Source organism: Thermobia domestica, chromosome 3, assembly GCF_964235325.1.
Source record: "Thermobia domestica chromosome 3, izTheDome1.hap1.1, whole genome shotgun sequence".
Lineage (NCBI taxonomy): Eukaryota > Metazoa > Arthropoda > Insecta > Zygentoma > Lepismatidae > Thermobia > Thermobia domestica.
Genome location: NC_137456.1, coordinates 13,367,699 through 13,431,216, shown reverse-complemented (window position 1 = coordinate 13,431,216; position 63,518 = coordinate 13,367,699). Strand labels below are relative to the sequence as shown.

The window sequence follows — 63,518 nt, the reverse complement described above, 5'->3', positions numbered from 1 at the left end:
TTTACATAATTCTATAACTCCGAATAAAAAGGTTAACTTTCTTAATCTGATTTTTCCAACTTGTTTCTATTCTTATTAAAATGAGAGAAAATTGTAGTATAGAAACAGTGTTAAATCTTTTACTACTGACTATCAATTACAATATGAATCGGTCATTGCAGAAAGGGCACATGTTCTTTATTATTAGTACAGAACATGTGTTCTTTCTGCAATGACCGATTCATATTATAATTCCTGTTCAGGAACACCTTCTCTCGTTATATGCTAAGTGCTGAGTACTATACTTGAAATGATATGATATGGCAAACAAAATCGTAACTTGTATAAAATCAAAAATATAAAATTTTAAAGTTCCGATTAGCAAAGGTGTAGTGGTAGCGCATTCATCTTGTTTAAAATTTCACAAGTCCCAATTGAATTTATTCTTTATGAATGCAACTATGCCGAGATCAGCCTCGCCCTGTTTGGCGGCTCTGGGTCGCTTCATTGCCGGCTATTGCTCCAGATTTTAAGTCTGTATGCTTACAGCTTGAGGCTGATTGCGAATGTTTACCGGAGCCTGGCAATACGACATGACGGAAAGCAAAGCTTGCATCGACCGAGGGTTTCGACGCAACGTCTCCCCTGCCCGCTGCCAGAAGTAAAAAATTACAGCTTTCTTACCATACGAAGATTATAATGTTTGTAGACACACTGAATCTCAGGTTCGGTTCTTGATTTTGCTCGTCACCTTGGTTTCCCGGAGTGTGGGTGTCATTTTGCTACCTCCACACTTATTATTTCAGACATTCGTAGCATCTTCTCCTGTCTTTAGTTGTACTGTCTTTTCCCTCAGTTTCTTCAACTTCTTTACTTCTCAGAGAGAGAGAGAAAAGAATACGCAAGTCCTGATGACAATTCCTATCACTAAACTACACTATAGTAGAGTCGCTGTTGTGTCTTCCTAGTTGTTTCCCGATGTATTCCACCTCTGTTTCGGCTAGTGGCAGAATATCCATCTGTGGTTGGGATCCACCTCTTGGTGTCAGCGGTAATTATACTTCGATTAATTCTGCTGTTACGCATGATATCTTCCTTTGACTTGCTGTTCTGCATCGAATAGGGTTACTATATTCACTGGACATCCACTGCTATTGACACTTATTTTCAATATTAATGTTGTAGTTTCACTAAGGTTTCGGAAGTTTCCAGATGTTTGGCAATTCGAAAGGCTATAATGCTATATTCTCTTCTTAAATTCTATTTTCTATTACTGGCGTTGATCTTCTGCACTAGTTTGGCTTCTCTTTCTTTGAATGTCAGATAAAACAGAATTTTGTAACCATGTAGGGACAAATCAGCGAATTGTGCTTTTATAGGCATTTATGAATATACATTTTCAGTCCCTTGTACGCTGTAAACTTTTATCACGTAACACATTTCCGTCATTAATAACCAATTCCCTTATTGCCCACAGAGGGTGCTATAGTAAAAAATTAATTTACAAAGTTATTATTATTATTATCATTATTAGCTCCTCCCGTTATTGCAGTGACTGCCGTGCGTGGCTTTTGGTGCACGGGGTCCCAGGTGTGCTTCTCTATGGGACACCTTTGGAACAATTGAATGGATTGTAGTGGTTGGATTCTATCTTAAACTTTAGGGTCCAGTCTCATACCTCATCGGTCTCGAACAGGGACGCTAAACGTGAATGAACAAATAAAAAAGAAAAATTATTAAATAAAAGCTAAATAAGGTATTCCTCGGAGTTCAAGTGGCTAGTACGCTCGCCTTTGCAAGGAGTCCTTTGTTTGATTTTCAGTTGGAGCTCACATGGTTCCGATTTATTAACTCAACATTAACAGAAAATATCACGTTTCTTGTAGCCTTGGTGCTAACAAGTGTTATGAAAGTAAAAAATAATTAAAAATCACAATTATTTTTAAAGTTTCAAGAAGAAGGGAGGGAATAATAAAAACTATTAATGACACTTTTGTTAAGAGTAAAACTCTTGTAGAAGTATTTAAAAGACAGGCTTCAACTATGATTAAATCTGAAACAAGCCATTCAAAATAAAAAAAATCCACAAGTATTTGAAAAATCAGCTAGTGCTATCATTACAGAAATATTTGTGCACTATAAAAAATCGTTGTGTGTCTCGTGTTAACACATAACACAAACAGATAGTTAGAACAACTCACTCTCCATTTGTAGTTGTGTGTCATATTCCGGTAGTTGAAACAACACACAGCATGTGTGTTGAATTAACACAAGTTGTTGTTTTCTGCGTGATTGCCAAATATGTTGGGCATCTAATTATAAAGGCTTTTGTACTGAAACTACAGACAAACAAAGTAGAAAGAAATACTTAAACAAATCCAGGTATTCACAAAGTTTCAAAGTGCAAACAGCGCAATATGTTTCTCAATTGTTTTACATAATGTTTCTGAAGAAATATGGCAACAGCGAAAAACAACAACAAAATTACTGTGTCAGTTCTACACTGCACTAGAACTCACCAATCAACATCGGGGACTGTGTTTTATAAATGGCGGAAAACAAGTAGAAATACCTTTAAGAGGCAAACATACTATAAGGATATAGATAAGAGTTTCCTATCATTCTTGAGCAATATGTTGGTAAGGTTGTGTTTTGCACCATCAAGAAATATTTCACGATAAATGTAGAGGAGGATGACAAAAAAGTTTATGAAGATTTTCTAAATGAAGTGTTCTGTAGTTTACTATTCATATTTTAAAATTAGAATGTAAGAATGCATAGTACAAGCTTTTTCAATACAGAAAATGGTTACATCATCACCGCCAAGGGCGACGAACCTGGAGGCCGAAGGGGTCCTGGGTCCCCTAAGCTCATGTGGGCCCTCATTGTATTTATAAATTTACAATATGTGGCATTATTTAAATGCAATTTGTCTTAAAATCCTCATATATGCTTTCTGCATCTGAATGCCCCCCCCCCTCAAATTTACAGAGAAATCGGCTCCCTTGAACGCCGCACACTTAATATTATCACACTACACACTGTTCTACACATTCGTGTTGGTGCAATATCGCCACAAATAACACTCAACACTTTTCCTCACATTACTGACCCTGACATTGTGTTGAAGCAACATCGAAAATAGTAACACAGATCCGAATTTAACACCGCTCAACACCGGTTGTGTGTTAAAAAGGTAACACACCCTCTGTGTTAAACGTCAACACCGCGGGTTCTGTATTGAATTAACACCGCACAGTGGTAGTCAAACTGGAACCACTGCCCTGTGTTAAAATTGAGTTGAATTAATAAAACCATGTTTTACTGTGTATATACATAAGCTATATAAAATAATTAAGATCATAATTTCTCAGAGACTAGAACATGCTCTCAGGGACGACAAAGACAAGGAGGTTTATACCTTCATACAACCTTGCAAGCGTATACGATGTAACAGAACTCCCTCGCGTTCTCTCTGTAGGATCTGTACATTATGGTGATTTTTACTAGGTTATTTGTGACATGAGCTAGCTGCTTAATCACAGCGATTATATCACCATGTTAGGACAGATGTGGATTTCTGAATGTATTGTGTGGATTTACGAAAGTTTGTGTTAGAGTCCTACCTGACAATCAAGGAGAGAGCTAATTGATTTCCCGTATCCACAGAGTTAAGAAAGTGTCACCCGTAACACTGTATCTTTTTTTGAATATATTACATCTCTATATTGGTCTACTGGTAAGCATGTCCTTGTGAAGCATGAGCTTACAAGTTTAATTTCCGGTAGGAGAGAATTGAACGCGATTCTATGTTTCTATTCTATATGAAAATGTTTTTATGTCTCATGTGGACTCTGTACTGAAAAAAGACGCCAAACTTAAATCTCATTTTCGAATGAATTGATTGCCTATGTACTGTTTTATCAATGATATTCATTTCTACATATTTGACAGTTCTAAAGTAGAGAAGTTACACATTTTGCTTAGAAACTACTTATGCCCTTATGCTTGATTTTTACAAGGGAGAGTGACTAACGTCCAAATCAAAACATAATGATATTTCAAGTTCGAAATGTTGTCTCAAAGAAGAAATGTTGTTGTTTCTAATTGTGGTATCTGTGTGCATCATACTTTCTATATCGGCAGCAGGCGCTCAGGAAGCAATGCTGAAGTCACAGAAGTTGTTCGAGGCTTCTTCCGTATGCAGAGCCCTGAATTTTTTCCGGAAGAATTTTTGAAGCTTATAGGCCGGTGTGATAATGTGTATGTGGTACTTATGTAGAAAAATAATGGTTCATCTGACCTTTAATGTCATATGGTATTTGGTATTGCATCCCCACCTCTGTCCACACTCGTGTGGGGAAACTTAATTTCGGATTTCCCTTGTATAGGGGAGGTCAGTTTAATATGAGCAGTCCGAAGGTTAAACTCAAACGCATATATGCCTTGCGCAAGAGAAAAACCAACAAAGTTGTTAACATTGTTTGGAAGAGGAGCTCAGGTTCCTTCGCTGCAGTAGTTGTGAAATAAAGAGACGAGGTTACAATAGAAAAATATAAGCTTTCTTGAAACTATAGTCAAATCAGGGTAATTTATAATAAGCTAAAACTTAGTATCTATGCGTTGTATATAATTTGTTTCCGGATTTATAGTCAGTTCTGTCTAGGATCACAACGTCAGTTTTCTGTTCATCTCTTTCCTATGAACAGACTTGCCAACTAGAGCGCGTTAAAATATCATTTAGTAGTCGGTGAAATTTGAGGTTTTGAATTCAGTTTAATATGGACACACATATTGTTTGAAAATAATGAGAGAAACGCACTTGAGAAGCTTTTGCAGATATTAACTAAAGTAGACATTTCATAATAATATAATTTGTAATAACAAGAATGATATAAATTTTACTACCTTCACGTTCATAACTGAAGGGCATTTACCAAATTAGAAATTGCTAAAATAATCACGAATGCATGGGATACTAACGCTACGTTGGAATTGCTTCGAGTAGTAAAGTAAATGCACTGTGGTTAGTAGATGTACACGCTATTCCAGATTATGCTTATGTTGCAGAGAATTATTCTCCCGATGTTTCTCAAGACACTTTAAGGTCGTCTGTTGGTAACAATGACGCAACAAACTCTTCTGCACTACCTAATATTACTATGGTGCACACATCATCAACCAATACATCCACACGTCAAGAACTTGCCTGTTTCGCGAACACTGAACCCCAACCTGGACCATCAAGCGCCTCAGGAAACACTATCAAGCAAATTCCTCAAATACCGCGGAAAATTGTCAAATCACTTTTTCCTCTGCCTGCTATTCAGAGCCAAAGTAACAGAAAAAGATAGGCTTAGAGAAAAAGCACGAGAATGTACATCAATTCAATTGATAACACAACTTCAGCACTTCAAAAGGAAGACTTCCTGTAAAGGCTAACAAGCAGACATCCATGAATAAATCTAAAGCTCGTGTGGATGACAATAGTTATATTGAAGAAAACTCCAGAAATGCTACGCCAAGAAAGAGAACAGGATCATCTACACAGTGTGAGGAGAATGATTTGCCATATCTGTGAAGGAAAGTTTAGTGAAGACTCCAAAGGGGGAGAATGGATAAAGTGCGATATTTGTCAAGACTGGTATCATGTCCTTTGTGCGAATGTTCAGTGCCCTGAGTTCTTTGTTTGTGAATATTGTAGCAGATTTTATGCCTAGTTATCTACGTCAAAACAATAGACAGGGCTCTTGAAATGAATTGTGTTTTACGTGCATGTGCAACTATCTTTTGCTCGTTATTGTAATAACTTTCGTTTTATTTCTTCTTTTGTAAATGTTTGTGTATCTGCTTTGTATTTTATGTGAAATATTTTTTAAAAAATAAATGCTGCTCATATTACCCTTGTACTACGAAGTCCTATGAAGTGCTCATATTACACTTGTACTACGGAAAATATGAGCACTGCGCACCTACCTTACTAACCTGTTTATTACTCACGAACACAACTATGTATAACCTTGTACTTTTTAGAGTTTATAGAGGAAAGATCAAACCTTTTCGTGAGACATTTTTCTTTCTGTAATACTTCATTTTTGAGATATATTAGTATTTTCATTAAGTATGCTGATATTCCACTGACTTTCTCTTTCTCTCTCTCTCTTTCTATATATATATATATATATATATAGAGAGAGAGAGAGAGAGACAGGCAGAATGACAGACAGACAGAAAGAGCTGCCAATTTAACGTAATATATTTGAACAAGAAGGCAAATCATGTTAGTACTTAGTACTCACTACATTCCATCATAGACACTTCAATAAATTTGTCAACGTCCCAATGTATCCAATGTATTCTACTTTGCATGCATTCAACTATTCTTAATATGCCTGTAAAATAATACATTTAAAAACAATTAATATTCTTTTGTTTGCTACAGGAAATTGTGCTGGACGTCAATCTGGTTTTAGCATGGACAGATGATCGCTTGGTTTACAATGATAAGAACACTGGGCTTACTTTGTTACCAGAAGACTTGGTAGAACAAATATGGCTTCCCAGTGTTACATTTTACCCAATGAAAAACTTGAAAGTTGTACGCGGAACAAGCTACTTTTGGGAAGTCTATCTACAACATAAAAAATTAATGTATATCGTCAGGTATTTTAATAAAACTAATGTCATATTTAAGGAATCAATATTGAAACCTCCCGAGAATCATTAGATTGTTCCATTCATACTGCTTATTATATCTAAAACGCTAGAAGTTTTATAAAACAAATCTACTTTAAAGTTTGGCGAATCATTGATAGATTACTGAATATATTACGAGCGTGGAAAGATATGTATATCGGTCGAAGTATTACACAGAGAGTTCTATCCACCAAGTGCAACGATATGCAGAAAGACGGGGAGTGCTCGTCAAGAAAAAATGGTTTACAAAGAAAGATAGAGTACTGTAAGCGAGGAATATAGATCAGGCAAATATTAAGAGAATAGGTCTATAAAATATACGGTGATTTCCAGAAAAAGCGACAATATATGTAGAGGACCTCCAACAAAAACGCCAAGATTGATTCTTTAAGGAAGAGCAAACTCTCGAGAGGTGGAAAGAGGGATCCGAGGTTTATCACTCGGCAACACACAGTACACGGTCCTGTTCGCCAACTATACGCACAGAGGAACGTAGCTCAGACATGTAACAATATGACACGCACATAAATAGTGTAACAAGTTATATAACGCTACTGTGCATAAATGTCTCAGTGGGAGAGAAATGATAAAATTTGTATCTGAATCGAGGACTATCACGTATCTTTGGCAAGAAGAGGATCTCTGAGACATTCAATGGAATACCAATTTGTGACCAGATACGCAACATTTGGGTGGTCCTTATTTCTCAAGTTGTGTATATCTGAGACCGCACCCCTTAATCTTTTTCCTTTTAATGAGAAAAGTGTCATCTGTAAATTTCAGTTCGTTATGACAACGATAAATGGTGCCGCAAAGACATTTTAATCTGTATAGGGATAAGATTTAGAAAACAGTAGTTTCCTATGTTGCTCAATAGATGGCAATACATGCACTGACTTAGATTATTCTATTTAATCCCATTTCTTAAGTAATTTGGAGCTGATTTATGAACACAACTAAATTGAAAATAATAAATAAATGTCAAAGAATTTTTTTTACGACCGTTTACAACTAAATCGTTCTCCCCTTTGTTCTTAATTACAACTGTTATTGTAAATAAAATAATTTTAGACTACTTGTAACTTGTATTTTTTTCTGTTTTGTTCGGTCAATTTTTTCATATTTCTAGCATCAATATATACATTTATGCTTAGAACTGGTTTCTATCCTCTTGAGTGGAAGGTATCTAAAGTCTGTATGTTTCTGAAACCCAACAAACCTCCGCATTCCGTACGGTCCTATCGTCCAATCCAGTTAACTTCCACGTTAGGTAAAGTCTTTGAAAAAATACTCGTATCTCGTTCACACCCATACATTATGGATCTACAACTTCTACCTCTCCATCAAACTGGATTTCGACCTCATTATAGCATAAATGATCAACTACTTCGTCTAACTACCATTATTACCAATCATTATAATAAGTCTCTTCCGTCCTGTCTCGTTTTAATGGATCTGGAAAAAGCTTTTGATCGGATTTGGCATTATGGATTATTTTATAAACTTCTTAAACTGGGTCTTCCTGTTACATACCTCCGAGTCATATTTTCTTTTATACTCAACCGAATAGCCTACGTTAGCATAAACAACTCATTATCACATCCAGTCTTTCCATACACAGGAGTACCGCAAGGTTCGAGTCTATCTCCTCTTTTATACATACTCTATGCTTCCGATTTACCGTCTCCATCGCCGAACACTTATCTCTTTCAATATGCTGATGATACAGCTTTTCTTACACTGGGAAACACGATACAGCAGATTAATACAAACTTACAGACTACAATTACTAGCTTTCTGAATTGGTGTAGTAAATGGAGACTTTCATTTAGTGAAGACAAAACACAAACACTTGTTATTTTACCTCCTAAATGCCGCAGCAAAGTTAGACGAAATCCAAATTTACTACAGATACGTGTGGGAGATCACTTTCTTCAGCCAGCAAAAACTGTCACATACTTAGGAATCATTTTTGACAATAAGTTGCGATGGACACCCCAGCTTCAGAAACTTGTTATCAAAGCAAAGAACCGCTTACAACTTCTTCCGTTTGGTTGGCCAGACCTGGGGTTTAAATTCCAAATTATTGCTTAACACATACAAAGCATTTATGCGGAGTATACTTACATTTGGACACATAGCCTGGTGTTCAGCGCCTCCGAAATTTTACAATAGACTTGACATTCTTGAGAGACATGCCATTCGTCTTGCATTTAGGATAAAACTTCCGTATCATAATGCTGACTTGTATGACAAAATTACCTTTCCTCCGCTTGTTCAACACACAGCACAAATGCGTCAGAAGTTCATAACTACCAGTCTCCATGATCGTAAGGATATCTTTCTTGACACCATATTTACAGATTTACAACAAGAATCTCAATCTAAGTACTGCTATACACCACTCAGAGTTTTGCTTTCCATATACATCCGCACTCTTCCAGCAGATCACCACCATGCCACCTTCTTCCGTCACCAACTCATCCGTCAACATCTTCCACATCTTTTTCCATCATAGCACTTGTCTCACTACAACACTAATCTGGGCTTACCCCATGTTTCTCATCAGTCCTGAGCCGCCCCAGGACAGAAGATTAATCTGCATTTGTCTGTACTAACATCTATATGTTGTGTTGTGGCGTTACGAGCACCTCACTCATAATCATTTTTCCATTATTTTTTTATTTTCTACGTTATTTATTAGTTTCAGTTTTTTCCGCACCTTTTTGTTATCTTTTGTATGTGCAACTTTCCTTACTAGTTTGGTATTATTCATATATTATTAATGTTATTGTTGCTTAATATCTTTATTTTTTGATTTTTGTTAGTGTATAATATAATAACAATAATTGTTTCACAGCTCTTTGAAAAGCTATGAGTTTAATAAAGAATAATTGATGCTCCCACACCCCTGGCCAAGAGAGAGGGCGAAACCCTCTAGTGGCCGTTTCTTTATACCCATTCATTCCAAGTTCTTCAGCAATCAACCAATGTTATACTTAAATTGATGCCCAACACCCTCCAACTCAATAAATAAAGTACTGTCACTACCCACCTATCTGTTTTGCATACTTTCCAGAGCTTGTCTCTACAAGGCTCTGAAGCGTTACCTGATAAGAGGTGACGAGTTTTGATTTTCCTTCCTTTTCCACATCCTCGGCCTTTTGCTTTGTCATCCCGTGGCGTACCGTTTCGTCAGACTGATCCAGCCAAGGGCGACCGGTACAACAGGTTAGGCAAGTGAACTGCTGCACCTTGACTACTATCCGAACGGGTAGTCAAACCTACCATATCTAATATATCATTTCATCACCGCACTTTACATTATATTCACCTACACTGCCGTATTCACACCATTGGGCAGCCGCCCACGGACGGACCTTTTCATGGCAGACTCAGGCTCAGTCGGAGGTCGTAAGAACAAGGGAAAACACCATGGACTACCACAAGTTGTTAGCGGACCCTCCGAGAGCTCTACGAAGGTGAAACTGCGTAAGGATCAATCTTCAGCTCGTTCTAAGAACACAACCAAGCATCATCTCCAACGAACGGACTCAGTAGGATCGATTGACTCAGCAGCATCTGTAATCTCTCATTCCTCCATCCGATCAAGATCACCGCAAACATCTGACAAGAATGATAGCTACGCCACCCGTCTTCAGCATTCTCCTCCTGCGAAGAAGCACCACCTGGATTCAGCAACAGACTCAGACCAATGGATATCGGAGCCACCGGATCTCACACCGACAATCAGCAGCCAGCTTCAACTCACTCGATGCTTCTCACAAACTTCGATCCAAAATTCAACACACCAAAGATGGTAGTTGTCCAACTTCGGAAATACCTGCCAAGGGCATCCATTGCACACATCATCCACACCAGAAATGGCATTATATTGAAGACAACAGATACGTCACTGTTCAGCACGATGAGGAACAAGGTACCGATCGACACTTTTGGCAAGAACGCGAAGTTGGAAGCACTCAACACACCTCGAAGGAAGCAACCTCCACCTTCACGACGCCCAGTCCTTCTTTCCGTAGTCATACGCGGAGTAGATCCGTCGTATACAGATGAGGAGATACAGGAAGAACTGACCCTGGACGGACACACGATCACCAAAGTAATTAGGATTCGCAACGACCGGGGCCCTACTTACATGGTTCGAATGCTCACCACACACCAAGAGACTATTGACGAACTGTTAGCATCCGGAGCATCCATCTATAACCACACACACCGAGTAGAGCCTTCACGGTCTACCCCACCTATGCCAGTACGCTGCGAACGCTGCCAGTTATATAATTCACACCACACGGTAGACTGCAAAAATACAAGTAAGTGTGGATATTGTGCCGGACCTCACAATACCAGAGCCTGTACTAATCTTCAACAACCTCCGAAATGCGCTACTTGTAATGAGCAACATCCAACGTACAGCTATAGATGTAAAGCGAAACCAGAACCTGCTCAGGAACATCCTGAATTGATCGTCCCACTGCGGCCTCCGGCCCAGGCACATGACACTCCACATCCGCTCAACACTCCTGTTAATCTAGATCAACTCCTTACATTCTTACACAAGCGTTACAAAACATCCATCCATTTATCAGACCTCACATCTTACAACAAATTATACTTGCGGCCAAAACTACATTCCATGTTACTTTCACTGCTACTTATTCTGGTAATACTGTGCACTTCCATAAATCTCATGCTTCATCCATCGATTAAATTTCTTTGTGTTATGGCTCTAGTCTTCATGTTTCTCAATATACGCTCCCTTCCAAAAACAAACTTTTGTTTGAGCATCTTCTTCTAGAACACCACGTCACGGCCTTCTTACTTAATGAAACCTTTCTGACTTCGTTTCTTGCCTGTCGTTTACCACATTATACAATGATCCATGCAGAAAACACTCTTCCAGCACTACGAGCTAACGGAGGAGTAGCCATTGGTTTCTCGCCTTCTTTACCATTTCGGCAGCATCACTACAACACAACGCCATTACCAGATAACCTTCTTGCCACAGTTTATTTTAAAAATATCGTCGTTACACTGGCCACTATATACATTAGACCAGGGCACCCCCTTCCGTATCAATTTGTGCAATACATCTCGAATACCTATCGTTCGTATATCATCATGGCCGATTTTAATATGCACAGTCGCACCAAACAGGAAAAAACAAATCTTCAGAATTTCATCACAGCTAACACCACAGGCATTATTGTTCATCTCCCACAAGCTACTCGCCCAATTTCCGATACCACACCCGACATCGTTATAGTTTCTAATAATCTACAGGCATTATTGTTCATCTCCATCAAGCTACTCGCCCAATTTCCGATACCACACCCGACATCGTTATAGTTTCTAATAATCTCATAACTCACTGCACCGTCGAAGTTCTTGACCTTCTCGGAAGTGACCACGCACCTATCAAATTAACATATCAATCACGTTCACTGAATACTGCACGTTCACTACCACCACGGACTAGTTTACACTTTGATAAAGCTAATTGGGAACAATACCGCTTACACATTTCCCGTCACACCCTTCATCTCACGGACCCTACTACTGAAGAAGAGTTAGATACTACAGTCGACAGAATCACCACTGTCATTCAAGATGCAAGTAACACATGCATCCCAACTTCTACAACTACTTCATTTACACCTCATCTTCCTCCGCAATATCTCACTCTGATCAAGCGCTCACGCCAGTCTTACAGGGAATTTCTCCAAAGACGCAATCCGGAAGCATTACGTCATCATAGACAACTCCAGCGTATGGTCCATAATTATATTAAGGCCTACAAGCTTCGGTGCTGGGTAAAGGCTTGCAATAATCTTTCTGACACTACTCATCCCAGCAAATATTGGAAACGATTCAATATACTATGTGGAAAATCTTCCACACCATTCCCGCATCTACTGATATTGCAAAAGCAAATGCTTTCGCCAACCATTTACAAACTATATTCACACCTACCATGTCAGACAACGCTCCCCATGTGGTCGACAGGCTTAACACTTCCTCACCACAACTTCAACCGAATATTCACCATGCACTACCTGCAAATTCACCCATAACAATGCCGATTACCATACAAGAGATCACTCAAGTCGTTCACAACAAACGAAATACAGCCCCTGGCTTAGACAATATAACGTATCGACACATTAAAGAGTGTCCTGGCAGTCTGTTAGTCTTACTTGCGCATATCTATACTTTCATATTCCGCACTGGATACTTTCCAGTCTCTTGGAAAACATCAAAAACGCTCATGTTCCTTAAACCTAATAAACCGCCACAGGATGTAGCTTCTTACCGTCCCATACAATTAACTTCTACATTTAGCAAAATCCTGGAACGCATATTAGTTAAACGTTTACATAAGTATTTGACCAATCGCAATCTTATTCCTTTCACACAAGCAGGTTTCCGACCCTCATTCTCTATAAACGATCAGCTCCTCCGACTTATGTCACTCATCACTCAGCAATATAATTCAGTTCAACCTTCCTGTCTGGTGCTATTCGATCTAGAAAAAGCCTTTGATAAAGTGTGGCATACTGGGCTCATATACAAACTCCATGCATTACACCTGCCAATAATATATATTCGTTTCATTTACAGTTTCATCTCCAACCGCCTCGCATACATCTCTGTGAACAACAGCCTGTCACACCCTATTTTTCTACTGTCAGGCGTACCACAAGGTTCGGCCTTCTCCCCATTACTTTACTTACTTTATGTTGCCGACATGCGTAGGCTTCCCAATAGGATACATCTATTTCAGTATGCCGACGATACCGCCTTCCTTGCTTTATGTAACACCATTCAACAAATAAACCATGTCTTACAGATTGCAATTAATCGCTTTACCTCCTGGTGTACTCTTTGGAAACTTACCATAAATGCGGCTAAAACCCAAGCTATTGTCTTTCTCCCACCACGTCGAAGATCAAAAGTACGTCGAAATCCTCGCCATCTCTCACTTCATGTAGATCATGAACCTAGTCGACTCAGTAACACAGTCACCTATCTCGGAATTACTTACGATCGTCACTTAACATGGAACAAACACCTTGCAACTATCACGGCGAAAGCATATAATAGACTCAACTTACTGAAACGTTTAACTGGCACGACATGGGGACTTAACGCACAGACAATCTTAAATACATACAAAGTTTTCTTACGGGCAACTTTAACATATGGATTCACTGCATGGATAGCTGCATCAGCTAAATTCTACCAGAAACTTTTGATCCTCGAAAGACACGCTTTCCACATAGCCTTCCGTGTCCAATTACCTAGCCCCACCCAGGAACTATACCAACGCATAACTTTCCCCACATTACAGTATTACCTCGAAAAACTACGTCTCACTTACATCAACAAACGCTTCCAAACCCAGCACCCTTTACTTCATGATACTATGCGATACCTTGCTTTGAATCCCACACCACAACGTTATTACCATACTCCCTTGACTCTACTTTTTACACTCTATCAGTACATTTTACCTCCGAGAGATCCTTCGCTCTTACTTATTTCTGACTACATTATTGATGCACATCTTCCGCTCATTCACCCATCATATCATGCACAGTAACTACCTTTGTTTACTCACTTGGGCTCCCCCTGTTTCTCATCATCGCCTAGAGATGCCCCTAGGCAGAAGATAATTTCATTTGTCTGACTAACAAAACCCACGTGTTGTCCTGTGCTTCGCACCTCGCCTCATTCTTCATCCTCATTACAAACATATCAAAATTTCAGTAATCATCTATATTATCTTGTATATCCTACTTATCTTGTATATCCTCATATAAATTTTTCTCTATTATATTTTTATTTATATTATATATTTTCCATTTACGTTCAGTTATTTGTTATTGTTATCACTCGCTATATATATGTATGTTTTTTCCCTTTCATAATGGTAAAGATCAAAGTTCCTTACGTCCTTTTGTTAGTTAGTTAATGTAAGACGCAATAATAAATAATTTCAATAAAGCGCATAGACCACCAACCTTACCTCGCACCTATAATCCTTTTCGTCACTCACCTCACAGAGGGCATAACCCTCTTATAGGTTGCTAGCCGCTTTGGCTAGCGGGTAAAAAAAAATCTGTTTTGCATTTACGAACTTTTGATATGATTGTTATGTTTAGGAAATTGAAGTTTCATTGTGGGTCTTGTATCATTACATGTGATTACATGAACAAAGTGATCATTATGTGTTCGGTGTCTAGTGAAATCAGTTATCGTAATCGTATTTACCTCGTTGGTAATATGAGTGAACAGATATTGGGTTGTAAGTTACTGTCCAACAGACAAGTACTTGGTGCATTCTTTTATAACATACGAATGTGGTATTACCTTTAAGAGAGAATGCTCGGTTAGTAATTCGTGAAACAGAAATGTTTTGGCCTAAAGCAAGATCAAGGATACTCACCACAACACAGAAACTACAATTCCAATGGATGGAGTAGATTCTGATGAGATAGTGACAGGATCTTCGAGAAGAAGAGGGAAAGTACGTTTTATTACTGCACGACTCGTTGTGGCTTTTGATAGAGCTCCATGCTCATATTAATCACAACAGCAGAGGCATTGGAACACAACTTCTTCTAATAGTGGACGTATCAATGGAGCTTGTATTCTTCTTGAACAAAAATTGGAAAAAGACCTTTTATATTTTCTGTATAGGCATCGCATTTTTGAATTGATATTAAAGAGAGTATTTGAAGAATGTGTTTCAGTTTCTTCCGGTCCAGAGGTGCCAATTTTTCAAAGTTTCCAGAAAGAGTGGCCGAGATTTCAACACAACAATTTTATTACATGAATTTCTAATCGAAGTGTTAATTCAGTTCTTTGCAATATGAAGAAAGATAAGCTAGTTTTTACTGTTTAAAATTTGGAAATGCAGAGAAGATTAGAGAGAACTTTTGGAGCTTACAGTAATTTTTCTAAGAAGTAAGCCTCCTGGATGTATTTCTTTCCGTTTCCCTGGAGCTGTACATCAGGCAAGGTGGATGGGAAAAACCTTATGATGTTTAAAATATTTCTCTTTGGTAATCAGTTTAAAGTAAATGAGCGGGAAGAAGAAGGACTGAAGGACTGAAGGACTGAAGTGTGCACTTTTCCTGTTCTAAAAAGCTTGGTTTTCTTGTCCCAGTGCATCTCGTTCACCACTTCAAGATTTACAATTTTTGAAGAGCCTGCGAACGTACACTCATAAACTCTGATGCTTTATTGAAGTTTTCCTAACATCTTTGGTGCCTCTCAGAGGAGTGTGAGCACTTTTATTTTTTGACGAGAATGTCAATAATGAACAAAACACAAAATAGCAGAAAAATTTAAAAATAGTGACAGTTCATATGAAACGATGAAGCGATTTGAACTGCACGCTAGTGAAATAGATGATATTGAAGAAAAAGAAATTGCTGATTTTGTGATAGGAAACACCAAGAAGTTCTTCGAAAGGTTTCGGATTTCTACAGATTTTCTAGATCCGGTTTGTTGGTCGACAAATGATGAATTTCTTTTCGAGAAAAAGTAGTTGATAAGCTGCATGTTACAAATCATGCTGCAGAAAGAGCGTAAAGTTAATGGAAAATCACAATGCAGTTCTAACTAAAAACGAAGAAAAGAAACATTTTTTTTGTAAGTGGTGAAAGACTATAGAAACTTGTTTCCAGGATGTGGAAAATCTACCTTGCGTAAAAACTAAGTTATCATTAAGTCGATCTAAAATTCAAATATATATTTTTTTTTCATTTTTTGGAATATCAGCCATTATCAATTAATTTTTTAGCTGATTGATTTCTAACTCATGTAAATTTTACTAACGAAGCAAGTGACATGAGAAACAGATCCAAATATAATTTCCACAGAGGGTCAAAACACTGTGCAATACCATAAGTACTATATATATGGACGATGATCATGATCATGGCTTGTAGCTTGTTGCCTGATAACCAACCGACTGTATTTGAAACTCAGTCAATTCTGAATTACAGAGGAAAGCTTTATATTGTCCTATTTAGATTTGTGATAATTATTATACGTTTATTGACAAATAGTAAATCAAGTGGCATTGAAATTCAAATGGATTTCTTTTTACTGAAAACAACTGCTTTGCGGCACTGGTTAACGTTGATGGATTTTTGTGAAATTTTGTGTATGATGTTTCTATTACCAAAGGAAAAGAAATAGGGGGTGCGGCGAAAGAATTTCGAAAATTTATTTTTCCCATATACCTAAGGACCACCCTAACGCAACATGAACCATTTTTCTCTGTTGCATATCGTTCATAAACAATATGTATTCGTAAAACAAAAACGTATGATAGAGTTTTCTCGTGTGAATATATACCACATAAAGTATGTCAATACTATCAGGAAACTTTTTTTCGTGTTTGTATCGTCATGTCGGATGATCCTGTATTTGGGCTATATGTGCCATCGTTACACCTGACGGATCCTAGTTACCTGCGGTTTATGCAGAAAATAATTTCAGCCCTTCTAGACAGATGGGCCTACGTTAATTTATGTGACCAATACACAATGGAATTCCAAAACACTATATATGTGGCCTAATCGTCAAAACTTGGAATGGATTTTACTGACAGAATAATGGGTCTGGGAGGCTACAATCATTAGCATACAACAATTGTTTCGGCTACAGTTAACATTAACATTATATTTTGTATTTCATATGTCATACATAAATCAGCATTTTCTTTACTAGAATAATCATTTCATTGTAGAATTAATTTTCACCTACGAACAGTATCTGTTAATGTGATTTGTCAAATATTTCTAAACTTTAATTAAACTTACGACGAAGCACTGTAGCCGAGTTGGTAAAGTAAAACATGAAGGTTATACAATACAGATAAAATCATGTCATGTATGAATGTATCTCGTTGAAAGGGTAGTAAAATATAGGGTTAAGTTCCAAAGTTGAACATAGGTTTCCAACAAATTTTTTAAAATTTACAGGGAAGATATGGATAATTTCATCGTTTGTATGCTTGATAATATATAAGGATCTCGAAAAAATCTTTATTTCTTATATATATATATATATATATATATATATATATATATATATATATATATATATATATATATATATATATATATATATATATATATATATATATATATAAAACGGTTACAAACATGAAATTATTCGCCGAGCGGAGGGAACTACCTGGCGCAAGGTAACAGAATATTGCATTGTGAGCAACTAACGAGCATTTATGTTATCAACATGGCGAAAGTAAAAGGGCAGTGAACTAACAGTTTTAACATTTGTGAAGCAATGCGTTGATAACGAGCAAAATCTTTTAAAAGTTTGTAAAGAGCACGGAATAATGAACCTAATAACAAATTCAGAAAATGTGGAAAGGAGATGACAACGAAAAAAGTGGTGAAAGAGAACGTCCAACTTCGGAATAAATGCCAAAATATGTATGTTTCTTGTAAGAAGTACGAGGAATACATACAATATCACTTTATTTGATATAATAGTTCTGATTTACAATAGGGCGTTAAATTAAAAAAGAATATATATTTTACTTTGTTATGTAATGGATTCTCTATGGGATAGTGGGTTCTTATTTTCCTGTACACGTCATTAGGTTAATTTAGATTAATTTATTAGAATAGAGTAGGGTAAATACGTTAGTAAAGTAGAGTAGAATATAATAGATTGCTAACCTAGTGTAATAGGGTACGGTAGGGTAGTAGATTAGATTAGATTAGGTTAGGTTAATTAGGTGTTATAGAGATTTTTACAATGTTGTCAATTCCTATAGCATTTACTTTCCCATTTGTAACCCTGCACTTCTAAATTTAAAATTCAGCTCTCTAGCAATGTGCAGAAATAATTTGATATTTAAACATGTAAAACAGTTCTCTTTTATATGTACTTGCTTACTCCAATCATCCTGTATCACTTGTAATCATTTCAGACTAGTAACCCTGCACTTGTAAACATAAAATGAATTGTCTAGAAACACTCCGCCGGTGAGACTTAATATACGACGGTTGGAACTTAAATAGTGGCAACACTGCTGTGGAGACACTATGCAATGAAATGTACTAGTGGCGCTGATAGCGCACGTTGTTAACATACCTACCTAACCTCCGAGCAAATCGACTCGCCTGTCCCACGTCACCGGTAGGCGCACAAGAGAGGGAAGCACAGTAACATGTGAGCGAGTGGTCTAACGTAAAGGTGTCACCAAGTTTTCGAAACAGGAATAACGGTGTTGGATCAAGATTGAATGCGCCAGAGGTAGTACAGCACGACAGTGTCATCAAGGGCTTTAAGAGGCGTGTGGGGAATTGGCATTGCCGTACAGAACAGTGGCACGGTGGGTAAAAGCCTTCAACGACGGTCGGCAAACTGTGGCAGTACATGCATCGGGCAGGTCGTCCTAGCGTCTCTGAAGAAGTGCAAGCTGTTGCCGCGTTAGTGGTTAGTGATCGACGCCTGACGATTCGTGAGCTCGATCACGAAACCGGATTAGGGCATTGACGGTCTACCCTGGAGGAACATAATGCGTTAGAATAACACCATCACAGTCGTACACGAGAATCACCATAACGTTCGCCACACTGGGGCTCTGACGCACTTTCGACTTTCCCGGCGACCCATAATGAGGCCATTCGTTGCATTGGCGTTTCAGTGTTGGCTCGTAAGATCTGGACCATGTCTCATCCAGTGCTACGATACGACGTAAGAAAGCCTCGCCTTCGCGCTCCAAGTGCGTCTGCGCAGCGTCGTAACTCATCCATTTCTGCATTTCTGTCAACTCATGCGGAAACCATCGTGATGCAATTTTGCGCATGCCCAGGCGTTCCTTCAGGATGCGAAGGACAGTCGTATGCGCTAATCCGGTTTCGTGGGCGAGCTCACGAACCGTCAGGCGTCGATCCCCGTCCACTAACGTGGCAACTGCTTGCATTTCTTCTTCAGAGACGCTAGAACGACCTGCCCGATGCATGTGCTGCCACAGTTTGCCGACCTTCGTTGAAGGCTTTTACCCACCGTGCCACTGTTCTGTACGGCAATACCGATTCTCCACACGCCTCTTGAAGCCCTTGATGACACTGTCGTATTGTACAACCTCAGGCACGTTCAATCTTGATCCAACTCCGTTGTTCCTGTTTCGAAAACATAGTGACACCTTTACGTTAGACCGCTCGCTTACAAGTTACTGTGCTTTCCTCGCTTGTACGCCACGGTGACGTGGGACGGGCGCGTCTATTTGCTCGGAGGTTAGGTAGGTATGCCAACAACGTGCGCTATCAGCACCACTAGTACATTTCATTGCATAGTGTCTCCACAGCAGTGTTGCCACTATTTAAGTTCCAACCCTCGTAGTTGCAGTTCTTATCTATATGCCCATGTCAACCGTAAAAGTACCCACTGTACGTTTGCCTATTGTAAAACTACAAATATATCATGTCTCATATGTCTCGTGACAAACATTAAAAACATTCACACTTCAAATTCATATTAAACACTTTAAGATTGCCTGGCGTAATATTTTGTTTGATATTTTTATATAAATGCTGTATTAGTATTTTTTAATATTTGTTAATAATATATTTGTAAGCATACGCATATTTCATACTTTAAGAAATTTATAATAACCAATTGAAACTATTTATTTCAGCTGCTCAATAGATCTGATTTGTGAAATGCAGTTTGAATCATATCCTGTGGATGTTCAGTTATGCACATGGCAAATCTATGCAAGTAAGTTTTAGTTAGTTACAAAAAACTGAGGATATAGTATACAACAGGTCCTCATCATTTCCCGAGGACTCACCAAGTTCAGTTTTTTACGGATTATTCATTGAGGATCTAGGAACTTGAAAATGGGGTAACAGAGCGACTTTCATTTACTTATCGACTGAAACTTGTACATGACATACCACCATTTATGTACGTGGTGCAAGAGTTTCAACTATCCTCGAGTACGGTGCACTTTATGTGCGCCTCTGTACTGCCCTTGTACTTTATATTTCACTATGTGTGTGTGTGGAGGGGGAGGTACTTGAACGCATATTGCATGTCTTGTGCTCGTGGATAGTTTTTACTGTTGCATTACGTACAAACGTGATGGTATTTCATGTAGAAGTTGTAATAGCACACATAAGAAACGCAGATCACGGTGTACTCATACTGCATATTCCAGTGTGAGTACAACATGATCTGGGTTTCTTATGTGTTCTATTACCACTTGTACATAACATATCACCATTTCTGTACGTGGTGCAAGAGTAAGAACTATCCTCGAGTACGGAGCACGATGAGGAGCTGTTGTATACTATTACCAAAACTGAATTTTATCTTATATTAATAAGTAACGTATTTTAAATTTGAAAAATAAAAAGATATTTGTGTTGTAAATGAAGTGCTAGCAGCGTGCTTAGTACAGACGTATTATTAAGGTATATTGTCAGTCATAATATTGAACGTCAGGGAAACCATTGTGCTTTCATGCATCATTTTGTGAATTTTAAGTAAAGATCGTATTTAAAAGAGAAAAGCAAATGTAATAGGCAATATAATTATGGCATGCACAAAATATACTTAAAAACAAGTCTTAACAGCTTCGCTGGAGCTGGTATAATGTCTCATAATCCCTACATACTTTTACTGGATCAGGATAAATCATTTAATTGGAAGATATAGGTAGCTGAGGATGAAGCACTGCTAGCTGCGCTGTTGAAAATGTACTTTTGTTGATCTTTAGCAGTTTTGATAAGTTCAGTAAATTTTCCTACCTTCAACTCTTCAGCAAATTCCGTGCATAACAGTTTGATAACAAAGCGGATTATAAGCAATGCCTTAACCATGTTCACTGTCAACTGATTCCTTACATCACTCCAAAATAATCTGACTAGAACAGAGAATAGGAGCAGTAAGAGGAAAAATTTACCAAATATTTAGCATCCGGTTTACGGTTAACAACTCTACGTATGACGCAAAACACCGTATGAATATCGTATGACGCAGTATAAATATCTGTAAATTTTTGAGCGGTGTTTCAGTCGTGGAAACTGATCAAAATTGTACGTTATCGAGGTTAACAAATATGATGGATATACAAAGACCTACAAGTTTTATTTATCAAACAATACTGTCACTCTTTTTGCAATATAAAAATGAACATTGAAGCATCTCATTGAAGATGTACACATATTGTGTGAACAAAGTAAACGCCTGTTGATACATTCCTGACATTCGTATGCCAACTAATTTCAAGGCGACATTAACCACCAACTCCATATTCTCCTCGGTAAATGATGCATAAACAGTACTAGTTCAATATGCTGACCTTTCCTAGATTCAACCAAGTCCATGATAATAGCACTCGTACTGCATTGTAGTACTCGTATTGTAGCGCAAGTGAAGATTATTTTTGCAATAATGAAGCACTTGGAGTTTTACCATTGAATGCTTGTCAAATTATGCGAACATGACTTAAGAGCCTGCCTTACTAAAAAGAACACACAAAATTTACCATTTACCTTTTGCTTGCTTATACATAACTGAAAGGAGATAATGAAATGCAACTAATCACAATGATAGATAATGTTATTCTTCAACAGAAAATATGAATCTGAAAAAAATTCAGTGTTGCCATCCATGGAAATTACAGTACTGCCACAATAACATTTCCCCTAAATTAAGGCAGCGACTAGATGAACTAACTCAACTGCATTTGATTACCTATCATGTCTTGGAAATCAGTGAACTATTTTGTTTAAATAAAAGTTGTATTTAGTTTGTAATAAACAAAATAGTTTTATCATACAGTTATTAAAATTAAATAACAATGTTATTTAAAAATGTGCTCACAGGATACAAAAACAACATGATACATAATTAAATGCAGTTAACTTCGTTGCTCTAGTTGCAGCCTTATTTTAGATTTTGTGGGAAATGTTATTCTGGCAACACGGTAATTTCTGTTGATGGCAACACTGAAAATTCTTCAGGTTCATATTTTCTGTTGTAGAATAATATTGTGTATGTGGTGAGTTGCATTTTATTATTTCCGTTCACTTATGACAAACAAGGAAAGGAAAAATGGTAAATTTTGTATTATTTTTAGGGTGGCTCTTAAGCCATCTCACACATCACTCCTTCCACGACCATTAGATATACCTAGTCAAAAAAGGAAAAAAATATTGAGATAAACATCGCAGACTACCAATATAAAGTAGAAACTGGATGCACTTGGCTAAGGGCAAAAATCGATAGAGAGCTATTGTCAATATGGAATTTTCAGTTTCATAGGCCGAGTTAGTTATAAATAGTTGATAGTTATAAATAGTTATAAAAAGTATTTTTACTTTGTTTCTGTTAAGTGATCGGTTAAACATTATTGTCATTTACGTAAGTTCCTTCATCTTCAAGTTCTTTCCTACGTTTTGTTAGCTATCTAGCATTACTTATAACAGAGTAAAATTTCTGCCTATATTTTATCTAGAATGTTAATTGATCATGTCTTTTATATCCTTTTAGATCAACCATCGAAGCATGTGAACTTATCCTGGAATGGCGATAAATCATTGAAACTAAAAAATAAATCTTGGCGCGAAGTTACAATGGACCTTCCAACATTCAAATGTAAATTTAAAATTAGTAAGAAGAATGAATTGGGGCGTGAGTATTGAATATGCTACTTGTACTAATTGTACATATGTAGGGAGGCGCGGTGGGTCAGTGGTAGAGCGTTCACCTCCGGTTCTTGGGGTCCCTGGCTCGATTCCAGCTTGCGCAGTGTGGACTTTGTGGTCGACAAACACCGTGATCGTGGGTTTTCTCTGGGTTCTCCCGTTTCCTGACACTTTGTTCATTTTATTCATTTCTCATAATCACCGTCTCCTTTAGCCTAACCAGCATAACCGTTGGTCGTAAAACTCAAAGATTTCACTTCATTTCGTTTTCATTGTAAACATATATTTATACTATAGTTTTGTAATTTTTCACAAATGTTTTTTCCTGATCTAAGATCAACTTTTTGATTTTCTTCGAAAACAATGTGTAACAAAAATATGACAAATTCTTGGTTTTAAAATTTATTAAGTTATGCAATCTTAAAATCAACTCTTGGAAAATCCATATGTTCGGACGCATATATTTTAATCACGTTCGACTCTAGTCATAGGAGTTTCTACACGGTTCTGATTGATTGAAGTTATCAGTTTCTCTCTACGTAGCATACATATAGCACAAGTCAAATGCTAGGTGCTGTTGGTCCTCGTGGAAGAACATTCTAGCGTATTCTATTGGCTAGTAATAAAACCCGCTTTTGTCGTGGGTGCAAACCCAGCCAAAGAATTTTGTTTCTCTAAATTTTCATAACAACCTAATATAAAATTTTCTAAATTTTTTATCAATAAAATAAGATCAAAGTAATACTCATTTATCTTTGTACGTAATATATAATGCATAAAAAGTAATTTACTTACGTTATAAAACATAGCTCAGCGACCGTCAGCAAGCGATGAGGATAAGAAGCTCCGAATGGCTCATTTTCTTTCACCTTGATCCCATGATGATACCACGTGACATTACGTCATACACGGGTGGTGCAACTGCGAGGTAAATCTAACTTCACTCGCTTTCTTGTGACCAACTTAAAACAGTTGACTAGGGTAGGGCGTAAAAAAATATGCAGTTCGGACATAATTAAAGAAGATGAAACAAAATTATTCAATATTACATCCTACGCTTATATTACGCTTTAGGCTGAAGGAAACAGATGATTTATGTATTGATAATGTGAATGAAAATGAAAGAACCTTGAAGACAAACAAGGAAACGATATTGTGTACCACAAATTGACTTTATTTGATATATAATCTTGTACCATTAGGATCAAAACAATTAACTATTGAGCCAGTGGATGTAATAATACACTTTTTTGGTTTAAAATGTGATCGTAATGTATTTATTAACCCTTAATTAGTTACTTGAGGTCCCAAGAACACCGAACCCCATTTTCTCTTTTTCCCCTAGCAGACAATTGACCTTCAATACGTGCCACTCCCAGTACCTTTCTCTCCCGCAATTGGCTAAAAGTAGCTGTAGAGTTTGGATGTCTAAGCGTCACTGTTACGTGTCCTTGCAGTTGGTGGAGTCCCAGGGGTAGAGTTCATGAGTTGAGTTGATTTTGAGTTTATCCTCTATTTCAGCAGCTAGGCTATATGAGACGGAACATATTGATCAACGTGGAATCCGAACCATATGAGCTCCATAAAGTTCTACGACCGTACATGGTTCCTTCAGGATCACATGAATTTAGTCAATTGCATTTTAGTATTTTTTTTGAGTTTACAGAATTCAAACCGAAATGTGATGGTCAATAATTCTGGAACAGCAACATATAATATTCATGTTGAGTTTCTTTACCAGATGTATCACCATGCTACTTTGAATAAAATTGAGTGAGTTTTGTTGATAGTGATGGATGTATAGTATCACTCCATAAGTTCGAACTCGACAACAAATACCGAAGTTTTGCGCAACAAAATACCTAATATGTTTACTAGTCTCAAATAAGTCTGCTACTATATTGATTCGGGTCTAGATTGTATGAGTTCCATCGTTCACCTAAGATATATAAAGAAATTTATATTAACAAGAAATGATATATATTTAACATCACAAGTTTTGGAGACGTGACGGGATCTTAATATAGTGGACGCATCGTGAGTGAAGAATTCCTTTCCTGATTCATACAATTTAATATGAAGTAGAAGTTAGAGTGCTAAAATGACTCTCATTTGTGTTTGTAAAGTGTTATAGAAAGATGGACAGAGTTAATCATAATTTCCATACTTTTGCGAATGTAAGTAAAATAAAAACACTGAAGTTATCTTCCCTTCAAAACTTTTTATTATTCAACTATTTCATGTATGAAATAATTCATTTGCAGTGGTTCCAATGATATATATATATATATATATATATATATATATATATATATAAATTTCAATGTCACATATATTAATACATATTATTATCTTGTTCCATAACTTAACAAACAATATAACACCGACTTAATACTTAGACATTAAATACTTCGAAATAATATAACAACGCATCACTTAAGTTCTAGTCTGCGATGTGAACATTCACATCCAGTAACACTGTATTTACCTAAACATAAATGTATATTTATCATTATTTAACTCCAAGTCTTTAAACAGCGTTTAATGAGTTTCGTAAATCTATATGATGTTATATCAACTGGTTAGTGTTTAGTACTGGTAAGTAATATTTATTCTATTTTCAAACATATATTTTTCATTTATGAAACTGGTAATAATCCAGCCGCAACTATTTCCTCTAATTCACTACTAAACATAAATATATTTTCATAATGTGAGTTTGAGATTGCCTAAGATTCGAATCTCCTTCCTGTATTAACAGAACTTAGACAGTTTTGTAATATATTACCTTAACTAAGATATTCGGCTCTTTTTCGCGAAAGATATTATGTCGTGTAATCCATTTGTAAAAACTTTTATGTATTGTAATGTACGTATTTTTGCTTTAAAAAATAAAACATTTGTAGGTGGCGTTCCCAGTATATTAACTCTTTCAATGGGATTGCACCGAGATCTCTCTACAAGTATAATAATGACCTACTTTCCCAGTGGACTGCTGGTATTTGTGTCCTGGTGTAGTTTTATCATTAACCCTGAATCCGTGCCTGGAAGAATAGCTTTACTAACAACCACACTTCTCACGCTGGTTACAATGTTCAACTCTCTCAGGTAAGATATTTTATAAGGACTGTCCCAGAAATAAAGTGACCACTTGGAATTGCGTTTATCTACTACGTTGTCTACAAATTGAACTCAGCGTTCTTCTTGACTGTAACATTAGAGCCAAACACATATTACCGCCCATAATATCAACTGTAACTGCTCCTGAAATAATTTTCGAACTTCGCTTCTGATACCATGCATTAAGTTGCGCACAATCGTTTCACTGATAGTATTGCGGACTTCACTGTTCCACATTTGTTTGAATTGCTGGAGGTTAGTGGCAGCCCAACCCCCCTTCCTGAGAATTTACTTCACAGTTGTCCAGTAGCGTTCGATGGGGCGAAGTTGGGGAACGTTTGGTAGGTTTAATTCTTTCGTCACGAAACACACCTGATTCGTAGTTAGCTGTGGTGCCAGTGGCGTAATGGGCCGGGGCCAAATCTGCCCAGAATAATGGGAAACTTTGTGTTTATGATACAAGGGTAGCAGACGCTTTTTAATCCACTCATTTCTATAAATCTCGTCTCCAATTGTACCATTCGCGTAAAATGTTGAACTTCTGAGACTACAGAAACAAATGGCTTGCCATACTAGCATTTTGGCATCAAATTTTGACAACCGGATAGTCTTATCTGCATCACGAAGCACTTTGCTCTTCATTCCTGTGTAAAACTGGGACCAGGACAATGTTTTTGTGCCAATTTTGACGTACGTCTCATCCTCCATTAGAATGCATCGAGACGGATTTGTCATTAGGAACTCATAAAGTTTTCTGGCACGGGTTTTAGCACGTTGTTTCTGCTCTGCACTCTGCTTAGGTGTTTTTGCTTTCGATACGATCGTATGTTATGTTTCGACCTCACCCGTTGCACTGTTGATTTGGTAGTATGTAACTTTTGGGCTACTTCACGAACTGACAAATGTCTTAGTCTTCAAAATGTGCAGAATCTTTCCCTCCAAACTTTTAGTAGACATACCTGGTTTTCGTCCTCTTCCTTTTAAATATTTAATAGTATAATGCTCTCCAAACTTGAGTATCACTTTTCTGACACCAAAGTACGGCACATGAACCGATTTTGCGGTCCTTCGCATTGAAAGTCCCTTCTGAATGCACCATTTGTACAGAATTAATTTTCGCTTCGCTTCGCTAATCCGTGGCATGACCACTCACTTCCACACACAGAACGTCTCTTTCCTGTGGCATTTCAACTACAGTTATGTGGCTTTGTTCAGAGCTACCTATGAGATACTACTGAAGCGCCTGTGGAGTTCTGACATGTATTTTCTAGTGGTTACTTATTTCTGGGACAGTCCTTAGTTAACTATGGCCAGATCACATTCCAATATAGCTCCTTTTCTGCACAAAATTACACTTGCAAGATGGAAACATTGTCATTAAATTGAGGTACTTGTAATTTGTCCTTTTCACTTTTGAAGCTTAGGATCATATCACTGAATTTTGAAACTTGCATTAAATTCTTCAGAGCATTATAGATTGTGTCCTTAATTCAACAGCTCCTAAAAACAAAGTTGCAACCGACGATTTCTGTCACATTGAGATTTTAACAGATCAACCGTACTGTAATAGGAGTTCCAATTCTATGTAACATCATTTGATAGAAAGACATAGTTTGAAACTGAAAAAGTAAATTTAAAGCCTATACATAATCACCATATAGTTTTTTTCGATTTCTGTAAACTTCGATTGTTGCTACTTGCAACGTTGTTTGGCGGAGCCATTTAATTGTTGATAATGTTCACTCATAAATCGACTTCTAAATTTATATCCATTAATGTATCATATGTCCATCGAAACCTGCTCAACAAAGCGTTCAAACTTAAGACAGACAACTGGGTTGAGTATAGAAATAAATTACGTGTAATCATTTGAAAAGCGTCAATGCATCCAATATTACGATACCAGTGGATTTGTTAATTGCTTGAATGAATATTTAGCCATTTTCCTGGTTCATATTGCTAGAGGTCTGCACGAGCTCGCGTTGAGCCTGCGGGTCGGACTCGGGCCTACAAAGCATATACCACTTCGAGCCGTAAATTTTTAAATATACAAGCATATTTCTTGGGTCTTTTCGGGCTTAACTTTTTAAACATACTGTACTACGATGTTCATTGGAGCGTTCTTTTTGGAGAACTTTTAAAGCACATCTGCAAAATTAAACCTCTAATTGTTGTAAATAAAAATATAATTTTGTGTTAATTATTAAGTTTCTGTAACTTGGGCTTATTTCGGGCTCATTTGATTACCACACGAGCTCGGGCTGGGCTCGGGCCTAAATGATAAAACATATTTCGGACTCGGGTTGGGCCTCACATTATAAATTCACGGGCTGGGCCAAGCCCGGACTAAAAATTCCGACCCATGCAGACATCTATATTGGGCACAGCATGGTTTTCCAGAAAATAATTGGCTCTTCATAGTGTCGCATAAACGATGTAAAAATAGAAAACTTAAAAATATGAAGCAGGTAATCACCCTTAACACAATATTTTTAAGAAATTTTATGTGATGAACAATACTCTTTGAAGAAGTCAGAACATAAGTTATTATTATTATTTGTTAACTTATTTTTTTATATTTAAAAGTCTTTTGAGAAGTGGTAAATGATTATCGTTTCAATAACCAATTAGATAGAACATATTGAATCAGCTAACGATGATAATGCGTTTTCCTAAGCATTCATTTGCGATTAATTTTAATTTGCATTTCTAATATAGGGTATAGTATACAACCCTAATTCACCGTAATTTTTTAGAACATTTATCATTATCTAATACTTATAGAGGTAAGCTATTTTTCTTGCGTTTCACTTTATGAAAAAATTTGATTGCGGAGCTTTTTTCTTTTATATGTTCATAATTTATTTAACAATTTTTCCTAAGTTGAAGTTAAATAAGTATCCTCTTATAAGTAACCTCTGTATTTTTTATATTATGTTTGGTGTATGATTGAGAAAAAAAATCAAAGCGCAACAGATTCAACGAAACAATTTAGAAAAGAATATTTGTTTTCCAAATTAAAAAATGAATGTGCAGTGAGTATTTTGCATTTTGGAAATGAAAGACTAACGTAAACTAGAGGTATGTCGACCAGTCTTGCATTTAACTCCGTTTTGATCATTTCAAAATTTGTGACTACAAAATTCTTAACTGGTTCGTAAATTACTCATTTGAAAGTCTAATTCTTTAATTAATTAATCAAATGTTCACTTTACTGTGTGAACATAGAGGAAGGACATAAAATTTCGCCGAATCACATGCAATTATGAATTTGACTTGCATATTTCTTATATTGTAGTAGGTTGTTGTTGTGTTACATTTTGAAATGATACAAAAAATTATATTCTTACTGAGTCGAACAGTAGTTATGAGAATCCAAAGGAGATACATCAGCAATTATGCTAAATTGAAAATCTTTGAATTTTAAATCATTACACAAGTAATAATCTGTACAAAGTTAATTCGCTTTAAAACGATGTATTCAGGTTAAACACGTGTTAGAATTTTCAATATGTAATCTATGTTCTAGATACATTTTCATTGTTCAATCTACATTCTTCAATTTTAAAAGTACCTTATACTTCATAATGGTGATGGAGTTTTCAATACAACGAGTGGTTTCTAAATTAATTGTCTGAAAAATACGATTGTTTATATTTACTCGTTGCGCCAGTGGATGATACAAAATGTGATGGGGGAAAATTAGTTTAAAGCGATATGGAATAAAAATTTTTAAGGTATAATTGTCATAGCTTGTGTTCGTGTAATTGATTTTGGTTGTTGGGTTTTGTTGATATGGGGGCATATATTAGGATTATCTGTTAGTTTCGGTTTACATTAAATTAGAAATCGGTCAGAAAGTATTATAACTTAATAATTGAATCCTCACTCTCTTTTAAAACAATACATTTAGGTATTTTGATGAGCAACACCTTCTTCCGAAAAAAAATCTACAGTTTGACATGATGAAACTTTGGCACTCTAGAATATCACGCATTATATATTAGGAAAATTACTCATGTAATACAATGTAAGGTGCATACTGTATTATAATCTTATATGATAGTACGTTATTTACTTCAGTTGTTATTTTTACTGACTTTCATTGTTTTAAAAAAAAAAAACATAATGACTCTAATAAGATAAAACAGTGCAGGAGCATTAACAATTATATAAAATATGGAATATTTTAAACATGTTCTTAAGTACAGCAGAATTCAGTACAAAATATGGCTATTTTTTATTTATATTTGTTTCTTTTAGTATGTAAAATATTATACGCCAGCATCATAATTAACTTTTTACTTCACTTTTCAGAATAAACTATTTTTAGTATACTGAGTACTCACTGAATTGCGACTATCCCTCCACACAAGAACCGAGCTGATAACATTACCATCTCGACTAGGAGTATGGCAGAGAAAGAACACACTTGGGACTACATGTTGACAGACAACATACTGTTACAATGGGAGGTGGGTAGGATTTATCCACATTAAAAGGCCATGATTCTGGGTGCCCAAGAGACAGGTGCATCAATAATGCAGACAGCAATACTTGTCGGATCTGTCGATTCCAGTGTAGTGAAGGTGTATTAGAAGTGACAAGAAAATGGGATAATGGCCCCCAAGGGATGGAATTACTGGGGCGTACAGGTCACATCGCCAGACAAGCGTCGTGTCAAGCTAACCATATGTGTCCGGAAATTACGTGACCAATACAATAGTGGACGCAGAGCACTTATATCCATTTAACTATGCGACGTACACTGACTCGCATGAAATTCCACAGTAGACAACCTATTCGTCATCCACTCCTTACTCTTCGTCACCGCCGACTTCGTCGCGCTTAAGCACAGTAGCAGATGATTGAATTAATGTGTACTTGTCCGATGAATCACGGTTTGTGGTACAGTAGTTGGATGAGCGCGTGCGTGTGTGGCGCCAACAGCACGAAGCTATGGATCCATCGTGCATGGTCCCTACTGTAGGGAAAGTGAGGGTGGTTGTATGGTTTGGAGATGCTTCTGTTGGCATAAACTGGGACCATTGGTGTGCATGGATGACAGTGTGGCATCTGTTGTGTACCTGCAGGATTTACCGGATCACGTATACCATACAATGTAACACTTCTAGCTACACTGAGACGGCATTTTTCATGACAACAATACACGCTGCCACCGAGTCAGGACTGTACTTCTTTGGCTTGAGAAACATTCCACGGCCCTGCGCAATATGAACTGGCCCCATAAGGCACCGGATCTTTATCCTATAGAACATTTATTTGATATAATTGAACGAGCTCTTCGCTCCATGACTCCTGCACCTACATCTATGGGCTCATTGTGGAATGCCACTAGAAATATATGGTGTCAGAACGCCGTGGAAAGATATAAGTAACTTATAGAATCCATGCCAGCCGTGTGCAGGCCGCCCTTGGAGCGAAAGGTGGACCAACAAAGTATTAGGTAGGTGGTCACAATTTAGTGAGTACTCAGTGCAGTAGTTCTTGTACAAAACATACCACTTTCTCTTTAAAAGATACGGAGTTGATCAATAAGAATTAATTTAAAACTGTTGATACGGATTATTTAACAGCCAACTTAAATTTAACAATCACTTTAACACATGATTCCTACTAAACTCTCGTTATTTTTTTTTTCGCAGACACAACCTTCAACCGTCATTCAAAGTGAAGCCAATTGAGCAGTGGGTAATCGTGTGCATGAGTTTTGTTGTTGGTGCTCTTGTGGAATATGCAATCATTCTTTGTGCGCGTAGATACAGAACCACTTGGAAGGACAGCGACGCTGTGGAGGCTAATGACAACATTAGTAAAGTAGTTGTTTTGTTTCCATGTGTAAGTACTTTCAAATAGTTATAGTTTTGATAATTCTAATTCAGTAGAATCATTGAACCAAAATTCCGTCATCACTGACACCTAGTTTTCCTTTAATTTGAACAGTTTACTTTCAAATAACTAATAAGTTACTGTTGAGTTGAGTTGATTTTAAGTTTAACGCCCCGTTGAGCAGTGAGACTATATGAGACGTGGACCTACTGGTTAACGTGGAATCCGAACCACTTGAGATCCCGACAGGAATCGAACCCGGGTCTCCCGTAATAAGTTATGTGTCTTATACTGTTGATCAGGATGGATTTTGTAATATTATGATTATGATTTAAAGGTATTTATGTATTTTGTCAAAGACAAAGGAACATAATTAAAATAATTATTGTTAACGGAGAAAATAAGATGGAAATAAAATCTTTTATTATCTTCCATCATTTTTATCACTTTTACTCTAAACTTACTATATTACAAATCAATTACAAATAATCCTCTTTTTAGAGTCGCATTTGGTTCCGATCATCTGGTTATTAGCCTATCAGTGACAATCTTTTATGCAGTGTAACATAACACGGCATTTCAATCAATCGCAGGCCAACGAATCTTAGTAGCAATATTTTCTGTGTATTAGTGATACATCGATACTACTACTACTACTACTACTACTACTACTACTAATTATTATTATTATTATTATTATTATTATTATTATTATTATTATTATTAATAATAATAATAATAATAATAATAATAATAATAATAATAATAATAATAATAATAACCATTCATAATGATAACGACTTAACCTTTCCTGTACGGCTTGTTTGTAAGTCGCACTTGAGAACTAACTTTATTTCTAATCATAATCAGTGACTGTCGCGTATTTAGGATTTTGATTCGGGGGGCTTGCGCAACACAAGGAAGCAGAGGGCAATTGCCCACCTGAGTTTGAGAATTAAATATATTTTAATTTATGTATAAATTAAAGTTTCAATAGCAAGAATTGCAGACTAGTGAATCATACGTGATAGGATACATACAGAAATTTAGCAGTTAATTTAATCTTTTATTCTATTCATAGAAGAAAGAGGAAGTATGTTTTTGGCCTACCTAATTTCCAGGTCTACTTATTCCGCCTCTTGATTTTTTTTAAAATTCAAACATTTACCTTTCTTTATAACTAAATGATGTAAATATCCCTTTGCTATAATAAATGTTGATATCCGCACAAGTTGGACAGGAACACCAATTTTGCTTATCAGCTCCTCTTAGTTTTGGTGTTACTGACGATGGCCGACTTGACTCACAACTAACAACAGTCGAAACTATGATAAGAGAAACGAAAGAAACAACTAAGAAAAAAGAAACAGAAGAGTAGAATGGACGAAACAAAGAAAAATAACTCAGTTCTTACATGGAATGAAATTTGACAAATACAGTATTATTTCTGAACAAAGAGCATTAGAAAATGGAAAGTCAATGAAAATTTTAGAAATAGTAAGAAGGATTATTGTTGCACATGGAATGCGAAAACCTAAAAAATTTATTTCGGGAGCAAGTGGGGCGGGGGAGGCTTGAGCCCTATAGCATCCTCTAAATACATCATTTATCAGTCACGTAGGTAACAGGACTATTTCTGGACTTCAAAATATAGAATCTCAATTGAGGTAGAGAAAGATATCTATACCGAAATGCATACACTATCTTTCAAGGATGTTATAAGATAGAGGATCTGCCCATATGTATCTTCAGTCGACTAATTCAATGAAACCAAAAACAACCAAGCATCACCACGTGTGATACTCGTTTCCGCTGCCAATGTTAACTCAGAACAATGCGATCTTAGTGCGTGGAATGGGCGTGGCGAAACTGTGACGTATGGCTTCATGATTTTGTTGTATAATCAGATTCTCTAATTTGTAACATTCTTGCTATCTGTCATCAACACATTTTTATTTGCATCATTTATTTAAAATTTGAAATTGTTATGGTGCAAAGTAATTATTAATAATGATATTATTAAAGCGAGCGTAGTGACCCTGTGCTATCCAACTTCATCCATATTTGCGTTTCTGTTTGTCCGTCTGCCTCATATGTTCATGAAATGAAAAATGAAATCTTGAAGTTTTACGTCGTATGGTTATAACGGCTAGCCTAAAGTAGACGGTGATGAGAAATGAATGAAATGGCGGAATAGAGTGGCAGGAAACGGAAGAGCCCCGAGGAAACTACGTATATGGCGTTTGTCCAGCACAAAGCTCACTTGCGAGAGCTGGGATCGAACCAAGCCCCCCATGCACCAGAAATGAATACTGTACCACTGAGCTACCGAGAACCAACCTATCTTCATATCTCTGTCAGTCTGTTCTACGATAACTCTCGTAAAATCTTCTTATATTTTAATGAAAATTTGTATGTGGGTTTTGTTAGCCGTTCGATATTATCATATTTTTGGGGGGTTGCAGCTATAAAACATAAAGAGTGTAACGGGGTAATTCAACCCTATCCTGCAACTTTGAACATATTCATGCAAAACAAGTTTGCAAGATAATCGACATTATCGATTTAAACAAAACATAGTGTTCATTATTTCTTTTAGGCAATTTGGATAGTGGTCCCGCGTAGCACAGCTGCTAACGCTCTCGCCTTCGGTGCTAGCAGTCCCGGATTCGATTCCCGGTGGGGCCACTCGGTCAAGAAATGTAAAACGCTGCTTCAGGCCAGCTACCCTGAATGAGGTTTTTCTGGGTTTTCCTTATTCACACCAGGCAAATGCCGGGGTGCTACCTATTTTACAGGTCCTAGGCAGCTCCCTTCCTTTCCCAATCCTTTCTTCCTTCCCTTTTCCCGGATAGTGTGCTCGCCGAGGGACGTCATGCCTCATATACCTGACGGGTTAAATGGCCTTAGATGCCGGAAACCAAGAAATCTAAATTTCCCGCAATTTTAGTAATCTCCATAACTTGAAGTTGAAACCTTTCAATAATAAAATTCTGCATTCGCTCTCAAAATTTAAGTAATATGTTTCACAGTAACTTAAATTTAAAATAAAATATTTGATTACGATGCAATGTGACGGATATTCCCTTTAGGGCTTTCGAATTTTCTTCCCTGGAAGAACTTAAATTTAAAATAATTTAAATGCAAATTTTGAATCTCCCTCTCCATTTTTTTAAAAAATAATTAACGGTAACTTTACTATGATTTTCATCCTTAATGAATGCGATATTATTCATATTTTCTTTGTGGCTTATGAGCAGTTCTGAGATTATAAATAGTCAGGAATGAGACGTGAGTTTACCTCCTGATGTCTGATGGGAAATGAGCTCATACCGACTAAAAATGTGTGTTCCACGAATGCCCATTTTAAATTAATATTAGATTTTGATGCAATATGATCGAAATATTTTAACATTTTACCGTCATCACCAATACTTTCATTTTAAAGCATTTGGCAAGACGGGAATGAACATTTCTTCTCCCTTTAGGATGAAAATATATTACATGATTACGTACGTAATATTTTATCGAGTTTGACACAAATTACTGTGTACTTTTATTGAGGATCTCACACAATCTTCAATGTTTCGAGTTGAAGTCATGGAATTCATGGAATTGAGATTCTTGCTGGAATTCGTCAACTGGTAACAGAACAGAATATTTCATCATGAAGTGACATAATCCAGAGATTCAATATGGATCAGTTCACAGGCAGCCTTGTTATTCACCACCATCTTCCTCAGTTGTGTGTATATAGGACTGGTTTTATAGCTTCATTCCACATCACACTGCTGACTTGAGTTTGACTTCTGAGTTTAACGCCTCTTTTAGCAGCGAGTCTATATGAGACGTGGACCGACTGATTAATGTGGAATCCGAACTACATGAGCTCCCGTCGTGGTTCGAACCCGGGTCTGATCGTAAGGTAATTTGTATGAAAAATACTTGTGGGTCGAAATGAAAGACAAATGAGCCTCACTTTGCACGAGACATATACTTATCTCACTCATAATGATCACATTTGGGGAATTAGGTAGTGACAACATTTTAAAGAACGCATCAAGTTTTACGTTTATACCAACAGAGTTTTCCGTTAAGAATCATGAGTCACTAGATACTACAGGGTGTCCGAGAAGTCCTTCCCTGATTACAGAAATGGATAACTCAGGCTAGAAATAAGATAGAAATAGAAAACTGGTGTTGAATTGTTTACAAACTATAAAAGTTTTTGTCTGTGTTAGGTTTGTTCTGTTTTACCAAGTCTCAATTTTGTTTGTTTTAGGTTTGTAGTACGTAAGTAAGAAGCCCAAGAAGCCATGCCAACCAACCAGGAGAAGGCACAGTGTGTCCTGTGGTACCATAAGACACGATCACCAACCACGGTGCAGAGACAGTTCCAGACAACATTTGGGAGGACTCCACCTGATGTCAAGAGCATTAAAGCCTGGTATGAGAAGTTCAAGAACACAGGGTCGGTTGCTGACCTTCCGAGGTCTGGTCGACCAAGAACATCAGCAGACACTGTGGAGGCTGTGCGGCAGTCTTTTCTGAGAAGTCCTAAAAAATCGGTGCGCAGGGCCTCACGTGAATTACAGATGCCAAAAAGCTCTATCCATGACATTTTACACAAACGTTTATTGTTTCGTGCTTACAAAGTGCAACTCGTTCAGGCCTTGTTGCCCGACGACGGTACACGTCGATATGACTTTGCGGTCGAAATGCTATCACGTATTGAGGACGATAATGGTTATCTCGCCTAGATGTGCTACGTGCTACCAAGGGTGCTCATGTGGAAGTGTACTGATGTGACCAAAACTTTTATAGTTTGTAAACAATTCAACACCAGTTTCATATTTCTATCTTATTTCTAGCCTGAGTTATCAATTTCTGTAATCAGGGAAGGACTTCTCGGACATCCTGTATTACACAAGGAAGTGCATGCGTAATGTGAACAATATCGTAAAGGTGGAAGTTGTTTACATCACAAATCTATCACGCACATCTCTTCCTCGTTTGCATGAGTTCTAACTACCTAACTCTATGGTCTATGAAATCCGAAGATTTAACACCGCGTTCAGAAAAGCTCTCCACTGACTTCTATCCTTAGCCAACTTAATCCAGTTTCTATTTTGTATTCGTACTTGTGCGAGATCCATCTTAATATTGTCCTCCCATCTGCGCCTAGGTCTTTGTGATGATCGTTTTCCGATTGGTCTTCCAGTTAAGACTTTCAAAACGTTCCTACTTTTTTCCCATCCTGGCTACATTACCTGCCCACCTGAGTTTCCTAGATTTGATGACCCTTACAATGTTTGGTAAATCGTGTAACTTATGTACTTCCTCGTCATGAAGTTTCCGCCATTCCCCATTTCCTTTCCTCTTGGGTCCGAATATTCGTCTCAGGATCTTGTCCTCAAATTCTTTCAGTTATTTTCTTCCGTCAGATTAAGCGACCACGTTTTGCAAAAATACAGAGCAAGAGGCATGATTATCGTTTTGTGTATTTTAAGCTTCAAATTCCTCCACAGAATTTGCGACGACAGATATTTTAAACTAAATAATAACACGAATACCCTGCTTTTAGTCGATATTTAATTTTTTCGTGAATATGATTTTCGTATGATTAATATTGATCCTAAATATTTGAAAGTACCCGCTTTATCGTTTGTATGGATTCAGATGGATAAAACCGCATAACCCAAAAATATCTTTTTCATGACCCGACATGAAGAGAAAAATTGAGTCTGTGTTGTTTCCTTCCATGACATTTCCTTAACAACCCATGATGACAGCTCAATAAATTTAAGTATATTACATTTTCTCAGTGGGCTAAGGAGAACCTGTATGAAATAGTAGAATGGAACTCTTATGTCTATGAACCAACGTAGTTCATTACAGTGTAAATTAGGTTGGTTTCGATAGAACTTAGGTATGGTTGTGTGAAAGAGCACAACCGGTAATTGCAGCACATCGTTTCACATTTACAATTGCTCGTATATGAATCCATAAACTTCATATATTAAGTGAAAATAAAAACAATGTAAGTAGTCCTATAAGTGTTTAATTGATACTTTGCTTTTGCTGCCAACCAGGATAATTTGACTATATGTTACTTATGCTCTGCCGCTTTTCACAGACAACTGTAAAGAATCGTATGAAGAAGTTGTGCAAGTTCAGCTTAATAAGGAAAGTATACTCACTGATCCGAAACGTGGTGAAGAAACAAGGAATTCTGGATATCGTTGCATTGGTCATATTTCCAACCGCATTTATGATCTTCAACATTGCCTACTGGACATACTACCTAAACCTGAAAAACGAACTGTGGAAGAATCTACTGGTAAAGGAGTTCGGAGAAGCTGAGCACTAACTGAGATATGAAATATGCTTTTGAGGACCTTACTTTATTTATATCATTTGCCTGATTTGTGCGTGTGTGTATTTCTTAGAATAATCGTTAGTAAAGGCTTGCAAGAACTCTGAGGGGCAGTCCAAACAAACCGGAACATACGCGAAAAAGTACCAATGGAAATGATTTTTATTCAAAAGTAATTGCTAGACGCGTTAATACATTTATCCCACTTGGAGACGAGACGATCAATTCCAGTCTTGTAGAAGGAATTAGGTTGCTGACGGATGCACAACTTCACCCATTCTTGCAGTTCCTCTTCCGACTGAAACTGACTTCCCTGAATACCTTTCTTCAGGGGGAATTGCTATGTTCGCCATTCACAGCAGACATGCGATGATGATTTTGTGTGTTCCAATTTCCTTAGCCATCAAAAAATGAGTCACTCTTCAAGGCTCTGTGCCCTTCTTTGTTTGACTCCTTTTCTAATGCTGGACGAACACACTTTTCAGTGCGCTCACCTTTAAAGCAATGAACGAACAATTGTATGTACCTGTAAGTTATTATTACGCATTTCTCCTTCCGATAGATTCCAGTATCGATAAGTAACAGCAGTGTTGTCAACGTTTGTGTATGGAAGATGTTTGGTTTACATTAGACTGCTCCTCATACATAGAACATTCTTAAACAAAGATCGTTAACAGAAAACAAATATCTTAACTACAAAACTTTTTAAAATAATACTTTTATGAAATACACTTAAAAGCAGGATATATTTTTGGTACTCTGAACTGATGAAATCAGAATGAGGCTAAAGGAATTGGCGATCCTTCTAATGACATGTAGCTATGAAGAAAGTGGTTTACTTCCATAATTCACAGTTTTATATATGTGGGTGTAACACAAATGCTCAGTGTAACTCAGTGCTTTCGCTTATATAATGATCTCTACTGTTACATTAGCTACACGGTAATGAGGTTTCAATTGCTTTACCTTCTCACATGTGATTGAACGAGCTATTGGATATAAGAAAAATGTATCCACCTAACATGTCATGTGACACCTTCAGACTGTAAATTGAAACTGAAAATGAAATTTTTTTGAGTTTTACGTCCCTCGTTTATGCCGGTAACGCTAAAGGAGACAGTGATTATGAGAGATGAATGAAATGGTGGAATGAAGAAAGTGGGAGGAAACGGGAGAAGCCCGTGAAAACCCACACACACTGTGTGTCCACCACAAAGTTCACTTGTCGGGAACAGGGTTTGAACACGGAACCCCAAGCACCAGAGGTGAACGCTCTACCACTGAGTCAAAGCGGCCCCCAGACCGTAAACTGATTCCGATTGTTTTGCCTTTCTCAGTTGTCACTTGAGAGATTCGGGATCGATTCCTGACGGGAACTCATGTGGTTTGAATCCCATGTGAAGCTGTAGGTCCCCACCTTATATGGGCTCACTGCTGAAAAGGATGCTAAAATCAAATCAAATAAAAAAAATCGTTAGTTACATCAAAGAACATCGCTGGCGAGTTTTGTCATGTCATGTCACAGTCAGCAACCACCGAGGAAAATAAGTATTCTCCCAAATTGAGAACCTTGATTTTCAAATTGCGGCTTGGGATTGATTCAAATAATGTATTTAATCTTCCTATTCTGTTTTAGATATGCTTTTTCCCAAATTTTAAACTTTAAAAGCTATCTCAGACTTTTACTGTATACGGACTTTGTTAATAAAAAAAATCATTTTTAAGCTCTAAAATTGAGTGTTATATTTCACGGAACTGAGTGGCACATTAGTGTGTCTCGACACCTCTGTTTGGAAGCACTGATATAAAATATGACTAGCGTAACACTAAAGAAGGCTATGTAAGCGAAAGCACGAATAGAATGTTAAATCGTAAAGCTAAATTATATATCTTCATTTGAGTTACACTCCCAGCTATGACAATTCTTGATAAATCATCAAATTACTTTTCACGCTACCATCACTGTAGACGACTGATTTTCAGTCATTGTTTTTTATATGTGATTCATTGTATATTAAATTACACTTCATGAACGAGCATAACGGATTTTAGAATGGAAAATGTGATTTCCTCGTTCACATTATACGTAATATGACTTATTTTTTTCCTTTATTGTGCTGCATGTTTGAAGTAAACTAGTAAGAAAAACTTATGTGCTTTTAGGTTGTCTGAGTTAAACAGTCGTAAATATTTACGTCACTATATAATAACATGGATATTCAAGAAATGTCAATATGTTTGTAAGTATATCATCTATCATCCTCCATGACACACTGCCAGTGCTCCGAAAGCATGCTGATACGCCGGGAGAGTCAATGCGCCATGCTAATTATAATGAGCCAAAGTCTACTATTTAATACATCAACAAAACAAGGTTGAATTAGAAAGTTTGTGGCCTGACCTACAAAATTAGAAAATATTTGGAGAAATAATGTTTAATTTTTGACGTAATCATTCTCGACCAAGATACGTTTACTTCATTTCTCCGGTCAAACTTTTGCATCACTTTTAAAAAATGAATCCTTGAGTCCTGCAAAATGTCCCGCTACAACACTTTTTTCACCTCTTTATCCGAAGAAACGCGCTGACCTCTCAAAAACTTTCCAGGATTTTAAACATATAAAAGTGTGACGGAACAAGATTAGGAGAATAGGGCGGGTGCTGCAGTACTTGGAACCTACATCAATGAATTTCTGTCATGGATGCAAGGGATGTGTGAACGCGCGCATTGTTTGTTTTTGGGGGGAAACAAAATTTCCGTCACTTCCGCTTACTGAGAGCTTTATAAACTACTCATCAGTAGAGAAATGAAATTTTACACAATGACTACCAACGGATATAGCTACGCAGCTAATGTATATAAACATAAAATAATTGCTTCCTTCCTAGTCAGGCAACGAAATGTCTAATCCATCTTCGTATTTGTGTTACGCCTGGCTTTTTTCAGAGTTAAGCATGCTACCGAAGCATTAGCTGTAAACTATTGACACTGATTAATTTCACGCATAAACATACTAACATATCAGTTTTGTAGCACATAGTATATTTATTATAAGTTACAATACATATTTACTATGTTTGACTCGGGAAACCTAATAAGTACACAAAGTAATTTGCATATATGGTTTGTTAATATAACTCACAATATTGTAGAAATCAAAAGATACTTACTCGTATATAGATGATGTAATATTAAATCATACTTGGGTAGCTTTTCAGTGTTCTGTTTGTGAAATTAAATATGTCTATCTTTCTCTCTACGTACATGAGTGTATGAGCTTGTTAAAAATTGTTATTGTGGGAAAAAAATCCTAGTAAATATGTTTGCTGAAAGTAGTCATGTCATATTTTAATCACTGGAAATATAATTCAATATCATTTTTCTTCTTCTGCACACATTATCCAGAGTGTTTGTATTTATAAAAGTTTCTTTTGTCTAGTTATTTTACATAACATTTACAATAGCTTTTATGGAAAGAAAGTTTATATATAATGGCAAAGAACAGAACGAACAATTTAATGTCATCAAGTAATTCTCGTTTATATATAATGGAAATTCAAGTTTGTCTGTTACATTTAGTATTTGAATTAAGAATATACAGGAATTAGGTAGAATTTCTTGCTATGACTTTTTAAAATGTACACTTTATCTCATAATAAATAAAAAACAACGTATCAAAGAGCTATTTCTTCTAAACCTAAATTCATTTTATAGTATACAACACTAGTGCTAAATACTCCGTAGGTATATATATATATATATATATATATATATATATATATATATATATATATATATATATATATATATATATATATATATATATATTGTTATAGGATCTTATGTGATGTCATATGATACTTTAAAATATTATTAGATATTATAGTATTAGATTTCAATTTTTGGTAAAATCACAATATTTTATGTTATTTGGATTAATTTTATTCACATCATCATTTTGCTAATTAATTCATGTCACACAAATAATGAGAACAACTTCATGTTATGAAAATCATTTAGTTTGCTGACACTTTATTATTTCATTACGAAAAGCAATGCTGCAACCTAGAGTAGTATTGGCTGCACTTTGCCTCACTTTTTGGCCCCTGGGTCCCTGCCTCAGGACCCATGGTCCCTGGCCCAGGGTCAATGACCTAGGGGTACCATGGCCCACCTTCTAAAATTTGGCAGGGGTACATAGGACCACCCCCAGGACCCATGGTCCCTGGCCCGTGTCAATGACCTAGGGGTACTTAGGACCACCCCTCTAGATTTTGGCAGGGGTACATAGGACCACCCCTTAAATTTTGGAAATTGCCAAATCTAAAAATTGGGTGTGGTAGCCTAGGACCACAGTATGTACCTCTATCAGTATTGGGTGTCTATGTCGTTCCCTTTTATGAGTAAAAAATTGCCAAAAATTCAAATTTCGGAGGTTTTTAATTTATCCCCTTGGATGAGGTATTATTACCCTATATGGTTATATGGGCGTATACAGGGATTCATTCCCTTTTATAAGACATGGGTATATTAATGCACCCCTTGAAATTTTTGGGAGGGGTACTTTGGCCCACCCCTTCAGTTTTGGAAATTGCCCAATTTCAACATTGGGTATTATAGTACAGGACCCTAATATGTATTATGATAAATTTGGGTGGTCCACCTCGTTCCCTTCTAGGGGTACAAAATTGCCAAAATATAAACGTAAGCAATACGTAGTACCACGTGTTTGGTTTTTGGTCGATTTTATCCCCTTTGATGAGGTGTTATTATCCTATATAGTTATATGGTCATGTATAGGGGTCCATTACCTTTCATAAGATATGGGTATATTTGTGCACTCCTTTAAAAATTTGGGAGGGGTACTTTTGGCCCACCCCTTAAATTTTGGAAATTGCTCATTTTATATATTTGGTATTATAGTACGGGACCCTAACATGTATTATAATAAATTTGGGTGGTCCACTTCGTTCCCTTTTAGGGGTACAAAATTGCCAAATTTTAGTACAACCACGTGTTTGGTTTTTGGTTATTTTATTCCCTTGGATGAGGTCCTATTACTTTATATGGGTGTATACAGGAGTTTATTTTCCTATTGTAAGACGTAGGTACATTTGTGCACCCCGGCAGGAGTGCCTTGGCCCACCCCTTAATTTTTTTGGAAATTGCCCAATTTAAACATTTGGTATAATAGTATAGAACCCTAATATAGATCACTATAAATTTTTCGGTGGTCTATCTCGTTTCCCTTTTAGGGGTATAAAACTGCCAAAATATAAACGTAAGCATTACGTTGTACCACGTGTTTGGTTTTTTTTGACCTAATTCATTTCCTTGGATGAGATCCTATTACCTTATATGGTTGGGGGGCGCGGTGGCTCAGTGGTAGAGCGTTCACCTCTGGTGCTTGGGGTCCCGGGTTCGATCCCAGCCCCCGCCAAGTGAACTTTGTGGTGGACAAACACCGTGCTCGTGGGTTTTCTCGGGGGTTCTCCCGTTTCCTCCCACTTTCTTCATTCCACCATTTTCATTCATCTCTCATTATCACCGTCTCCTTTAGCCTCACCGGCATAACCGTGGGACGTAAAACTTAAAGATTTCATTTTTTTACCTTATATGGTTATATGGCCATGTATAGGAGTCCATTCCCTATTATGAAACATAAGTACATATGTGCACCCCCGGGAATGGTACCTTGGCCCGCCCCCTTAAGTTTTAGAAATTGCCAAATCTAAACATTTGGTATCATAGTACTGGACCCTAATATATATTACTACAAAATTTGGGTGGTCCACTTCGTTCCCTTTTAGGGTGCATTTTGTTCTGCTTTAGGAGTGAACCTTGCAATCGTCCCGAGTTTGATTCTTCGAAATGTTGAATTTAACGTCCCCGCGAAAACGGTGAGAGATGATAGGACGAAACATGAACTTACTTGACTGAGGATTGAAGCAGTGACCCCATACAGTAGAGACAAGCGCTGAGCCATCGTACACGTGTGTTGATTACTATGCAATAGTCCCGAGTTTGATTCTTGGTGCTAGTTTCAGGAAATGTTAACGTCCCACTTGAAACGATGATGAGAAATGAGAAAACATCATAAACTTACTTGCTTGCGGATTGAAGCAGAGAACTCACACATCAGAAAAAAAAACGCTGAGCCACCGTACTCCATTCAGTGCGAGCAGTTTTGCGTATGAAAAGAACATGAACAGATTATGTTACATTACTACACATTTCTGCTTGTTGTTACGCATAGAAGCTTGTTATTGTGAAATTGCAGAATCTGCTTTTACTACATCAGCATTTTTTCTCAGCTGACGGACTTTTAAAGCTCAACTTTACATTTATGTCAAAGACAGTTTCGTAACATATCGATGAGTGTTACATTTTTTCAATCAAGTTTAAGGAAAATGAATCACATTTTAGATGTGTTAATTTGAATGTCGTAAGAAACTAACGAGTCAACGGTATGATGTCATTATCAAAATTGCGATACTAGATGTCGTAACGATTGATGTGTAAGGAGAAAAAACGTGAATAATGTCACAACCAATCAGATTGCTTCTTACATCACGTTTCGGCTCATGATGAAAGCTGTGTTTTCATTGGTTCTCCGTGATGTCATTGATTCATTTTCCTCGTTTCTGATTGGCTGATAGTGATGTCACTTTATAGTTGAACACGTTTTAGACCTAAATAAATTTCTTAATTTCATTTTCAAATCCTACTTCCACGAAGATCTTGAATGAACGTAGGTGTACCTCTAGTGACAGCGTGACTTTACTCCATTCCTTGAATTTGAGGTAAGTATCGACTGCGTTTTCTTAACATCAATGGAGTGTTTTTTTGCATGAGGATAACATTGTTATCATTGTTTTATTTTAACACGAAATATTTAGCAAATGGAAGAATAACTTGACCGGGGATCGAATTAGGAATCCCACACATTAGAAGTAAGCACAAGAAATTTGTTGATTTTGGTTTAGCGTCCCTTCAGTAGTGGGGTGCTAGGAATACAGCTTAATGTTGAATCTGAGCGCATACTGGGTGTTGAACCCGGGCCACATCCCACACATTAGAAGTAAGCACGAGAAATTTGTTGATTTTGGTTTTAGCGTCCCTTCAGTAGTGGGGGGCTAGGAATACAGCTTAATGTTGAATCTGATCGCATACTGGGTGTTGAACCCGGGCCAGAGGTGCGTAACGCTAACCACTTAGCTCAGTTTCTGATAGTAAACAAAGAAACTACGCACGAATTTGTTCCCTACAACGTGAGACGTGGACCTACAGTTTAATGTGGGATCTGATCTCCCGCCGAGAAACGAATTCGAGTCTTTCTTGCCTTAGCTCGAGAAAAGCAAGCGCATGAGATTTTGTTTTCGTTTCATGTTCGTCATACGTTTTAAAGTTCAGTGTCAGAGGAAAAAATGCTTACTACAATGATTCTTTCAGCACAGTTAGAAAAACAATTTCATTCATTCTTTTTATCACTACAGAAACTTAGGTCATTTACATGTTGATGTTGGTCCGGGTTTGACGACAATAAAACGTTTCAGTAGTAGAACTATTTGAGATATGATCATTCTTTTAGGATTGATCGTGTAGTCATTTTGATAACGTAGTGATCTCTGAATTCAATTTTAATTCGTGCTTTTTTCTCGTTTTAGATATTTGTTTTTCTTTGCCTATTCCTTTTTGCTTACCTTACCTTTTTCCCTATTTGAATATGGCTACTTCTGGCTTTACTGTCTTGCGAGAAATCAATAGACATTATCGGCGTTTTAATCTTGAAGGACGAATGCTGGAAATTCAAATTAATGCTCCGACCAGTGGCACCGATATTGTGGAGTGGGTTCAGGCCTCCTTTCAACAGATGTTGGATTATTTATTGGAAAACGTCGACGAATCATCGATGGTTGGATTGTCGATTTTATCCCACGATGAGAAGAACAAGCCATTTTATTTATCTTTCCGGCATGCAAGTAATTTGACACTGGAGACTTTATGGGCATCCTTTGATCGCATCCTTCAAAGTAACGATAGTTTTCTCATGAACGAACCGTTCATTGTCCATTTTCATCATGTGGATGTGCCCCGTGGATTTGGGAGAATGCGTCGAGGTCTTTTATCAAACGACGAATTATTAAAGTGCAAGAAAGGCATTTTACGTGTAAAAAACACCGACAAGAAATGTTTAGCGTATGCGATTGTGATTGCTATTGGCCTAAAGAAATATAAGGATACAAATAAGAAACTGTACAGACAATATCACAACCAGAGAAAGTGTGTTGTTCTCCCTGACGTACATGAACTTTTGTCCAGATCATCAGTGAATTTAGAGCATGGGGGATCCGTGGAAGAATTACGACAATTGCAACGCTACTTAACCGATTATAAACTTACCGTATACACCAGCTTTTCCGGAGAAGATATTCTGTATGAAGGACCGGGTGGCGAAGACAAGATTCCAATCAATTTAATGTGCATCAATTCACATTATGACATCATCACGTCATTAACAGCCGTTTTTTCAACTGTGTATTATTGTGTTGCATGCCACAAAAAATATGATCATCGTAATGCACACGTCAAGAACTGTTCGGCCATGTGTGAGAAATGTTTGCAGAAACCGCCATGCAGTAAGACCAATACGGAGAAGCAGTGCCTAGAATGCAATCGTTAATTTTATGGTGAAACATGCTATACAAATCATCTGACTGTACCATATCATAAAGGCCAGCCAATATGCAAGATGGTGAAACAGTGTGCCAAATGTCTACGCATTTATTCGTTTGTCCATACAGGGGAAAGAAAACATGATTGTACTGATTATTTTTGTAATGTGTGCCATAAAAACGTTACGTCTACCCACCAATGCTACATGAAGCCTGATACGACTCAATTAAAACCTGGAGTTCCATCAGTGTTACATGCCAAGAAAGCTATGATTGTCTTCTATGATATCGAAGCCACACAGGATACTTTCTTCGATGAAGACACGTTCATTCATAAGCCCAATTTACTGGTGGCCCAACAAGTATGTTACAACTGTGTTCAAGATGAGGATATACATCATCCGTGTGAAGTTTGTGGACAGCGAGAACATATTTTTCAAGATGATCCGATCAATGCCTTTCTTGCGTATTTACGTCAACCACGACCCAACATCAAACTTATTGTATCTTTGGCACATAACTGTAAGGGATATGATGGTCATTTTATTCTTAAATCTTTAGTGGAAGAACATGAATTGAAACCTACTTTGATCTTGAACGGAGCAAAAATTTTAAGCATGAAAGTGAATCACTTATCGTTTATTGACTCCTTAAATTTCATGCCAATGGCTTTAAGTAAATTATCCAAGGCATTTCATTTACCCGCGACCAAGGGATATTTTCCACACTTTTTTAATACTGCTGCAAATCAAACGTATGTGGGAAAATTACCGGACATCCATTATTATGGTGCAGATGAAATGAAAGTGGATGAACGAGAAAAATTCATGACATGGTACAACGAACACCAGAACGATACGTTTATTTTCCAAGAAGAAAATTGTGTCCAGGACGTCAACGTACTTCGAATGGATTGTATATCTTTCATGACCACTTTTGAACAAGAAACTCACGTCAATCCTTTCCTGGAGACTATCACTTTGGCGAGTGCGTGCAATTTAGTATTTCGACGAAATTTCTTAAAACCCAATACTATTAGCATTCTCCCTGCACGAGGATACCGTCACAGAAACAATCAGTCACGGATTGCTTTGGAGTGGCTTGCCTACATGGAGGAAAAAGAGGGTCATTCAATTCAACATGCTGCGAGAGGAAAAGAAGTTTATGTTGCTGGTTTTCATCTGGACGGCTACTACAAAAATCCCGACACTAAAGAGGAACACGTGTATGAATTTGAAGGGTGCAGATTCCACGGATGTCCTCTATGTGTCCCTACAGGCCGTGATCAACCCATTTATGAGAACTCCGAAGAAACAATGAACTATCGCTACGAGAGAACACAGCGTAAAATGAAATTATTACGATCCATGGGATATAAAGTACATGAAATGTGGGAATGTGAATTTCGTCAAGTGTTAAAATCCAATCCAGCATTGGCCTCTTCTTTAAGCACACATCCTTATACTAATAAGACACCATTAAATCCAAGAGACAGCTTCTATGGTGGCCGTGTTAATGCCATTAAATTGTATCACGTCGCAAATGAAAATGAAGGCGAAGAAATAAAATTCTTGGATATCGTCTCCCTGTATCCTTATGTCAATAAATGTGGACGGTATCCAATAGGGCATCCACGAATATATCTACAGGGAGATCCAGAAATGCCCGACATTCAAACTGTCAACGGATTGGTCAAGTTGAAGATTTTGCCTAGCAGAAATGTGTTTCATCCAGTGCTGCCTTTCGCTCAAATAAGAAGTTGTTGTTTCCACTTTGTGCTGCCTGTGCCACAGCATTAAATCAAGATTCTGAATGTACACATTCGGACAGTGAACGAAGTCTAACAGGAACATGGGTGTCCTATGAAATTCAAAAAGCCATTGAACTTGGGTATCAAGTCATTGAAATTTACGAAATTTGGGATTACGACATCACCGTATATGATCCAGAAACCAAGACTGGCGGATTATTCAGCGAATACATTAATACATTTTTTAAATCTAAGCTGGAAGCTTCTGGTTGGCCTGCCAATTGCGTCACCGAAGAAGAAAAGCAGCAGTATATCCAAGTGGTACAACAACGGGAAGGCATAACTTTAGATGCAGCAAATATAATGACAAATTCAGCACGTCGTAGTCTTGCAAAGCTCTGTTTGAATGCCTTCTGGGGACGACTCGCTATAAGAGACAATTTCAGCCAAACGACCATCATTAACGACCCCAAAGAACTGTATCAAAAATTAACTGCTCCAGACATAAAAGTCAACCAAATTTTACCTGTTAACGATTCGTTGTTATACCTTTATTGGCAGTATGAAGATGATGTTCCAGTACAAAATCACAATGCTAATGTTGTCCTTGGAGCATTTACAACGTGTCAAGCTCGTCTGGAACTCTACAAATATTTAGAACTGCTGCAAGAAAGAGTATTATATTTCGATACAGATTCCGTGATATTCACGCAGCGACCATCACAGCCCACAATAGAACCAGAAGTATTTCTTGGTTCAATGTCAAATGAACTTGAATCAATTGGACCAAAAGCATACATTAAAAAAAAATTCGTGTCTGGTGGCCCAAAACAGTACGCCTTGGAAATCTACAACCCCGACACGAAATCAACCAGTTATGTATGCAAAATTCGTGGATTCACACTCAATTATACTGCAAGTCAAAAGTTAAATTTCAATAGTCTGGAGCAAATGATCATAAATCAATCGAGTGAAAAAATCTCCATTAGCACGCCTCACAAAATTTACAGAACCCACGATCATCATCTTGTCACAAAACCTGAAGAAAAGAAGTACAGTTTCAACTATAAAAAACGCCGATTAATACCAGACACATACGAGACATTGCCCTATGGGTATAAAAAAGCCAGAACAGAATAACAGCCATATTTTCCCCTAATCCCACCAACATCACCTCCCAAAGACGGGCAAAGAATCAACGCAACACGGGACATGCTTCAACAAGGCCACAGCGAAGACAAAAACTCAGATGACATCACCTTGCAGAAACCCGTGGAGAAAAAAAAGGAATTCAGGTACGTCACATTTGCGTTTCTTTTCTCACCTCACTCTCTCTTGATCAGTTAGTTCGATGTTAATAATCTGTTTTTCTTCTTTCACAGGAAACAAAATAAATATTACCATGTATATTCATATGTTTTATTTTCTCTTTACAGAATTTGTACCCGTCACGGACACGTCTTCCTTTGAAGAAAAAAGAAATTCTGTATTCTATTTCACATGCTAAAAATAAATGTACAAAAACATGATTCTGTGTTTTTATTTCACATCCTAAAATCAAATTCTTTTTCCTGTACTGCGATTTCAATTTATTTTTTCTGAATCAGTTTACCGATAAAATAAATCAATGTTTTGCGAAAAAAAAAATCAAACTAAATTTTTGTTTCAGAAAATTTTTTGTGTACGAAAAAAAACTGATTCAGAAAATTTTTGTGTACGAAAAAAAAATGTTTTCAGAAAAATGTTTTGTGTACGAAAACAAAATTCTGTTTCAGAAAATTTTTTTGTGTGTACAAAACAAAAACTGTTTCAGAAAATTTTTATGTACAAACAAAATTCTGTTTCAGAAAAAAAATTTTATGTACAAACAAAATTCTGTTTCAGAAAAAATTTTTGTGTGCAAAACAAAATTCTCTTTTCGTCACGAAACTGCTCCGACTAAATGAATCGATTCATTCTGATAGTGTTGGCAACACTGGAAAAATTTCGGTAAGTATCGCTCAGACCCTGAGTTACAGCGAACACAACTAGATTCGAACCAGCAACCTTACATGTCTGATTCATTTCTAAATACAGCCAACTAAACAATAAGATTGTGTGTATACGTCAATGCTAGCACTGAGTCAACAAGGTTTTCTTCAAGGTCAAAGTTGCACACGAAGTAAAAAGATGACAACGCAGATCTTCTATCTTTCTATATGAAACATAAACCTAGTTTAAACTGCTCGCACTGAAATGTGTAATGTAACATAATCTGCTCGTCTTCTTTTCATACGCGAAACTGTTCGCACTGAATGGAGTACGACGGCTCAGCGCTTCAATCCACAACGAAGTAAGTTCATGTTTCCTCCTATCGTTTTTCATCATCGTTTCAAGGGGACGTTAAACTCAACATTTCTTAAACTAACACAAAAATCGAACTCGGGACCATGACATAGTAATCAAAAAACTGAACTTCTCAATGGGCCATAGTGGCTCAAATATGTGAGATCTCTGCTTCAATCCGCAAGCAAGTAAGTTTATGATGTTTTCTCATTTCTCATCATCGTTTCAAGTGGGACGTTAACATTTCCTGAAACTAGCACCAAGAATCAAACTCGGGACTATTGCATAGTAATCAACACACGTGTACGATGGCTCAGCGCTTGTCTCTACTGTATGGGGTCACTGCTTCAATCCTCAGTCAAGTAAGTTCATGTTTCGTCCTATCATCTCTCACCGTTTTCGCGGGGACGTTAAATTCAACATTTCCAAGAATCAAACTCGGGACGATTGCAAGGTTCACTCCTAAAGCGGAACAAAATGCACCCTAAAAGGGAACGAAGTGGACCACCCAAATTTTGTAGTAATATATATTAGGGTCCAGTACTATGATACCAAATGTTTAGATTTGGCAATTTCTAAAACTTAAGGTAGCGGGCCAAGGTACCATTCCCGGGGGTGCACATATGTACTTATGTTTCATAATAGGGAATGGACTCCTATACATGGCCATATAACCATATAAGGTAAAAAAATGAAATCTTTAAGTTTTACGTCCCACGGTTATGCCGGTGAGGCTAAAGGAGACGGTGATAATGAGAGATGAATGAAAATGGTGGAATGAAGAAAGTGGGAGGAAACGGGAGAACCCCGAGAAAACCCACGAGCACGGTGTTTGTCCACCACAAAGTTCACTTGGCGGGGGCTGGGATCGAACCCGGGACCCCAAGCACCAGAGGTGAACGCTCTACCACTGAGCCACCGCGCCCCCCAACCATATAAGGTAATAGGATCTCATCCAAGGAAATGAATTAGGTCAAAAAAAACCAAACACGTGGTACAACGTAATGCTTACGTTTATATTTTGGCAGTTTTATACCCCTAAAAGGGAAACGAGATAGACCACCGAAAAATTTATAGTGATCTATATTAGGGTTCTATACTATTATACCAAATGTTTAAATTGGGCAATTTCCAAAAAATTTAAGGGGTGGGCCAAGGCATCCCTGCCGGGGTGCACAAATGTACCTACGTCTTACAATAGGAAAATAAACACCTGTATACACCCATATAAGGTAATAGGACCTCATCCAAGGGAATAAAATAACCAAAAACCAAACACGTGGTTGTACTAAAATTTGGCAATTTTGTACCCCTAAAAGGGAACGAAGTGGACCACCCAAATTTATTATAATACATGTTAGGGTCCCGTACTATAATACCAAATATATAAAATGAGCAATTTCCAAAATTTAAGGGGTGGGCCAAAAGTACCCCTCCCAAATTTTTAAAGGAGTGCACAAATATACCCATATCTTATGAAAGGTAATGGACCCCTATACATGACCATATAAGTATATAGAATAATAACACCTCATCAAAGGGGATAAAATCGACCAAAAACCAAACACGTGGTACTACGTATTGCTTACGTTTATATTTTGGCAATTTTGTACCCCTAGAAGGGAACGAGGTGGACCACCCAAATTTATCATAATACATATTAGGGTCCTGTACTATAATACCCAATGTTGAAATTGGGCAATTTCCAAAACTGAAGGGGTGGGCCAAAGTACCCCTCCCAAAAATTTCAAGGGGTGCATTAATATACCCATGTCTTATAAAAGGGAATGAATCCCTGTATACGCCCATATAACCATATAGGGTAATAATACCTCATCCAAGGGGATAAATTAGGTCAAAAACCTCCGAAATTTGAATTTTTGGCAATTTTTTACTCATAAAAGGGAACGAAATAGACACCCAATACTGATAGAGGTACATACTGTGGTCCTAGGCTACCACACCCAATTTTTAGATTTGGCAATTTCCAAAATTTAAGGGGTGGTCCTATGTACCCCTGCCAAAATCTAGAGGGGTGGTCCTAAGTACCCCTAGGTCATTGACACGGGCCAGGGACCATGGGTCCTGGGGGTGGTCCTATGTACCCCTGCCAAATTTTAGGGGGTGGGCCATGGTACCCCTAGGTCATTGACCCTGGGCCAGGGACCATGGGTCCTGAGGCAGGGACCCAGGGGCCAAAAAGTGAGGCAAAGTGCAGCCAATACTACTCCTAGTTAGCATAATGTTAACAAGAGAATTTATACAATGAGGTTATTATGTCTGTCAAACAATCACCATTGAATCAGTGTTTTTACTTTCAAAATTGAGAACATAATGTCTATGAGATTGTAAGAATTGTGTATCTTTTTGTTTTTTAAAAAAATTCTTAGATTAACAAATTTAAATCATCCGAGAGATTGTGTCTGGAGATTCTAAGGATTTTTGGTCAGCAGAATGTCCTGTCCCAATTGAGTTTCTCAAGAATTCCACGTGCTAACTGGAGTCTGTTGTTGTCATGAATATCTCTGATATCTGCAACCTCATTTCTCGATTATATAAAACCGTTTCCTTGGAAAGAGAGATCAGTTAATAAGGAAGTTATTCAGAAGTTGACGAGAAGTTTAAGAGAGTTACCAAGCTAAGATTCATAGATCGCGCATCGGAATAGTAATCTAACATGTTGCTTCACGATACGTTCTTATATCCTAAGTTACAAGTCGGGATAAGTTATTCTAACCTGAGTTTCGTAAAGTTCATACACGAGTTTTATTCGAGTGGCAAGTTTTTCATTTTTCCATGGACGCTTTATAGAATTTGAAACTGAACTGCAGATGAGATTTCCTGTCAGCATAGAACCAGTAGTAATCCAGGTATGATATTCTTAAGGCCAGATTTCTTTACTTTTATTCCTAATGACCTTCCGGATATTTGAATGAGTTGATTCTAAGAACACCAATTTCATTAACCAATAAATTGTCACTAATTTATCCAATATGTCTCTCTCTGAGTTCAATAACATTTCCATTGATCACAACTAAATTATTCTTGAATTTCATGTTACACGTTTTGCCTAACTTTCAGGAGCAAGTTGAGAGAAATTCCAGACATTTCTTTTAGATTAGTTTGGTCTTCTCATTCTTGCTACTATCCCCACAATCGTTTCGTACAAGAGTAGACCAGGCTAATATGCTGGAGATGCAAAAAGATCCCATACTTCTAACTCATTAAGACATGGTGGAGAAAGCTGTGAGGCTTACGCCTTAAGTAACGACCCCTAATGTCTAGAACATTTTTTATTGATTAGTAAAAACATATTTTAATTAACCCATCAGAATATGGTAGAGTATACTTTAAAGTCTACTTTTTCATTTTGCATGACTATCAGATAACACATCATTTAACCCACCCACCCACCCGCGATTGTTGTTTAGTTTTGTACACATACACGCACTACACATACATTTTGATCCGTGTTTAGATTTTTATGTGTTAATTATCTGGAATAATGATGGTGTAAAATTTTAGTGTAATATATTTAATCAATATCCATTAATTTTATTTTGGTATGACTGAAGGTATTTTGACTAGAAGTAAGAAAGCTATCAAGGACATTGATGTTGGCACAGAAAATATTAGCAAAATATTAACCCCAAGGGGACAAGAAAGTAAGAATACTAGAGTTTTGAAATGTCCTAGCATAGAATCTAAAGTATAAAATTAGTTTAGTCTTAGATTACTTTGGTCTTCTCATTTTTGCTACTATCCCCACAATCGTTTCGTACAAGAGTAGACCAGGCTAACAATATATATCGCTGCAATGCATTGTTTCGCACAGCGCAAGTAAGATTATCGAATACTTCAGAATGTCATTGAAGTATTACTAGCAGAGTACCCTTCTTCCCACGTGGAGAACACGTTTAATTTGGGCGTAAAGGGCAATAAAAATGTCACCAATCAACATAGAGTCACCCGAAACTATGAATTAGACACTAATATCACTCATTTCCAATTATATTTACATGTCACCATTGGCCCTTAGCAATGTTAATCTGGGCTGAATTGGGATTAAACGGCATTGAGAGTATCATTGTCCGTCCCAGCAACTCCCAAAACTATGGCTTCGACACAAATATCGGTCATTTTCGATATTTTAAAGCATCCCCTACCCCTCCCCTAAGTTGCGCCGTCAAAGTGAAATGACAAAAGCCATACCAGGTGTGAATTTCATCTTTGTTGAAAATTTGATCGAGATCGGTTGGGTGGATAAAGAGTTATTAAGTCACGAAAATAGTCACTTTCCAAGATTGAGGATGTACAATTTAGCTATAATATTTATTTATTTATTTATTTGCCATCAACACAACAGGCATAAGCCCAATTATAGTATTGGTGTATTACATAATACATTTACAACAGTTTTCTTAAACATAGAGTTCATATTGCAGATGTCAATTTCTTTGTGTTCGATACATATTTTGTTATAAGGAGAACACATTCTCCAAATTGGTGATTTCAACAATACGTTGGTCCTTGCTTTTTTGCAATAAAACAGACCAGAGTTATTAGCACGAGTTTTAAGTTTCGGGACATGAAAATTTAATATCGATATGAGATCCGTTCAATTAAATTCGCTTTGTACTATTTTATGTAGAAAAATCATATCTGTCACATTTCGCCTTTGTTCAAGTGTAGGGATACAGAAGTTGTCTATTAATGTTAGATACTTTTCATAATATGGATAGATTCCAGTTGTCTTGTACGTCAAGTATTTGATAAATTTAGATTGGACCTTTTCCAGTTGGTGTCTGTATTGCTGTTGTGATGGGTTCCAAATCACAGCAGCATATTCCAGTTTTGTTCGGACTTAGGCATAATGCATTTTTGTTAGTGTAGTACTATTGTTAAATTCCTTTCCAGTTCTAATTATGAACCCTAACATCTTGAGAGATTAGTTAACTATGTTCTCTATATGGTTATTAAATGTCAGTTTCGTATCAAATATAACTCCAAGATCTTTGACTGAATTTAATCTATTTAGTAAGATCTGATTCATTGAGTAATCAAACTCTATTTGACTTTTGTTTCAGGTAAACGATAAAATGTTACATTTGTTTATGTATACATTAAGTTTGTTAAGAAAACACTAATTAGCAATATTTTCCACGTCACGTTGTATATCGAGACAGTCATGGATGGTCCTTATCCTACCGTATATTTTGAGGTCATCAGCAGAAAGCAATTTGTTACTTAATAATATATGATCAGGGAGATCATTAATGAATAAAAGGAACAATAATGGACCTAGATTAGAGCCCTGGGAATTCCATAATATGCACTATAATCAGATGATTTATATTCCTTGTAGATAACAGTTTGTTTTCGATTATTTAAATATGAGGAAAAGAACTTGATCAAGGGAGAAGATAAATTATATTCGCCTAGCTTATGTAATAGTACCTTGTGATTGACTCTGTCAAATGTCTTTTCAAAATCTATATATATTACATCAACCTGACATCCTACATCTAACAAGTCTGCTATAAAGTCTGTGATAAATGCAAGGTTTGTTGTTGTTGATTTGTGTAGTATAAAGCCATGTTGATATGGTGAGATTACGGATTGGATGTGGTCAATTATCCGTCGGTATAGGATTTGTTCAAATATCTTTGCAAAAGTAGGTAAAATTGATATAGGCCGGTAGTTATTCATTTCGTGTTGATCATTGGTTTTTGGTATTGGGCAAACTATAGATGATTTCCATTTATCTGGAAAAACGCATGTTTTTAAAGCAAGATTGAATGCAATCCTGAGCGGATATGTAAACGCATCTATAAAACCCTTTACGTTATATGGAGGTATTCCATCAGAGCCAACAGCAGTTTTGAGCTTTAATTTTTTGATTGCCACTTCTACTTCAGATTGAGTGATTTCCTCAATGGTAAGTGACTCTAGTTTGTTAATTACATAAGTTAATAAATTGTTCGTAGGAATGTCAGTGAAACCTGTATCTGGCACATATACTGACGAGAAATAGGCGTACTGTGCAAAAGCATTGGCTATTTTATCATTATGATAAAGTTCGCGTCCCTCAAAATTTAATTTCCCCCCAAGAAGATGTTTAGTCTTATTTTTTATAAAGTTCCACAATTCATTAGCATTGTTATTAATGTTATTTCCAGAATCTTGTATGAACGCTGTGTATGTCAGCTTAATTTCTTTCTTTATTTCCCTACGCAATTCATTGAAATTATTGAGATAATTTACTTCTTTATTACATTTGTATTTTTTTTATGATACATTGCTTTAATTTTGATTTTTTGATAATTTCATTTGCAAATCAGCACGGATAAGCTGTTCTTGAGTTGTTTTTAAGCGGCACGCACTTGTCAAATACAATATAAATAATATAATAGAGATTATCAACTAGGTCATTGGCGTTTTCATATTCCTTTAGGCAGTTCCAGTCAATAAACGAGAATTCAAGATACAACTCTAAGAAATTAGCTTTCCTAAAATTATCCTGGTATATTAGTTTTCTTTTGAATCTTTGCGGTCCCCTGCTGCATCACGTTTATTACTAAGGATGGATGGTGTACATCTTCTGGAATTAGTGGACAATATTCCCTATTGACTTCTATATTAGTTATATTAGACAGAACCAGATCTAATGTACGATTATTTTCGTTCCTCATATTATTTAATGATTGCAAATTGTAATAAGACATAAATTTATATAAATTCTTACATTTAGAAGAGCTTGTTTCAAAATTAAGTTCCGTACCGTTTATTTCCGATAAATTGAAATCACCAGACAGGAGAACAGGACAACCTTGAGGACAATTAATTTCAAGGCGAGTAAATAAATCATTATACAATTCAATATTAGATCCTGGTGAGAAATACACAACACAAATAGATATGGTTTTTCTCTCACTGCTTATTTTGGCAATTAAGCAGTCTTAATTATAATCACACCTGCCAATAAAAACATGCAATGTTTACTTAGGGCTGCAATATCCGTGATAACAGAGAACCTAGAAGAGGGAGAAAAGCGAAACTTTGCATAAAGTTACTATAAGGAGGGGGACGTCATTTTACGTATTAAACACCACCATCCACTGAACAATGCTGCCATCTCAGTATAAAGTCATTTTTTTTTCAAATGACACTACTTAGCACCTTAGCGTTGAATATTATAGTCATGGTATGACTTGTTTTGAATGAATAGCAACGAAAGTACAAGGGCTTAAAAATTTGATTTTTTTTCGAAATTCTTTATTTCGAAAAAATGCTGACTTAAGTTACTTATATCTAGTTACTTGTGTGGTTTGCAATGGATGTGTATATTATTTTGCCGTTTACAGCACTTCGATATCTCAAACCGTTCCAGAGATATGATTAACATTGCTGAAGTTTGCAACACTGCTTAAATCATGTAATTGTGAGAACTTGTTGAAATTACACCTACTAAAAGTTATTCCTGTTATGTTATAAAAGAGACGGAAAACAAGAATCAGTTTAAATATTGTAAAAAAAATACCTATTTTTAGCAGTGTTGCAAACTTCAGCAATATTTATCATGTCTCCGCAAAAGTTTAAGACATCGAAGTGCTGTAAAGGGCAAAATAATATGTTTGCCAATTTCAAACCACACAACTAATTAGATATGATACTTACCTAAGCATGCTTTCGAAATAAACCCTTTCAAAAAAAATCAAATTTGCAAGCCCTTGTAACTTCGTTAATACTCATTCAAAACAAGTCGTACTGTGCCAATATTATTCAATCCTAATGTACTTCCGATGTGCATTGTCTGGTTCATCTCTGTTGTACTGTATGTGTGATAGAGGCTTCCAAACTTTGGATGTTTGTGATATTATAATACCCTTAGTTTGCAACAGTGAATAATAGATGTGGTATTTTAAGTTTTCGTTTAACATGTTGATTTGCAATATGTAATAATCTGACGTAGTACCATTTGAATAAATATAACTTTATACTGGGATGGTAACACTGTTCACTTGGTGTTGTTGTTTAATACGTAAGACGATGTCTCCTTCATTACAGTTCCTTCATACAAAGGTTCGATTTTCTCCCTCTTCAGGTTTCTCCGTTATCACGGATGTTCCAGATAAATTGTCCACCTGTATGTATATTTATAAACAGTATGTAACACATTTCTTCCTACAGTGTGAATACACCGGGAAAATTGCTCTGTAACTGCCAAAAAATACTTTATTTACTAGCTTTGTTTTAGTTTGTTGTAAGGAAACATCACAAACACTAATATATGAAAACCACAAACCAAACGTAACATGAAAACCCTAAAAATATTGTAAAGAACAGAAAGCTACTTTGCTTGTGCAACATACTTGTTCGTACACCAACTTAACTTTACTTTCAGAAGATTGGCACCTTTTCTTGGTCTCTCTGAGCTTGGTATGTAGTCGCCCCTTCTAGAGGCACAGGGTATATTACGAAAGACGAGAGTGCATTATGTTTACGAAGCTATTAACGTTCAAAATTGTAAAGAAAATTTCTGGACAACCTGTATATTAAATGTCTTATGAATTACTTCAATAATTTTGTTTGTCGTTTTATTTGGGTAATTAAATTGGACAAAAACACTCAATTTAAGTTTTTAACACATTTGTGTATAACGACTGAAAAACATTTTTTCTAAAATTGTAACCATCAAATTTGTTTTTCTCAGGAGATATTATGTGTAAAAAGCCGGAGGTATCTACAATGTGTGGTATCTATCTAATTTACAGTTGCGTGATTCTACGGTAGCGGTTTCGGTCCATTAGCGCACATTATGATCGGCAATTAACAAAAAGACAAAAAAATATATATAGCTTAGACGAACGTAATCTATATCAAATGTATGTCCTAAGTGTATATATATATCACTTGACAGTGATATGCCATTAGATTAACGCTCTATAGATATTTCATATACTCATGCAACTTAGCACAGTAAGACTGTTAATACAGCAATATAGTAAGATCATATCAAACAGAGTGAACTCACCTATGTTTCAATCTTCTTCGTCGATGTGTGTTGAATTCTTAGGTAGACGAATTTAATAGACAAAGAAAAAAATACTCTAAGAGGTTTGTCTTTTGATTTATACAACAGTTAAAACCTAGACTACAAAGTTCTCCATATTATTGATGAATTTGAAGTAATGATTGTATTGATTTTTAAATAGCACAATTCTTATCACATTTAAGATTAAGTTAATTACATACCAATTTACAGATGTTGTCAATGTAATGGTTGAAATAAAGGTTTCCACAATATAATGAAATACATATCATAACCTAAAGATACCAGTTTTTGTCGGGTGTTTAATTTTTTAAAGAATAGAATATTTCTTAGAATTTCTGTGTTTTTTTAAATACATTCATTTCTTTGTAACATTGTGTTGCGTAATTTTCTACTATAACACTTCTATCATCTACTACAAATACACACGGTATTTCAAAACAACACCCACAACGATTGGGTGGTCATTCCTGAAACTAAGATAAGATAAAAAATATAGAGCAACCTGCGTGCACACTCTATAGCTCCAAAACTATGGGACCTACCGTAGCCGAGTCTATACTTCACTTAGGAACTAGTATGTGCCCTTCCAAATATACGAGTTTCACAATCCTGCGGTATTTTCGCTCTTATAGAGGTAGTATGGAAGCATTTCAAATTATGTGCCCGTAGGCAAACTTAATCTATAAAGATTGTGACACGAGTACCTTAGGATTCTGAAACATGTATTTTGGGATAGCGCGCATATTAGTTTCTATGTGAAGTATTGTCTCCACTACGGTAGATAGTACAGGTTTGAAGCTGTGAACCTTTAAAGTTAATTTTTTCACGTATTCGGCAGTCTACAACTCCGAAAGGAAGCATTTGTGCACCCAGGATGTTCTATACTTTTTGTCTTATCTTGGTGCCAGGAATCACCTCCCAAACGTTTTCAGTGTTGTTGTGAAACCTCCTGTATATGATGTGATGCTGTCAGATTCGACCAACATATTTTGTGATAGGAGAATATCATCTTTGTTTTTGACAAAATGTCTTTTCATTTTTTTATGTCAAAAATAAACAATTCTTTTTATATAGACCTATGGAAAAACAACGCTAGTTTTTCTGTTATATAAACACTTAAATTTATAAGATCACTTTCTAATGTTATTTATGTTATATGCCCCCTTCTTCCTCGAAGAATGCTTTCTACTAGAAATGCCATACGTTTCGAAATCAGATGTGTTCAAGATCAGCGTTTGAATAGTCAACCGTGTTGCGTCTCGTGCTTATGGAGCTGTGTATTTCGTGACACTCATAAAATATCTTGTCTAATTCTGATGTTCGTCAATTATATTAGTAACAAAGTAGTGCAGAATGTCCTCTTCTAAAACAAAATTGATGATATGTGAATTTGAGAATGATAATGAAAATATTGTTTGCTTGATTAATTACGCTGAGAAAGTATGTATGTGGCGTACGTAAAATTGTACGTTACATTAGAAAATCCTGTAGTTTTTGAACTTAACGTACAGCAAACGTATAACTGAAAACGCATGTTTTATAATACTTTCTGTATAAGTGTTTCATCTGTATGTATCTTCCGTATGAAACAATATAGGCGGTCAGGATCTCACATACAAATGAACGTATATAACATATAGCTGACGAAGGTAACATACATGTATACATGTAATATAAGAAAGGCTGTTAGATATCTGACATCCTGCAACGACAGTGCCTATGTGGCATACGAATAACGTATGCTCCGTACTGATTTCTGTAGTAAGCAAGAGGATTCCGTACATTTGTACAATATACCGCTGTCCGGAGAACGGATTTTTCTCAGTGTAATAATTTTTGGATTCTTTTTTAATATATACAAGGTCTTAACGGGAATATATAAGGTCTTACCGGGAATATATAAGGTCTTACCGGGAATAGATGCGGTCGATTACAAAAGAGACACACACGCTAACCATATATGTAAAAAAACCGGCTCTCACGAAAGTATTGTTTATTAGAAAACGGAAGAAAAAGATGGTAATGAGAAAGACGCAAGTCTCATAAGTAGTTAACTGAATATGTACCTACACCGCCAACACAACATACAAAGTCAATTTGTAGATTCACAAATTAATAAAGTATAATAGAAGCCGCATTATATTGGTTACAATTTACTTAAAAATTAAAACTAGAACAGTTTTACAGGTTTCGTACTATTTTAAGTTACTTCTATATTTGACAAGTTAGATTCGACATACTTACGCAGTTTAATATTCACTTGAAAGCAACGCAGGCAAATTTCAATCCCCTGGGTAATTCACGTAGCAGCTACTGGTCTAGGATTAACTATTTTAAAGTTAACTATTTTCCCATTTCTTAACCGTTTATTTTGGAATTAACACCATTACTTCACTCGCATTTTTGTTTCTTGATATTTTTTCAGTAGCTTTATAATTAGTACCTACCTAATTAGTTTTGAAATTTTGTAATTAATACGTAATTAATCTCAGTTCCAACGTTATCTGTAGATATAAACAGATGACTTCTTGGACATAATGTCCTGTGCATGTTTCAACGAGGAAGGATCAATAAATAGTGGCAAACTGTTGAGAGTGTACTTATACAGGATATACTTGCATGAATACTGCCTTATTTTTCGATTTCTTCTGCATTCCTTTCAAAATTGGTCCATCGGACGGCAAAATTATATATACATTCCTGAAAGAAATGCTTTGGGCCCATGCGTCACCACATATGTAATTAATCCTTCACAATATTCTCATTGGCAAAATTTATCTTGCTTTCGGGTTCAAAATGTTGAGTTCGTGGTTTGTCGCCTCCTCCAAATCAGTTCAGAAGTGCATCATCTTCATGGTAATCACGGTCGAATTGCTCCTGGCATTTTTTTTTTGCTTGTTGTGATCTTCGGATAGCTGATTTAGGACATATTTGTTGCATACTACAGTTTATCGTAAA

General features: G+C 36.6%; 2 protein-coding genes across 2 annotated transcripts; one reads left to right on the top strand and one right to left on the bottom strand.

Annotated features, from left to right (window-relative positions):
* Nucleotides 1-19,249: 19,249 nt before the first annotated feature.
* LOC145681675 (histone-lysine N-methyltransferase SETMAR-like) lies at nucleotides 19,250-19,675 on the bottom strand. The gene has a single exon (XM_081753295.1). The coding sequence runs from the start codon at nucleotides 19,673-19,675 to the stop codon at nucleotides 19,250-19,252; it is 426 nt and encodes a 141-aa protein (XP_081609421.1).
* A 739-nt stretch (nucleotides 19,676-20,414) lies between these two features.
* Nucleotides 20,415-38,741, top strand: LOC145681674 (glycine receptor subunit beta-type 4-like). Its single transcript, XM_081753294.1, has 5 exons — nucleotides 20,415-20,472; nucleotides 23,254-23,394; nucleotides 26,315-26,516; nucleotides 32,195-32,361; nucleotides 38,515-38,741. The coding sequence occupies exons 1-5, from the start codon at nucleotides 20,415-20,417 to the stop codon at nucleotides 38,739-38,741; spliced, it is 795 nt and encodes a 264-aa protein (XP_081609420.1).
* The last annotated feature ends 24,777 nt before the right edge of the window (nucleotides 38,742-63,518 follow it).

What these genes read in the sequence shown, in the direction of transcription:
- LOC145681675 (XM_081753295.1), bottom strand. Translation starts at nt 19,675, where the DNA reads ATGCAAGCAGTTGCCACGTTAGTGGACGGGGATCGACGCCTGACGGTT.
- LOC145681674 (XM_081753294.1), top strand. Translation starts at nt 20,415, where the DNA reads ATGCAGTTTGAATCATATCCTGTGGATGTTCAGTTATGCACATGGCAA. An exon ending in CACATGGCAAATCTATGCAA is followed by an intron (nt 20,473 to 23,253) that starts GTAAGTTTTAGT and finishes ATATCCTTTTAG; the next exon opens with ATCAACCATCGAAGCATGTG. An exon ending in ACAATGTTCAACTCTCTCAG is followed by an intron (nt 26,517 to 32,194) that starts GTAAGATATTTT and finishes TTTTTTTCGCAG; the next exon opens with ACACAACCTTCAACCGTCAT.